This window comes from Canis lupus, chromosome 27 (genome assembly GCF_003254725.2).
Source record: "Canis lupus dingo isolate Sandy chromosome 27, ASM325472v2, whole genome shotgun sequence".
In the NCBI taxonomy this organism is placed as follows: domain Eukaryota; kingdom Metazoa; phylum Chordata; class Mammalia; order Carnivora; family Canidae; genus Canis; species Canis lupus.
Window position 1 is genome coordinate 36,551,065 of NC_064269.1, and position 72,089 is coordinate 36,623,153.

Here is a 72,089-nt window from a genome sequence, read left to right on the forward strand (position 1 = left end):
TTAAAAATAAAAAGGGGGCTAAAGACTTGAATAGACATTTCTTCAAAGAAGATATACAAATAGTTAGAATTGTCTACTTCTGGACCACAGTTTACCGAGGGTACCTAAAACCACAAAAAGTGAAACCATGGTTAAGAGGTGACTATTGTATTATTTCCAATTGACATGAACACCATGGAGTTTCTATACAAACTCTGGCTTGGGAATTGCACCTTCTGGAAACTTCCACAAGCTTGGTGCTACGAACTAGTAGGAAATTTACTTAATATGTAATTTATTTTATTTATGTATTTGGGGTATCAAGTTTGGGGGACACAGACATTTTAACGATGGAAAGAACAGTGACATAACTATATTATGTAGCCTTAATTATCATTAGGAGTTTCAGTTGTATACTGAGAGTAGAGGAGGAATTATTGAAAGATTCTCAAGGAAATAGCCTGATCATATTTGTATTATAATGATCACTCTGGTTGCAATGGCATTTGAGTGAATGAATCAGAATGGTTTTAAAATGGAAGAATGGGCAAGTCCCAAATTATGTAGGAGTTGTCTGTTAAAAACCATGTACTTTTACAAGCTTATTCCTATGAAGAAATATTTCCCATATATGCTTTGAATGAGTAATTCAACTAATAATGATTTTCACAGAGGCATTTCCACACAGGCAGAAACTGATTTAAACAACTCATTGACCTCCTACTGGGGGTAGTAGGAAAATGATGACAAACTTAATGTCACTTAGATATTCCCACACTGGTGGCAGAACTATTGCTGCTTTATTTTTATTTCCATAGAGTTAAAACCAAAGAACAGCAATTTATTAAACATTTACTATGAGTCAGATATACTGGCAAAGACCTTTATCTGTTAGTTCATTCGAATCTTATAACTAGTCACTGAAACTGGTATTCTAATACTTATTTTTCATATGAAAAAACTCTGTGCAAGGAGCTTGGTACTTGATCAAGGTCACAGCTAGTAAGAAATGAAATCCATGCTTCAGATAGATACCTAGGAACCTAGTTTGTAAAAAAATACTAGGTCAGTTAGAGCCACAGTTTGACTCAAATTTAATTCATGAATCAGTCACACACAGTTCATCAGAATAAAATCTTGAGGTTTCTTGGTCTGTTTTTTACTTTCTAGACATCTGGAGAAATTTAGCTCTTTTTTTTTTTAATCAAAAAGCAGAAACTAAGTAAGACAGAATCTTACAATCATGAAGGCATATCCATGAACATATGCTATATGTGAGACACTGCTAGTTTGAAAACCTGAAATATAACAGATTGTATGGCAAAAAAAATTATTAGGGTAAACTACTGGAAAAAATTACTCACTGGAAAAAAGATTTGGTTTCTGGATGAAATATATTTGTATGCATCTGATAACATAGCCTTAATATATATATATATATATATATATATATATATATATATATATATAATTATATATCTGATATATAATATATATATAATTTCACAGAATTGCAAGAAGAAATTGACAGATACATCAACAAAGTAGAAGAAATGGAAGTACACAAGACAAAGGATGTACTATAAATTGCTATTTCGTCCTTTTGGAAACTCATCAGTATAGTGAAGATAATGTTATAAAAATTTTTAACATTTTATTTTTTAAAACTCAACAGTAACAGCTTTAACATTGGGTATTGAATGCTTAAAGAGTTCATGTAATTAACTATTTGTGATTTAATCTGGGATAGAAGCAGAATTTTAAATCCAATAAAGGGTAAAATAAAGAATGATATTTGTTTAAGGGTATAATATTTTTAACACCTTGTAATTTAAAACATAAACACTGAAAATTAAAGTCTAAAAAACATTTTGTCAGTGTTTCTAATGTTTTAAAATACAAAGTACAAAATAAATATTAGTTTTGGTACTTTTAAAATTTTCCTGTATATTTTCTGACAGTAAGAGAATTTTGAATCTGTTAACAAAATTGTTTAAAAGGTTACAGGCCAGTTTGTAATTGTTCACATTGGTTATTAAAGTCATTTAGTAAATGGAAGAGCATAAAAAGGATTTATATTTCTTACTCAATTTTGCTATTCCATGATATTAACATTTTCTCATATATACAATGCACTTCTCTGACCACACATAATCACAGTAGAAAAAAAAAAGAAATCTCAAAATATACAAGATGCTATATTCAGTGCTGTCTGTACAATTCCAAATGTGATGCAATAATTCTCTACTAAGGCCTATTCAATGGTCAAAGGAGCCTTTATATCTTTTCTGGAAATTCTACTATAAAACACAGATAATGAATATGTGTGTATCTTTGTCTCATATTACTCTTGAGCCTTTCTTCTTTACTGCCCTCTTTTGTGGATGGTAGTGTGGTAATTTTGAGAAGCATAGACTTTAATGTTTGACTTGTCCCAATTATAAATTTAACTCATTCAATGTCTCTGATCCTAAATTACTTTAGTGAAAGTGACCAAACATCCCAGTTTAGGAAAGTCCTAGTTTATGCCTGTTGTTCTAGAATACTTATTGTTGCTTTCATGTCTCAAAATGTTCCAGTTTGGATGATAAAAGTTACGACTGCCACACTTCTTTGTATAATGGGAGCAATACATCTAGTCTTTTAGGTTAATTATGCAGATTACATGAACGAATGTATCTAAAATATTTTACAGAGTTTCAGGCAAAGAATACAATAAATGTTAAGTACTAACATGCATCCCAGGCTCCAAAGTCTACCTTAGAATGGAATCCTTCCTTATATTTCAGCTTTAACCCTATCAGCCTACCCTTCTCAGAGTATTTTACAAACAACATGATCCAAAAACATTTACCAGTTCTTCCAGGGTTTCAAATTGAGCAATATCAGCTTGAGGCACAGAAGGCCTAAGCAGCTCCCTGCAGGCTCCTACTAACCTAGAGCCTCCTCCCTGCCAGTTCCTGCCAGTTCCAGTAATCCCCCTAACATCACGTAACCAGGTAACCCCCCAACACCAGGGTCCTGGGAAGCTCATTTCATCCAGGTACCTGCTGGATCTGTATCCCCAGACTATTCTGTAACTCCGTTGCAAGCTCCTATGAATCAAGAAATCAGCTCACCCCAGTGTCTGCCTGATCCAGAAGTCCCAGACACCATTCATGGATCTGGCAGCTTTCAAGGCAGGGCTCCCTGCACGCTACCAAGAATCTAGGACCTCATTGCACCCAGGCATCTGACAACTCCAGTGGCCCCAGGTGGAATCCTTGGTTCATGCTGGCTGGCAGCCAAGGCCCAAGGCAGCTCTCATGGCACCAGGCTCTACAAGGCTCCCATGAAACCAGACACTGGTTCACCCTGAAACCTTCCAGTTCCAGTGGCTCCAGGTAGGCTGCATACTCTAGGCAGATTCATTGGCCTCAGGCTCACAGAGGGCCTCTGTGAAATTAGGCTCCTGGCCCATCTGTCTGCCAGCTAGCTCCAGGAGCCCCTGGTGGTTCAGTGGCCACAGAAAACCCCTGTAACTTCAAATATCTTTGACTGCTTTGGGTTCCTAAAATGCTCCCATGAATTCAAGGCCCTGATCCACTCCATTAACTATGAGGCTCCTATGGCCACAGGCAGTTGAGTGAGCTCCCATGAACTCTCATTCCCAGCTTACTCCAGTGTTTCTCAGCTCCTATGTCACTTGACAGCTCATGGTGGGCTCCAACAAATTCAGAGTCTTGGCACATGCCAGCACCAGCTCACTCCCATGGCCCTGGATGACTCTGTGAACAGAGGCTCCCAACCAATACAAAAACCCAGCTTCATGGGAGCACTGCCTGTGAATCCAGGGTCCTACTATGACTCAACATCAGGCAGAGTGCAGCTGTTCCAGACTTTCAACCATTTTCAGCATCAGGCGACCCAAGGGCTCCAATAGCAAGCCCGCTTATGGACACTACTGGACTGCCTACCCAAATCTCTGGACAAGCTGACTAGTGGAGAGCTGGCTTTCCAAAGCTAGTCTATGAAGACTGGAGAGGTGCCTACATCCTCAAATGCAGACTCCATCACAAGGCCACAAGAATCATGAATAAGCAAAAATACATGACACCATCTCCAAAGGAAACTAATAAAATCCCAATGATGTACTCTAAAGAAATAGAGATCTATGAACTGTCTGACAAGGAATTCAGACAACCCTTCTAATGAAATTCAGCAAACAATAATAAAATGCATATAGACAACTAAATAAAATTAGGAAAACAATGCATGACAAAATGAGACATTCAAAAAAGAAATAGGAAGCATTACAATAAATCAAGTAGAAACCCTACTGGAAGACAACAATGACTGCACTGAAGGATTCAGTGAGAGCTTCAATAGTTGACTCAACCAAGCAGAAGAAATAGTGAACTAGAAAACAAGTCTGTTAAAAAACTACAGCCAGAGAAGCAAAAAGAAAAGGAAAGAAAAAGAGTGAAGAAAGCCTATATAAATTATAGGATATCATTCAAAGAAATAATCTATGCATTGCTGGACTCTCAGAAGAAGAGAGGGAGAAATGAACAGAAAGATTATTTAAAGGAATAATAGCTGAGAACTTCCCAACTCTGGGGAGAGACTTAGATATCTAAGTTTATGAAGTTAATAGGTCATCTCAAACTTTCAACCTAAAACAATCTTCTCCAAGACACAACATTTAAAAACTCTCTAAAATCAAAGCCAAAGAGAGAATCTTCAGGTAGCCTGGGTGGCTCAGCGGTTTAGTGCTGCCTATGGCCCAGGGTGTGATCCTGGAGACCTGGGATTGAGTCCCACGTCCAGCTCCCAGCATGGAACTTGCTTCTCCCTCTGCCTGTATCTCTGCCTCCCTCCCTGTGTCTTTCATAAATAAATAAATAAATAAATAAATAAATAAATAAATAAATAAATAAATAAAATATTAAAAAATGCAGAGAGAATCTTCAAAGCAGCAAGAGAAAACAAATTTCTCACAAATAAAGCAACCCCCATAACCGGCTATTAGCAGACTTCTCAGCAAACACCTTGCAGGCTAAGGGAGACTGAGATGCAAAACAAAATAAGATCATGTTAGCAGGCCCCTACTTATCAGTAATTATTTCAAAAGGCACAGAATGGCTAAAAGGGTTTAAAAAGAAGACAAAACTAATCATTTCTTATCCAATCACCAAATATTTGCAGAATTGCAGAATGTTTACTCTTGTGGCCAGTCTGAGAAAAAGAAGTTTTGCATACTCGGAAGTAGCCAGGGCAGAGTGGGTAGGCATGTGGAACATTTGTGCCATGAAGAGTATGATGCAGCTCAAGGCAATGGGTTATGAGAACAGAGCCACAAGTAACCTGCCTGACACCTGAAAGGAAGAATTTTTTTTTCTTTTAACACACCCCTACTCAACCAGAGTGCTTGAGGGTAACCAGATCCAATTTTAAGACAAGTCTCTGCCCCAAAATTGAGGCACTTGTGTTCTTGGAAAAGAAGGAGATCTGGGCCAGTTCCAAAGGGACCTCTACCTTCTGCTTAAAAAGCAATGCTTCTTGGGAGCAGCTTTCACAAATTTTTAACCCAAAAAGGCCAAGGAGTTGAGGGAGAGAGGGAGAATATTGAGAAATAAGAGGAGGAGGGGGTCTGAACCAAAACACTAAACACACTTTCCCCCTTTAAGAACTTTCCAAAAGTTCTTAAGCCTCAAGTGATGAGACCTGTCCCAGGGACTCCACTACTCACCACCATAAAGTTCTGCACACTCTGATGAAGAGGGCAAATGAGGGGTTCCTGACATCTGGGGTGGTGGGGCAGGGGTGAAGTCAGGTCAGATTTTTCAAATGGTCTGGCCAGGGGCAGAAGTTCACCAGGCTAGTAAGGCCCTGAGAGGTCAAACCCTGAGAAATCCAGAAGGCATGTTCTCCTTCCCCCTTTCTTTTCCCCCTATCCTAATTATGGTTCCTGTTTCACTCTATGGTTCCTGTTTCACTCTGAGCTCTCAAAAAAGAAGAAGAGTGCAGGTAGGAGGTCTTAGGGCTACCGACCTCTGCAGGTGGCCTGTCCTTTTCCAGTCTGTGCCCTGGACCCCTCTGCAGCTGCGGGTCCTTGTGCCCAGGGCCCTCTGCTCCCAGGCCACAACTACCTGTACCAGCACCTGCCAGGGCTGCCCTGAGGTCTTGATCACCAACCCACCAAGCTCTTACTTTTGTCTTGTATTTTTTGTCTGTCTGCATAGCTTGTGAAATAGAAAGAGAATGCAAAAACTGGTAAATAGGAAAGCTGACAGATCAATGGCTACTTTTCATACTGAGCCTGGCAACCTGCTTGTGGATCGTGGCTGTTTGGTGTTCTGGCAGACAGCTATGGGCCAGAGGGGATGTCCATATCCCATGTTCCCAATTCCTGGTAAAGACTCTTCCCCAGCCTGGCAGTCAAACTGGGTCCCTGCCAGTCCCTGCCAGGCACAGAAGGTAAGAGTCTGCTCAGGGTCCCACATCCTGGGCATTGCCTGGCCTACAAAGATGGCACAGGGCTCTGCCCCTTTGGGTTGAGTCTGTCTCTCTTGGACTTCCTTGGGGTGATTAGAGTTCAAAGCTGAGGATTGCCCACAATGAGATTTGTCCAGCTGGAGCAGCATTTACACATGCTCATATTGTTAAAACAAGACAGTAACCATAGAAATCAGTCTTAGGTCAATGGCATTATCTTTCCCCAGTGGACTATTTTATCTGAGATTTTTTTAGAAGTTTCAGCAGGTGGTAATAACAAAAAGCACATGACTTTGAAAGATAGCTGGCAGTTTCTAAAGAAACTAAATATACTGGGGGCACCTGGGTGGTTCAGTCAGTTAAGTGTCTGCCTTCGGTTCAGGTCATGATCCCTGGGTCCTGGGATAAGCACCACATGGGACTGACTCCCTGCTCAGTGTTGAGCCTGCTTCTTCCCCCCCCCCCACTGGCTCGTGCTCTCTCTTGCTTGCTGTCTCTCAAATAGATAGATAAAATCATTTAAAAAGAGAAGAAGAAAAAGAAGAAGAAAGTAAATATGCTTCTCCTATGACCTAGCAACCTTGCTCCTTGGTATTTACACAAATGAGCTGAAAATTGATTTAAAAACTGACGCCCACAAGAAAACTGCAAAAGCCTTTTTGTATTGGCTATATTCATAAGTGTCAAAGTTTGAAAGCAACCAAAATGCCTGTCAATAGACAAATGGATAAACACAATACGAAACAAATTTAGACCAAAAAAAGAATTCCTGTAACAGATAAAATTCAAAGGGTAAGGCATAATAAAGAAATGAAAAATGAACTGGCAGCACTCAGCACAGAAAAGGAAGCTAAAAGGGACCTGATATTCTTATCAGAAAGAAAAGAATGCCCTCTGATATCTGATAAAGGAAAACTATGTTAGAGATACCATGACATAAAACTGACACTGCAAACCAAGTCAAGGCAATTAAAAAGTGATCTTTAAGAAAGAAAATGACATGCATAAAATTAGTATTCCTGAAGACTAGCCCACAGTAGAAAGCAGCTAAGCATTAAAAGAAGAAGCCTTTCCTGAAATAAGACAACTAAATCAGAGCAAAGAATAAATAAAGCAGATCTTGGTAAAGTTTCTTATTTTTCAGTTTAAAGATAAAGCATGTTGCTTACAATGGGGAATTCCAACCATAGACTTTGTGGCATGTTGTGCCACTGTAGACTTTGCCACAACCACATCAACGGCTGGAAATAATAGAATGTCTGCACTGAGAAAAATATTGAGTGAGGCAAGTTCTTATACTCATGTAGTTCTCATGCAAGTTAAAACCAAAATATAACATTAGGATTTTATAGAATACAACATACACAACATATATGTTTCTAAAAACAAACTACTTGATGAATAAATAGATCCAGCTAACTAATAGATAGTTACAAATAAGGATCTCAGGAAAGATAAAGACTTTGTATGAAATAAAGAGAACTATAGATTCTTCACTAGGGTTAATGATTGTACTTAATAGAAAGTTTAAACTAAGTGCTGCATAACTATGATTAAACTGTGTATGATGAAGTAACAATGAAAGATACAAGAAAAGCAAGTGAATCACTGAACTCTACCTCAGAAACTAATAATATGTTAATTCTTTTATAACTTTTCTATTTAGAATTTGTCTTAAGCTATTTCTCTCAAGTGGAAAAAAGAAAAGAAAGAAAGGTAGGAACAAGGGGCAACAACCTAAGAAATCACCCTTAAAAGGATCTTACACTAGCCAGGAAGGAACCCTCCACCCTCAGGCACGTGAACAGCTATCTGATAGGTAGACGAACACGTGGACATTTGATTGGGTGACAGGCGCATGGACAATCAGATTAAAACATCCCCTAAAAGCCCCTAAACTTAGAAACTCAATGTTGTAGGACACCTAGGTGGCTCAGCGGCTGGGCGCCTGTCTTTTGGTTCAGGTCGTGATCCTGGGATCTCAGGATCCGGGATCGAGTCCCACATCAGGCTCCCTGCATGGCGCCTACTTCTCCCTCTGCCTATGTCTCTGCCTCTGTCTCTCACTCTGTGTCTTTCATGAATAAATAAATAAATCTTTAAAAAACGAAAACAAAAAACAACTCATGTTGTAACCTCTGGTACTGCCTTCCTCTTCCGGAGCTCTGAACTACGGCTGGATAAGTTTTGTTTTACTGTCCACCACTTTTCACCTGGTCTACTTCTTCATTTCTTGAAGCAGCAAACCGTGGCAGTAAAAGAAAAATCTTACAACATTAGAACTATGGCTAAACCACAACTGAAAGTATCATTAACTAAAAATATATGTGTAAATACAGGAAGTCTAAATGTGGCCAAATTCTTCCTCTGGCAAAGGTAGAAATTCACTTGCTGGACTTTTGATTAGAAAACAAATACAAAATTAAGAAAATTAAATTGTGAAAGTTACAGAGTGACATCAATATCATAACAACATAAGAAATTCCTCATCGTGTCTTCTGTTAACACTTAAAACTTGGCATTTATCCATGAACAAAAGTGCCTCTGTGGGAGCTTGTGTTATCCAGCACCATATCTCAAGAGACTCAGGAGAAGTCTCACTCACCTGTGAATTGGGTAATAGGCAGACAGATCCCCACACGGCTGTGGAACCAGTAGGATCATCCAGTCCCTTTTAGGGTGCCTGGAAAATGCTGACTTGGGCAGATATTCACAGACACAAGCACCTTTATACAAGTTCAGGCTACTGGAGGAAAAGTTCCAGCACTCCACCGGAGCACAAAAACAAACAAAAAACAAAAACCAGAAGAGTTTGGAAGCTTTGGGATGGGTAAGAGGAAATTTGCAAGAATCATTCCTCCCTGACAGTGGCACAGTTTAGAGAATGAGACCTGGGTTTCCTCCCACAAGGGAAAAATTAGAAGAGCAAGTGAGTGCCTGGCTTACCCAGTGTATAGGACACTGCTAGAGAAACTCTTCTCTCCCACACAACCTGGAGTATTAAGGCAAGAGTTCTGTGACTCAGGGAGGGGAGGAGATTGAGAGAGAGAGAGAGAGAGAATATTAGAGGGTGTTCCAGGAACACCAATCCTAATTTTCTTCTAGACTCCAGTAAAAGGTCTGGCGAAGACCTGCTAGGAAAAACTTCACCTGAGGATCTGCCCAGCTGGCCCATGGGCCCCCCCAGTGCCCTAATCGCCAAACTGACACCTCTCCCTACCCCACCCACTTTGTGGCTGGCTCTTTGTGGGCCCGCCCCTGGGTGACAGCAAAAAGAAGCTAGATAGGAGAGTAAGTGCAGAACACAAAACCGGATTTGAGGCAAGACAGAACACAATCTTCAGCTGTAGCACCACCCTCAGGAATACATAGAGAGATTACCAAAGCCAACGTGCTCTGTTGCAAGGTGGAGAGAACTATACAAACTTAAGAATTATGCCAAAATAGGAAACAAGTATATCCATGTGAGGTCAGAGAAAGCCTCAAAATATGAGCAGGAGCAACAAAAAGTACCTCTCACTTGAAGGCAGCTAGTAATGATTGAAAGAAGTGACTGTGGCTTCAAATATGAAGTAATGCAAAATTCCAATTAATCAGATTCAGAAAACTTTAATTCTGTAACATAATGATGTGTTAATCACTGAACTATAGGGGCACTTGGGTTGCTCAGTGGTTGAGCATCTGCCTTCATTCAGCTCAGGGCGTGATCCCAGAATCCTGGGATCGAGTCCCATATTGGGCTCCTCCTTAGAGTGAGCTTGCTTCTCCCTCTGCCTATGTCTCTGACAATAGTCAGAAAACAATAAGATGGAATTATGAGGTCCTTATATATCAATAATTACTGTAAAAGTAAATGGATTTAATTCTGGAATGATAAGGCACAGAGTTGTTAGATGTGGGGAAAGAAAAGAAGATCCAACTATAGGCTGTCTGTAAGAGACTCACTTGAGCTTTTGATAGCACAGAAATAAAAGAATCGTAAGAAACTAAACAATTATATGCTAGCAAACAGGATAATCTAGAAGAAATGGGTAAATTCTATTCTATTAGGAATGAATTACAAAAAATTAGAATATTCAAACAGACCAATAGCAAATGAAGAGATTATGTCAGTATTCAAAAGTCTCCAAAAAAACAAACAAACAAACAAACAAACCCACAAAAGTCTCCCAACACAAGAAAGCCCAAGACCAGATGATTTCACTGGTGAATTCTACCACTTAAAGAAAAATCAGTACCAATCCTTCTCAAACTTCTCTTAAATATTGAACAGGAAAGACTACTCGCAAGGTCACTTTCTGAGGCTAGCATTATCCTGATGAAAATTGACCGATATTCCTGATAAATATAGATACAAATGTTCTCAACAAAATAATTAGCAAAACAAGATCAATAGCACATGGAAAGGATCATACAGCAAGATCAAGATCAAGTGGGATTTATTCCTGAGATGTAAGAAAGGTGTAACATATGCACATCAATACATGTGATACACCACATTAATAGAATGAAATTTAAAAATTATGTGATCATCTCATTAGATGCAGATTTGACAGTTGCTAAGGGAGTATTTCTTAAAAGATCTACTCACAGGAAAAGAAATTATAACTATATGAGGTGATGTATGTTAACCAAATTCATTGTAATCATTTCAAAATATGTACATTTATGAAATCATTATGTACACCTTAAAGAAATACAATGTTATATATCAATTATATCTCAATAAAACTGGAGGGGAAAAGACAAGATATCTGCACTCCCATGTTTATTGCAGCATTATGCACAACAGTCAAGATATAGAAGTAATCTGTGTCCATCAACAGATGATGGATTAAAAAGGTGGTAAGTATTCAAGATGGAATTTATTAGTTAACCATGAGAAGAAAGGAAATTCTGCAATGGACCGTATAGTAAGATAAATCAGACAAAAAGACGAATACTGTATGATAGCACCCCTATGTGGAATCCAAAGAGGTCAAACTTGTAGAAACAGAGAATAGAACAGTGGTTATCAAGGGCTGGGTCAGGAAACTGGGAGATGCTGGTCAAAGGGTACAAACCTGCAGTTAGAGAATGCATAAGTTATGGAGATCTAATGCACAGTACAGTGATTACAGTTAATAATGCTGTTTTATATACTTTCAAGTTATTAAGAAACTAGATCTTTAAAATTATCCCCACGTAAAAGCAATGAAAATCATATATGATGGAAATGTTAATCATATTGCAATATATAAAAGCATCAAATCAATGTGTTTTACAGTTTAAATTTACACAACGTGTATGTTAATCTTATTTCAATTAAAAAAAAACTGAAACAAAAAATCCTTACTTCTAGAGATGCCTTACATGGCTCAGTCAGTTAAGTGTCCAGCTCTTGACTTTGGCTCAGGTCATGATCTCAGAGTGGTGAAATTAGGCCCCACCTAGTCTCCTTGCTCAGAGGAGAGTCTGCTTGAGATTCTCTCCCTCTCCCTATGCTCCTCCCCCCTTTGGCATGCACTTCTCTCTTGCTCTCTCTCTCTCTCTCAAATAAATGAATGAATGAATGAATGAATGAATGAATAAATAAACAAACAAGTCTTTAAAAATAACTTCTGGATATTTAAAATTTGAATGGAATATAAAAAACATCTATCATGAACTATTTCTTTAAAAAAAATTTTCCAGCAATGAAAAATGTAAAACTTAAAAATGTTTCTAGTTTGTTGGCTATAAAAAAGCAGGTGACAGGAAGATTTGACCTGTTCATTGATACCTGATATAAACGTTAAAGTAGAAAAGTTTGAGTCAAGTGATAACATCCTTTAACTATTTGAGTTTAAACCAAAGAACTGTTACATATAAATCTGGGTTAAAGGAGTTCATTTCTTTAATATATTAAGAGTTTTAAATATTCATTAAGAAAATCTCTAATGATTCAATATAAAAATAGTCAAATGACAAGAACAGAAAATTTATCACAAGGTTCTACAAATGGCAAACCATTAAGCAGATACTCAACTCAGAGTAAAAGCAATGTAAATTTTTAACCAAATAGATAGATTGATAGATAAAATATTACTACTAAAGATCTTAATAAGATTATAAAACTTACAAATTTCCAAAAGAAAGATGTGTACTTATGTACTACACAAAAAAAACATAGATCATATAGCAAAAGATAACTAACTATAACACATGTACAAAATAAGGAGATAAAATTATGAGTAATCTGTTATAGCAACAAAAATACATTACTGCTTGTATAAAATAAAAATTGCTGATTGTGAAATACATATAAATGAAATAATTAAAGACTGAAAATAAAAATATGGCCCAGCACATATTTGGGACTTACAGTTAAAAGATTAAATAAATAAAGTGATTTAATAAAATAACACCTAACATATATGACATATATTAAGACTATTGCCCATATTTCCTTTACATCATGGTAAAAAATTAACAAAATTTCTAGACATCTATAAAGCTGTTTTTTTTTCCTTTCCTCTTTCCCAAAATTAACATATAAGGTGAGATTGGTACAGATAATTTGCATGCATGCTTGTAACACATTTACCATAAATAACATAGACAATTGTTTTATGTAATTTTCTACATTGCATGGTATTCAAACCCCAAGCATCTTTTGTTTCAAGGATTTCTTTTTCTTCAGATAAATTCTCTTACCATCTCCCACACCAAAACCACCAACACATCAGCTGAGAATTTACCTAACACTTTTTTTTCTGAAAATCTAAATTGTACTTTACATTGCTTGTCACTAACTTTGTATTATTTATTTGTATTTGTATTTCAATTTTACTTACATAACCCTCCCAACAAATAACATGAAGTATAACATAGTAAATGCTTCATGAATATGAACCAAATGCTGACATAATCACATGGCAAAGGGATCATAACACTTTATAAAATAGAGACTAAGAATTTGATTTTTAGCAGCTACCTTATATCCCCTCTATATTTGAGAATACAAACATGATAAAAAAAAAAGTATGCTACTCTAAAAGTAAGCACAATTCTTACATTATGAGCAGATGGCTTTTTTTTTTTTTTTTCCTTTAAGTAGGCTCCACATCTAGCATAGAGCCCAACACAGGGCTTGAACTCATGACCATGTGATCAAGACCTGAGCTGAGATCAAAAGTCAAATGCTTAATCAGTTGAGCCACCCAGGCACCCCTATAAAAGTGGGTTCTAACAATATTGATCTTCATTTCATTTCATTTCTTCATTAAGAAACCAGTACAGGCAAATGCTAATAGGGCTAGTGCTTCTGGCATACGGCCTGACCATAGCTATAAAAATGTGAATGTTTCTAGGAAGATACTTGTGGTATTTCCTGTGCATAAAAGCAACTGACCTGTTTTGCCTGCAGTGGAAACTTCTGAACTTTGAGCACAAAAAGTTTCTGTGCAGTATCTTTTTCTCATCACAATGTTGAAAATGTTCTCGATATTGGCATAACACATATGAAACAAGCTATAGAAAGTGCATTAACTATTTGAAAGTTTGTATTTTGTTTTGGATTAATCAGCAGATTCTGTTGGTGTTTTGATATCTTTAGTTTTTACAGTATGATCACCTCATATTAATAACTTCAAGTTATTTTGCAGCGAAATATAATCATTAGCCTGACTTAAAAGTGGAAAATTAATTAAGATATATTATGGATTGAATTGTATTCCCCCGACCTCCCCACCAAAATATTCATATATTCAAATCCTAGCCTTAGCACCTCAGTATGTGACTGTAATAGATGAAAGTGTCTTTAAAGAGGTAATTAAGTTAAAATGAGGCTGTTAGTGTGAGCCTTTATCCAATATGACTGGTGTCCTTATTATTTATAATCACTTCTACTGGAAGAGCTTAGAACACAGTTGCAGAGAGATCATGTGAAGATAGGGAGAAAATATAGCCACTTACAATTTTTTTTTGTTGGAAGGCCATGCGTTGCCTTCATTTATTGTATTTCAAATCACTGTACATTTACTATTGTGAAAACACTGCCTCCATTTTCTAGTACAAAAAAAAAACCTAAAAATTGTTTCAGGAATGTAGAGAAATATCCAACATAAATAGTGAAAAAGTGCACCATAATTACTGCTGCACTGCAGTCATTTCTGCATTTCCCATGTTTCTTAAATAACTATCTTGTCTGATAACACACAATATAAAGAGCAATTATGAAAAACAGACATTTACATATACTTCTAAAGTCTTATTGAGAATATCCTGTTGGCATTGGATAACCAATCATAAGCGCAGCTGCAGTAGCAGGATATGCATATGCCTGTTGGTTCATACCATTGTGCATATTGGGAACATTATTTCCATATTGCTGAGTGCTATCATAACCATTCTGGTAAGTCCCTGTTGGATTACCAGCCTTAGAAGAAATGAACCTTGCTGACATCTTGATCTTGGACTTCTACTGCCAGAACGATGAGAAAATAAGTTACCTGTTGTTTATGCCGCCAAGTCTGTGGTACCTTTTTATGGCAGCCCTAGGAAACCAGTACAGGCACTGTTCCACATCTATTCCCCAAGACAATCACAATAATTGCATCATACATTCATTCATCCCTTCAGTATATACTTATGTAGCTATTCTCTGGCTTTGAAAACAGTCATGGCAAGGGAGATTTTCCATTTAATAGCCAAAACATAGCTATTCACATTGCAAAAAATTATAACCATGCTTTGCATGCAGAGTCTTCAGGAACACAAAGGAAGAAGGGATAAAATGAATCTGTTTTTACAGGGCACTGAAGTATAGACCTAAACAACAACAACAAAAAATTGTAACTACTGCAGCCAGACACCAATGAGTGAGAAAGCAAAGCAAAAAGATGACTACTCATAGCCAAATGATGAGTTCTTTAGTAGTTGGCATTTATTTCTCTTACTTCTCTGAAGCCATAAGTCTTACCCTTTAATATTTTAAAATTTTCTTAAAAGGCAATAAGTTTGTTTAAATCCATCAGGAATCATTGTGTTTATAATTCTATATCTGAATAAGCTAGTGAATGGTGCACACAGGCTCATGTGTCAATATTAAATGAGGAAGAACACAAGTAAGGTGATGAAATTGCACTCTTTCATCTTTAGAGGCATTTATTCCACTTCCATCTTCCAATATCCCCTTGCATTTCTCTAACAATTGACCATGTTCCAATTCTCTGGGTGGGAAGGGGGAAGATATCCCATTGAAAATACTGTCTTTACATCTTGAGTATTTTCAGATAATATAAGCTGTACTTTTCATCTTCATGACTTTTTATTTTATAATTCGAAGTTTGTATCTTTTAATCCCCTTTATCTACTTTACCCATCTCACCCCCCACCTTCCCTCTGGCAACTGCAGCTTGTTCTCTGTATTTGAGTGTTTTTATTTATTCACTTATTTGTTTCTTTACTTGTTTTGTTTCTTAAATTCCACACATGAGTGAAATCATGTGGTAACGGTCTTTCTCTGTCTGACTTATTTCACTTAGCATAGCACCCCCTGGTCCATCCATGTAGTTGAAAATGGCAAGATCTCATTCTTTCCTACGGCTGAGTAGTAGTCCACTATCTCTCTCTTTCTCTATATATACATGTATATATGTATATAAATAAATATATATAATATATTGCTATATGTATGTATATATATACATATATATATTTCACATCTTCTTTATCCATTCATCTATCCATGGTTACTTGGGTTGCTTCCATATCTTGGCTATTGTAAATAATGCTATTATATGTGTAGGGATGCATATATCTTTTTGAATTATTGCTTTTGTTTTCTTTAGGTAAATATAATAGGATTACTGGATTATGAAGTATTTTTATTTTTAATTTTTGAAAGGATGTCCATAATGTTTTCCACAGTGGCTGCACCAATTTTCTTTTCCACCAGTAGCACATGAGGATATTTTTGTCCACACCCTCATCAACACATTATTTCTTTGGATACTATCCATTCTGACAGGTGTCAGTGTACCACATTTCTTTATCCATTCATCTGCCAATAGCTATATAGGTTGTTTCCAAATCTAGGCTATTGTGAATAGTGCTATTATGAGCATGATTATGCAAATATCTCTTTAAGATCTTGCTTTCCATTCTTTTGAATATATATCCAAAAATAGGATGAATATATAATGTGGTAGTTTTATTTTTAAAAATCCATGAAATTTTAAGGAAACTCTATATTATTTTCCATAGCAGCATTTTATATTCCCACCAATGATATACAAGGGTTCCAATTTCTCCACATCTTTGTCAATGTATTTTATGTGTGGTAATAACTATACTAACTGGTGTGAAGTTTCATACCAAGTATTATGGTTTTCATTTGTTCAGCTGACTAGTGATGTTGATCATCTTTTTATATGCTTGTTGGCCATTTGTATATCATGTTAGAGAAATGTCTATTCAAGTCCTTTGCTCATTTTTTAATCAGGCTCTTTGATTTTGTTGTTGTTGTTGTTGTAGATGAGTCATTGAAATTCCTTATATATTCTGGATATTAATCCCTTATCAGATAAATGATTTATAAACACTTTCTCCTATTCTATAGTTGATTTTTCACTTTGTTATTTAAAGTTTGATGCAGTCCCCTTTGTCTATCTGTGCTTTTGTTGGCTTTTGGAGAATATCATATAAAATAAATCATTGCCAAGTTCAATGTCATCATTTTCCTGTGTTTTCTTCTAGAACTTTTGTAATTTTGAGTCTCACATTTACATTGTTAATACATTTTGAGTTAATTTTTATATATAATGTAAGATAAGATTCCAACTTTATTCTTGTTCATGTAAATATCTACTTTCCCACATTATTTGTTGAAGAGATTCTCTTTTCCCCTTGAGTAATGTTGGCACACTTATTGAGGTCATATAGCCAAAAGCATGGGAGTTATTTCTGGGTTCTCTATTTTATTGATTCATTTGTCTGTCTTCTCACCAGTACCACACGATTTTCATTACTGTAGCTTTATGATATGTTTTAAATCAGATAGTATGAGTTTTCCAACATTGTTCTTCTTTTTCAAAATTATTTTGTCTATTTGAAGTTCCTAGAGATTCCATGTGAACTTTAGGATGACTTCTTTCTATTTCTTTCTCTTTTGGGGGTGGGGGGCAGATGAAGAGAAAGAATCCCAAACGGCTCTAAGGCCAGCATGAAGTCGGACATGGGGCTCAATCCCATGACACTGAGATCTGAGCTGAAATCAAGAGTTGGATGCTTAACTGATTTAGCCACGTAGGTTCCCCATTTTTATATTTCTGAAAAAAAAGTGTCATTGATATGATTTTGATACAAGTTGCATTTAATCTGAAGATTACGTAGTATGTACAGTTTAGCAATATTAAGTCTTCCAATCCATGAACATGGGATGTCATTCTATTTATTCATGTGTTATGTAATTTCTTTCAGTAAAGTTTTGTAGATTTCAATGTACAAGTCTTTCATTGCCTTAATTAGGTTTATTCCTAAGTATTTTATTCTTTCTGATGCTATCGTAAATGGAATAATTTTCATTTCCTTTCCTCCCATGCCTGCCTGTATTAATGTACCTCTGCTTGCTGTTCACCTCAGTTTTCAGTAGCTTCTAATTTTGAGCTGGTCCCCTAAGCACTCTGAGTCAGGCAAGACAGAAACCAGTTCCTTGAGTAGTCCTCAGACAATCCAGAATGTTGAGTGCTTGGTCTACTCTTCCCCCCACCTGTCCCCTATCTAAAGGAGATTACATGGCATTTCCTCTCGATGTCTCCACAGTATACTCTCTAGGGGTGAGGACACCAATGATTGTACCAAATGCTGGGAATTATCCTACCACCTTTGGTGGAATGTGTTCTGGGTTCTGGTTGCTGCAGTTGCTCAGCTGGTCTCAAGGGCTCTTACAGAGGTATTTTGATCCATATTCATTGGAAGAGGTGGGCCTGTAGCCTCTTTTATATTATAAGCCTAAAGTGGACTCTCTTGTCTCCTGATTACTTATTGTCTCTTGTGTTTTCACCTTTTTGCACCAAATTATTCTCTTATCATTAATTTCTCCATTTCCTAGCCATCTTTTGACCTCTATTATATTTTTGCACATTCAAAGATAAATTTGCTTTTATTTTACTCTCTCTTCCTATCCACTCTAACTCCCACCATTAACCTAGAAAAGTTCAATGTCAAAATAGGTGATAGAATTTTAAAAATCTATCTTTATTGTTTTCTGAGCTACTCAATATTATTGCTACTCTTACACATTCTAAATCTCAGAGCTTGTAATCATTCATTCTCTGAAATATTTAGCTTTAACATTCTATATATTATGTGTGTGCCTATCTCTGTATGTGTATATATGTGTGTGTGTATTTATAAATACACACACATACACATAGTCAGGGATGTACTGTCAAATATATATGCATATAACATACATACATATAACATGTATACATATATACATACATATCTAACAGTATATTCCTAAATTCTGAAATACTTTTTACAAAAGTGCCATCTAGATGATTAGATGAAAATAACTAAAAAAATTCTCCAGGTTTGAATTCTACTAAAGGGTTTATTTTATATGTATACAATAATGATTGCACAATAACGGTCTTTTGAGATGGATGATTGTGAAGATGGCTGAACAAACAAAATGAGCCATCAATATATTGCATATTGCATATGGACGAGTAAAGAACTCACTTTTTGTTTCTACTTCAATCCAGTTTATACTTTTGCAGCTGGCTTTTACAAACTTCTGTTTGAAGGAAACACTCTGAAAGAAACACTCAAACTATATTTTCATATGGTCATTGTAGATTCTTAATCTTCACAGTTGTGCTGCATAACCTTATTTTTAAAAAATATTTATTTAGCTGAGAGAGAGAGTGGGCATGAGTGGATGTGGGGGGCAGAGGGAGAAGGAGAAGGAGACTCTCCACTGAGCAGGGAGCCCCACATTGGGTATTCCAGGACTCTGAGATCCTGACCTGAGCCAAAGGCAGATGCTTGACTGAGCCACTCAGGCACCCCAGTGCTGAGTAACTTTATATTAAACTTTAGTGCACTAAAAGCATTATTTAAATACCCTATCTGACTTCTGTTCACTTTATTGATCTTTCTCAAATATCTCCACACTTTTTACTTGCTACATGAGTATTTATGTATGGTTCATGAACCACCTCAGTTACCTGGGCTGATTTTTTTTCCATATCCCCTACCTCAGACTAACTGTATTTTACAAAGGGAAGAGTATATGAGACAAGATTCTACATTATTAACAAGTTTTCAGGTGGTTATTATATATAGAAACTAAAATTCAAGAATGACTATTCTATATAGGTGACCCAGTATACCCTTCCATAATTCTGGCAGGTTATATTTACTCTAAAAATTTAGGTAAAATATGTGACAAAACCAGATATCACAGCACAAATAAAGTGACTCTTCCTGCTTCCTGGAGAATCAAAACCAGAAGACTGCTTTCACTGTTCAGTAATTTTGAGCATTTGGTACAATTCTGTCCTGGTTACTGCAAGCAACTTTGAGGAAATCCCTTTCTTATTTGTAACATGGGAATGTCAGACTTGGTGGCATCCATGGTCCTCTGCCTCAAAATCCTTGAAAGAGCAGAAATTCCACAAACTCACATCTTCCACTTTCTATAATTCTGGCAGACTAATTTTTTTTTTTTTTTTTTACTTATGTGGAGACTGCTATACTCACAAGCACCTTTAGAACTAAGCTAAGATCGTTTTATGGATGGTTTTCAATTGTCTTATTAAGGGGCCATTTCCATATTTAAATACCATTTTCTAGGTTTTGCAACTTTATTTGGAGCACAAATATTTCAGGAAGAATTTAGAGCTTTTGAAATGCATCCTGCCAATTTTTGCATAAATCTTTATTTTTTACAACATTGCATTGAGTATTATTTCTCTTGACTGTGGAGTCTTTTTGGAGTCTCCCTTAAATTTGCACCATAGATGAATGTCTCATTTGCTTCACCCTAGTCCTGGCCCTGAGAAAGATACTCAAAACAGATGGTTAGAAGGACAACAAAAAATCTCCCCCAAATTTTGTCAAACAACAGACCAGTTAATTAAGCAAAGTAGATATTACATATCTAAGTATATTGGATCCCCAATAAATGGATTATCTCTCTAATTTATGGAGAAAACCCACAGCTAAAAGTGTGGGTGGTTGGGCATACAAAAGAAACAACAAAGCATTTCAGCCTGGGCACTTCCTTTTGCTGATCTTGACTCATAGAACTTGAAATCTGTCCTTGCACACAAGTTCAGTGCCATATTCTCCTGCTTGCAATGGATAGACAAGTGATATATGCTGATTTAAATTTATCCAGGGGTTCTTGCTTTGCGAGTTCATCACCTCCATCTCTTCCTCAGGGTAAGTACCTTTAATTTTTCCTTTTGGCATTTGTTTATCTTCCAGAGTTAGAATTTCCTCTTGTATTTATACTGACTAGCAGTCTTATATGAATGTTATGGTGGAGCAGCATAGTTTGTCTGAGGTAACAATAACTGTGAACAAAAGCACACACCTTGTAGATTTCTTTGTTCATCAAGATGCTTGTACGAAAAGTGAATATCACTTCTATTACTGAGCCTTGGTTAAAAACCAGGGAGAAATATTTTACATGTACGAACAAAGTAATATTTTTAGAGACACATTGGTACCTTGCTATTAATGGCAACCTACCTAATTCCAAATCCCTTCTCAAAATACTAAGATTAAGTTCCAGCTAATTCACTTCCGTAGTATTTTTCACAATACAAAATATAAACTTAAATGACTAGCTTCCTTCATTCTCCAAAGAGACAGGGGGAAAAAATTCTGAAAGAAAATCATATTCAAGATCAAAGACTTCAATATAATTACTATGCAATAATTTCTAACTTTGAAACTTGATATTTGAAAAGTATCACAATTTAGAAGGAGATAAGCCATGAGACCTTGGAGAATATCATTGATGAACCTACTCAGCACTTGGTGAAATTAGCACTTGTCTGAGTTAGTGAAAAAAAATATATATGAAAATTTAATGTGAAGTAATAAATGAGGGATGCTATGGCCTAGACCTGGGTGAAAAAAAGCCAGAAACTAGGCAGAAAATATGTATGAAATTATCATGACTTTCTGAAATCTAAACAAATGTAATATTGGAATTTTTATCTAACCTGATATTCGTTTCATATTGTGCTCGGCCTGTGGGCTATATCCTTTTAGGATGATTTAGTATAGGTTTGAAACTATTAAATTATCAATGTTCCAAATGGGGGGAACAAGTTTAAGTTTACCAAACAAGTTTCACCATACTCTTCATAGGGGAATTAAGGTGAGTTGGAGGATTTTGATAACTACACTTGGGGTTTGGTTTAGACACAGTTGATTTTGTTATAGGAAAGAGCAAGACTTCTTGTACCCTATTCAGATCTAGCAAAAGTAGAGAGAAAGTAAGGTGATGTTGAAAGGGGATGCCAGAAAAAGGGAGATTTTCCTCAAAAGCTACTCTCTATGACCCCAAATCAATGGGTCCAGAATATTTATCTAGTCTGATTATTTTTTTATTCTACAAAATATCATCCTGAACATGGACCTGAAAAAAAAAATAGAATAAAATCAACAAAATATGTCATTAAAAAGCACTGACCTGGGATCCCTGGGTGGCGCAGCGGTTTGGCGCCTGCCTTTGGCCCAGAGCACGATCCTGGAGATCTGGGATCGAGTCCCACGTCAGGCTCCCGGTGCATGGAGCCTGCTTCTCTCTCTGCCTCCCTCTCTCTCTCTCTCTCTCTCTGTGACTATCATAAATAAATAAAAATTTTAAAAAGATTGTTTAAAAAAAAAAAAAAAGCACTGACCTGATATTACGGTTATTGTGAAACCACTTCTGAGCTTCCTAGCTAAACTTTTCAGGCTGTGGTAACTATAAAATAGTGAGTGCCCAAAAGAAGTCATTAAAACCAGACAGAGATGTGAGCCGTGACCTATTTTGTTACAGCCAAGGGTTTGGTCCCCTAGAAGAGTAATTATGGTGTTGTGTTGGCAAAATGCTTCAAGGTCATTCATTCATTCAAAAATAAACACCTTCTATGTGCCAGGCATATGACTGGTGCTGAGACTACAGAAGTGAGCAAAGTAGAGAAAAAAATCTTTTCCTTTATTGCATTTATATTATACTACTATAGACACATACAGATAAACAAAGAACTAAGTATATTTAAAAAGATCACGTAATATTAAGTGCAATTGAGAAAAATAAAAAGTAGATGTAGAATAACTTTGGGGGAGGACATCAAATGGAATATTCACAGAAGGTGATGGCAAAATGACATGTAAATCAAGACCTGAAAGAATTGTGGGAGAAAGTCATGGTATCTGGGCAAAGAGTCTTTTAGGGGATGAGAATTTGCCCATCCCACTGTAGGAGCAGCATGCTAGTAGCTCCTAGTGTGAACTGTCAGCATGTGTGCAAGGAGAGCTGCAGCAGGTGAAGTTAAAGAGGTCATTGGAAGCCAAACTGAATGGGGAACTGCAGACCATTTATAGACTTTATAGGTTCAGATCTACTGGATAGAAAGCCATTGAAAGATTTAGAGCAACAGAGTAAGATGATTTAGCATACTGTTTATACCCAAAGAAGAGCCCTGAGCGGGTATTTCCCAATGACTAAAGTGTACTGGCCCCTTCAGTTTGCTATTGTAACATCATTAATTTAATCTCATGTAGTGCAGTAGAGAAAGTTAATATGGAAGAGTATACCAAGCAAAGGACCTTCCACTCAGTTCCTGAAATTTTACAAGGGGCAACTGAGTGGCTAGGTTGGTTAAGTATAGGATTCTTGGATTCTGCTCAGGTCATATTCTCCCAGTGGTAGGATTGAGCCCCATGTCAGGTTCTGCACTCAATGTTGAGTTGGCTTCAGATTCTTTTTCCCTCTCCTTCTGCCTTTCCCCACTTGCATTCTCTCCCTCAAATAAATAAATAAAATCTTTAAAAAAAAAAGTCTTAGCAAGAACAAATTAAGTTTTGGGTGTTTTTTTTTTTTAAGATTTTATCTATTTATTCATGAGAGAGGCAGAGACATAGGCAGAGAAAGAAGCAGGCTCCCTGTGGGGAGCCTGATGCAGGAGTCCATCCCGGGACTCTGGGACCACAACCTGAGCCAAAGGCTCAACCACTGAACCACCCAGGCATTCCTAAATAAGTATTTTTTAAGTCACTCCAAATTGCCTTTGACCTATACAAATGGCGCCCTACTTACAATGGTTCAACTTAAAATTTTTGGACTTTATAATGGTGCAATAGCAATACAATAGCAATTGCAAATACAATGGCAATAGCAATAGCCAGCAATCCCTGAGTAGCAAACGTGCAATATAGTCCTATCTCATAATGCTGGGCATCAGCCACACAATCAAAAGGGTCAACAACCCACACAACCATTCTGCTTTCCTGTACCTATGCAACCATTCTGCTTTCACTTTCTTTTTTTTTTTATTTAAATTCAATTAGCCAACATACAATATAACATCCAGTTCTCATCCTTGCTTTTGACTTTCAACACAGTATTCCATAAATTATGATATATTCCACACTTTATTATAAAATAGGCTTTGCATTAAATGATTTTGCCCAACTGTAGGCTAATGTAATTGGAACCCTTTTAAGATAGACTATGCTAAACTATGATGCTCAATAGGTTGGAAATAGTTAATGTATGTTTCGAAAGAGCCAACTCATATGAATCTCAGTGTACTAATGGAAGAGACAATCTGAAGTTCTCTGCAAGTTGGGTTGCACAAGGCAATTGCCAGGGAGAGTATAAAAAAACAAACAGGAGAGGACTTGTAGGTCACTGTTGAACATCTAAGGAGCATAGAAGATAGAGTTTGAACAAATATGATATTAATGTTTTTAACAACCAAATCAAAACAAGTAATAATTTCTATAGAGAAATATAAGAGAAAATATTGAAAAGACTAGATAATATAAACAAATCCATAACTGTAGATAATTTGGAAAACCTTTACTGGTAAAGGCCCTCTACTTTAATAATAGAATATAGAAAACAACTTATAATTGTAAGGTAGGTATGAATTACCAGAATAATTCCCATCAGATCTGATTTAATTTTGGAAGCTATAGCCCAGTGTTACTCCACAAATTTTTCTTTTTCTTTATTTTTTATTTTTTTATTTTGTAACATTTGAAATTTATTTAATGTCATGTTTCATTTATGAAAAAATTTTTTTTATAATAATAATTACTTTTTCATTGGTGTTCAATTTGTCAACATACAAAATAACACCCAGTGCTCATCCCGTCAAGTGTCCCCCTCAGTGCCCGTCACCCAGTCACCCCCACCCCCCGCCCTCCTCCCCTTCCACCACCCCTAGTTAGTTTCCCAGAGTTAGGAGTCGTTACATTCTGTCTCCCTTTCTGATATTTCCCACACATTTCTTCTCCCTTCCCTTCTATTCCCTTTCACTATTATTTATATTCCCCAAATGAATGAGAACATACAATGTTTGTCCTTCTCCGATTGACTTACTTCACTCAGCATAATACCCTCCAGTTCCATCCACGTTGAAGCAAATGGTGGGTATTTGTCGTTTCTAATGGCTGAGGAATATTCCATTGTATACATAGACCACATCTTCTTTATCCATTCATCTTTCGATGCACACCGAGGCTCCTTCCACAGTCTGGCTATCGTGGCCATTGCTGCTAGAATCATCAGGGTGCAGGTGTCCCAGTGTTTCATTGCATCTGTATCTTTGGGGTAAATCCCCAACAGTGCAATTGCTGGGTCGTAGGGCAGGTCTATGTTTAACTCTTTGAGGAACCTCCACACAGTTTTCCAGAGTGGCTGCACCAGTTCACATTCCCACCAACAGTGTAAGAGGGTTCCCTTTTCTCCACATCCTCTCCAACATTTGTGGTTTCCTGCCTTGTTAATTTTCCCCATTCTCACTGGTGTGAGATGGGATCTCATTGTGGTTTTGATTTGTATTTCCTGATAGCAAGTGATGAAGAGCATTTTCTCATGTGCTTGTTGGCCGGGTCTATGACTTCCTCTGTGAGGTTTCTCTTCATGTCTTTTGCCCATTTCATGATGGGATTGTTTGTTTCTTTGGTGTTGAGTTTAATAAGTTCTTTATAGATCTTGGAAACTAGCCCTTTATCTGATATGTCATTTGCAAATATCTTCTCCCTTTCTGTAGGTTGTCTTTTAGTTTTGTTGACTGTATCCTTTGCTGTGCAAAAGCTTCTTATCTTGATGAAGTCCCAATAGTTCATTTTTACTTTTTTTTCTTTTGCCTTCGTGGATGTATCTTGCAAGAAGTTACTGTGGCCGAGTTCAAAAAGGGTGTTGCCTGTGTTCTCCTCTAGGATTTTGATGGACTCTTGTCTCACATTTAGATCTTTCATCCATTTTGAGTTTATCTTTGTGTATGGTGCAAGAGAGTGGTCTAGTTTCATTCTTCTACATGTCGATGTCCAATTTTCCCAGCACCATTTATTGAAGAGACTGTCTTTCTTCCAATGGATAGTTTTACCTCCTTTATAGAATATTAGTTGACCATAAAGTTCAGGGTCCACTTCTGGGTTCTCTATTCTGTTCCATTGATCTATGTGTCTGTTTTTGTGCCAGTACCACACTGTCTTGATGACCACAGCTTTGTAGTACAACCTGAAATCTGGCATTGTGATGCTCCCAGATATGGTTTTCTTTTTTAAAATTCCCCTGGCTATTCGGGGTCTTTTCTGATTCTACACAAATCTTAAAATAATTTGTTCTATACTATCTGAAGGTATTTTGATAGGGATTGCATTAAACATATAAATTGCCCTGGGTAACATTGACATTTTCACAACATTAATTCTGCCAATCTATGAGCATGGAATATTTTTCCATCTCTTTGTGTCCTCCTCCATTTCTTTCAGAAGTGTTCTGTAGTTTTTAGGGTATAGAACCTTTACCTCTTTGGTTAGGTTTATTCCTAGGTATCTTAGAGTTTTGGGTGCAATTATAAATGGGATTGACTCCTTAGTTTCTCTTTCTTCAGGCTCATTGTTAGTGTATAGAAATGCCACTGATTTCTGGGCATTGATTTTGTATCCTGCCACGCTACCAAATTGCTGTATGAGTTCTAGCAATCTTGGGGTGGATGCTTTTGGGTTTTCTATGTAGAGTATCATATCATCAGCGAAGAGGGAGAGTTTGACTTCTTCTTTGCCAATTTGAATGCCTTTAATGACTTTTTGTTGTCTGATTGCTGAGGCTAGGACTTCCAGTACTATGTTGAATAGCAGTGGTGAGAGTGGACATCCCTGTCTTGTTCCTGATCTTAGGGGAAAGGCTCCCAGTGCTTCCCCACTGAGAATGATATTTGCTGTGGGCTTTTCATAGATGGCTTTTAAGATGTCGAGGAATGTTCCCTCTATCCCTACACTCTGAAGAGTTTTGATCAGGAATGGATGCTGTATTTTGTCAAATGCTTTCTCTGCATCTAATGAGAGGACCATATGGTTCTTGGTTTTTCTCTTGCTGATATGATGAATCGCATTGATTGTTTTACGAGTGTTGAACCAGCCTTGTGTCCCGGGGATAAATCCTACTTGGTCATGGTGAATAATTTTCTTACTGTACTGTTGGATCCTATTGGCTAGTATCTTGTTGAGAATTTTTGCATCCATGTTCATCAGGGATATTGGTCTATAATTCTACTTATTGGTGGGGTCTTTGTCTGGTTTTGGAATTTGGAAGTACTCAATACTCATAGAACGAATTTGGAAGTACTCCATCTCTTTGTATCTTTCCAAACAGCTTTAGGAGAATAGGTATGGTTTCTTCTTTAAACGTCTGATAGAATTCCCCTGGGAAGCCATCTGGCCCTGGACTTTTGTGTCTTGGGAGGTTTTTGATGACTGCTTCAATTTCCTCCCTGGTTATCGGCCTGTTCAGGTTTTCTATTTCTTCCTGTTCCAGTTTTGGTAGTTTGTGGCTTTCCAGGAATGCGTCCGTTTCTTCTAGATTGCCTAATTTATTGCGTATAGCTGTTCATAATATGTTTTTAAAATCGTTTGTATTTCCTTGGTGTTGGTAGTGATCTCTCCTTTCTCATTCATGATTTTATTAATTTGAGTCTCCTCTCTCTTCTTTTTAATAAGGCTGGCAAATGGTTAATCTATCTTATTAATTCTTTCAAAGAACCAACTCCTGGTTTTCTTGATCTGTTCCACAGTTCTTCTGGTCTCGATTTCGTTGAGTTCTGCTCAAATCTTTATTAACTCTCTTCTTCTGCTGGGTGTAGGATCTATTTGCTGTTTTTTTCTCTAGCTCCTTTAGGTGTAAGGTTAGCTTTTGTATTTGAGTTCTTTCCAGTTTTTGAATGGATGCTTGTATTGCGATGTATTTCCCCCTCAGGACTGCTTTTGCTGCATCCCAAAATTTTGAATGGTTGTATCTTCATTCTCATTAGTTTCCATGAATCTTTTTAATTCTTCCTTAATTTCCTGGTTGACCCTTTCATCTTTTAGCAGGATGGTCCTTAACCTCCACGTGTTTGAGGTCCTTCCAAACTTCTTGTTGTGATTTAGTTCTAATTGCAAGGCATTGTGGTCTGAGAATATACAGGGGACGATCCCAATCTTTTGGAATCTGTTCAGACCCAATATGTCGTCTATTCTGGAGAAAGTTCCATGTGCACTTGAGAAGAATGTGTATTCAGTTGAGTTTGGATGTAAAGTTCTGTAGATATCTGTGAAATCCATCTGATCCAGTGTATCATTTAAAGTTCTCGTTTCTTTGGAGATGTTGTGCTTAGAAGACCTATCGAGTATAGAAAGAGCTAGATTGAAGTCACCAAGTATAAGTGTATTATTATCTAAGTATGTCTTAACTTGGGTTATTAATTGATTGATATATTTGGCAGCTCCCACATTCGGGGCATATATATTGAGGATTGTTAATTCCTCTTGTTGGATAGATCCTTTAAGTATGATATAGTGTCCCTCTTCATCTCTCACTACAGTCTTCGGGGTAAATTTTAGTTTATCTGATATGAGGATGGCTCCCCCTGCTTTCTTTTGAGGACCATTGGAATGGTAAATGGTTCTCCAACCTTTTATTTTTAGGCTGTAGGTGTCCTTCTGTCTAAAATGAGTCTCTGTAGACAGCAAATAGATGGGTCCTGCTTTTTTATCCAGTCTGAAACCCTGCGCCTTTTGATGGGGTCATTAAGCCCGTTCACATTCAGAGTTACTATTGACAGATATGAGTTTAGTGTCATCATGATATCTATTCAGTCCTTATTTTTGTGGATTGTTCCACTGAACTTCTTCTTAAAGGGGAATTTTAAGAGTCCCCCTTAAAATGTCTTGCAGAGCTGGTTTGGAGGTCACATATTCTTTCAGTTCCTGCCTGTCTTGGAAGCTCTTTATCTCTCCTTCCATTTTGAATGAGAGCCTTGCTGGATAAAGGATTCTTGGTTGCATGTTCTTCTCATTTAGGACCCTGAATATATCCTGCCAGCCCTTTCTGGCCTGCCAGGTCTCCGTGGAGAGGTCTGCTGTTACCCTAATACTCCTCCCCATAACAGTCAGGGATTTCTTGTCTCTTGCTGCTTTAAGGATCTTCTCTTTATCTTCGGAATTCACAAGCTTCACTATTAAATGTCGAGGTGTTGAACGGTTTTTATTGATTTTAGGGGGGGATCTCTCTATTTTCTGGATCTGAATGCCTGTTTCCCTTCCAGATTAGGAAAGTTTTCAGCTATGATTTGTTCAAATATATATTCTGGCCCTCTGGCCCTTTCGGCGCCCTCGGGAACTCCAATTAAACGTAGGTTTTTTTTTCCCTCGGGCTGTCACTTATTTCCCTTAATCTATCCTCATGATCTTTTAATTGTCTCTTTTTTCCTCAGTTTCCCTCTTTGCCATCAACTTGTCTTCTATGTCACTCACTCGTTCTTCCACCTCGTTAACCCTCGTCGTTAGGACTTGTAGTTTGGATTGCATCTCATTCAATTGGTTTTTAATTTCTGCCTGATTTGATCTAAATTCTGCAGTCATGAAGTCTCTTGAGTCCTTACGATTTTTTCTAGAGCCACCAGCAGCTGTAAAATAGTGTTTCTGGATTGGCTTTCTGACACTGAATTGTAATCCAGATTTTGTAACTCTGTGGGAGAGAGGACTGTTTCTGATTCTTTCTTATGAGGTGAGGTTTTCCTTCTAGTCATTTTGCTCAGTACAGAGTGGCCAAAAACAAGTTGTATTGGGAAAAGGAGAAAAAGAGAGGAGAGAATGAAGGAAAGAGAAGAGAAAAAGGAAAAAGGAAGAAAAAAAAGAAAAAAAAGAGAAGAAAAAAAAGAAAGAAAATAAAGGTGCGGGAAGCAAACAGAAATCAAAAAGCAAAAACAAAACAAAACAAAAAACACGGCGAGTATCTTCTGATTCTGTGTACTTTAAGTCCCTTGACTTCCTCTGGAACTTGTCCGTCTAGCTGGTCTTCTGGGGGAGGGGCCTGTTGTGCTGATTTTCAGGTGTGAGCACTTGGAGGAATTGCTCTGCCCCCTGCCTGGTGTAGGTCAGTGAGTCCTGTTTATCCTGTTTACCCGACGTGGCCACTGTGAGGCTCAGTGGGAGTTGTTTACCCCAGTGGCGGGGCCAGCTCTGCAGCCCCGGATTCAGCCCCCGCAGTAACCCCGCAGCTCTCTGTCTGCAGGGCCTGTAGGCTCCAGGTGGGGCCGCTGATCTGCTCAACTCCGGGCAGGAGCGTCCTTGGGGTCCTGGGCCCTCCCGGCCTCTGCCTGTCCTGGGGGAGCTCGGATCCTGGGCTGTGTCCCGGCGCCCTGTGCTCCGGGGCCTGCGCTGTTGGAGTCGCAATCCCGCCCCGCAGCCCCCTCCGCGGAGCCGCCCCCGAGCCCCCCGAGCTGCTCCGGGTCCCGCCGTGCGCGCTGCAGCCCTTAGGGAGCTCGGCGCACTCTCCCGGGGGCGCAGGTGTCTGTTAGTGTCCCCGGGAGCCCGAGCGCATCCCCACTCTCCCGGGTCCTGCTCCACCTCCCCGCGAGCCCCTTTCCGCCCGGGAAGGTCGGTGCAGCTCCTGCTCCTCCGGGACGGGGCTCTCCTGTCCTGGGGACACTCGCGCCGGCCTCAGCCCGGCTCCTCGCGGGCCCCTCCCCCTTGGAGGCCTTTGTTTCTTTACTTCTTTTTCCCCGTCTTCCTACCTTGATAGAAGCGCGAACTCTTCTCACTGTGGAGTTCCAGCTGGTCTCTCTTTAAATGTCAGGCCGAATTCATAGATTTTCAGGATGGTTTGAAGGTTGTCTAGGTAATTTGGTGGGGACAGGTGACTTGGGGACCCTACTCTTCCGTCATCTTGCCCCTCCTCTCGCACAAATTTTTCTTATTAGAAAATTACTCTCAACAGGAAAGCTCCGGAGAGCTTTCCTGAGAGCAACCGAGAGCTCTGGAGCTACTGCGGGAGCTGACTCCAGGGCTCCAGAGCTGGCCCCGCCACTGGGGTTGTGCCTCCTGGGGCCTCACGGGGTAAACAACCCCCACGGAGCCCTGCACCAGGCAGGGGACAGAGAAGCTCCCCCCAACTGCTAACACCTGAAAATCAGCACTGCAGGCCCCTCCCCCAGAAGACCAGCTAGACGGACAAGTTCCAGAGGAAGTAGTCAAGGGACTTAAAGTACACAGAATCAGAAGATACTCTCTCGTGCCCCCGTGTTTTTTTATTGTTGTTGTTTTTTTTATTCCTTTTTAATTTCTGTTTGCTTCCCCCACGCTTTTTCTTTTTCTTTTTCTCTCTCTTTTTCTTCTTTTTTTCTTTTTTTTTTCCTCTTTCTCTTTTCTTTCCTTCTTTCTCTTCTCTCTTTTTCTCCTTTTCCCAATACAACTTGTTTTTGGCCACTCTGTACTGAGCAAAATGACTAGAAGGAAAACCTCACCTCAAAAGAAAGAATCAGAAACAGTCCTCTCTCCCACAGAGTTACAAAATCTGGATTACAATTCAATGTCAGAAAGCCAATTCAGAAGCACTATTATACAGCTACGGGTGGCTCTAGAAAAAAGTATAAAGGACTCAAGAGACTTCATGACTGCAGAATTTAGAGCTAATCAGGCAGAAATTAAAAACCAATTGAATGAGATGCAATCCAAACTACAAGTCCTAACGACGAGGGTTAACGAGGTGGAAGAACGAGTGAGTGACATAGAAGACAAGTTGATGGCAAAGAGGGAAACTGAGGAAAAAAGAGACAATTAAAAGATCATGAGGATAGATTAAGGGAAATAAGTGACAGCCCGAGGGAAAAAAAAACCTACGTTTAATTGGAGTTCCCGAGGGCGCCGAAAGGGCCAGAGGGCCAGAATATATATTTGAACAAATCATAGCTGAAAACTTTCCTAATCTGGAAGGGAAACAGGCATTCAGATCCAGAAAATAGAGAGATCCCCCCCTAAAATCAATAAAAACCGTTCAACACCTCGACATTTAATAGTGAAGCTTGTGAATTCCGAAGATAAAGAGAAGATCCTTAAAGCAGCAAGAGACAAGAAATCCCTGACTGTTATGGGGAGGAGTATTAGGGTAACAGCAGACCTCTCCACGGAGACCTGGCAGGCCAGAAAGGGCTGGCAGGATATATTCAGGGTCCTAAATGAGAAGAACATGCAACCAAGAATCCTTTATCCAGCAAGGCTCTCATTCAAAATGGAAGGAGAGATAAAGAGCTTCCAAGACAGGCAGGAACTGAAAGAATATGTGACCTCCAAACCAGCTCTGCAAGACATTTTAAGGGGGACTCTTAAAATTCCCCTTTAAGAAGAAGTTCAGTGGAACAATCCACAAAAATAAGGACTGAATAGATATCATGATGACACTAAACTCATATCTGTCAATAGTAACTCTGAATGTGAACGGGCTTAATGACCCCATCAAAAGGCGCAGGGTTTCAGACTGGATAAAAAAGCAGGACCCATCTATTTGCTGTCTACAGAGACTCATTTTAGACAGAAGGACACCTACAGCCTAAAAATAAAAGGTTGGAGAACCATTTACCATTCCAATGGTCCTCAAAAGAAAGCAGGGGGAGCCATCCTCATATCAGATAAACTAAAATTTACCCCGAAGACTGTAGTGAGAGATGAAGAGGGACACTATATCATACTTAAAGGATCTATCCAACAAGAGGAATTAACAATCCTCAATATATATGCCCCGAATGTGGGAGCTGCCAAATATATCAATCAATTAATAACCCAAGTTAAGACATACTTAGATAATAATACACTTATACTTGGTGACTTCAATCTAGCTCTTTCTATACTCGATAGGTCTTCTAAGCACAACATCTCCAAAGAAACGAGAACTTTAAATGATACACTGGATCAGATGGATTTCACAGATATCTACAGAACTTTACATCCAAACTCAACTGAATACACATTCTTCTCAAGTGCACATGGAACTTTCTCCAGAATAGACGACATATTGGGTCTGAACAGATTCCAAAAGATTGGGATCGTCCCCTGTATATTCTCAGACCACAATGCCTTGCAATTAGAACTAAATCACAACAAGAAGTTTGGAAGGACCTCAAACACGTGGAGGTTAAGGACCATCCTGCTAAAAGATGAAAGGGTCAACCAGGAAATTAAGGAAGAATTAAAAAGATTCATGGAAACTAATGAGAATGAAGATACAACCATTCAAAATTTTGGGATGCAGCAAAAGCAGTCCTGAGGGGGAAATACATCGCAATACAAGCATCCATTCAAAAACTGGAAAGAACTCAAATACAAAAGCTAACCTTACACCTAAAGGAGCTAGAGAAAAAAACAGCAAATAGATCCTACACCCAGCAGAAGAAGAGAGTTAATAAAGATTTGAGCAGAACTCAACGAAATCGAGACCAGAAGAACTGTGGAACAGATCAAGAAAACCAGGAGTTGGTTCTTTGAAAGAATTAATAAGATAGATTAACCATTTGCCAGCCTTATTAAAAAGAAGAGAGAGGAGACTCAAATTAATAAAATCATGAATGAGAAAGGAGAGATCACTACCAACACCAAGGAAATACAAACGATTTTAAAAACATATTATGAACAGCTATACGCCAATAAATTAGGCAATCTAGAAGAAACGGACGCATTCCTGGAAAGCCACAAACTACCAAAACTGGAACAGGAAGAAATAGAAAACCTGAACAGGCCGATAACCAGGGAGGAAATTGAAGCAGTCATCAAAAACCTCCCAAGACACAAAAGTCCAGGGCCAGATGGCTTCCCAGGGGAATTCTATCAGACGTTTAAAGAAGAAACCATACCTATTCTCCTAAAGCTGTTTGGAAAGATACAAAGAGATGGAGTACTTCCAAATTCGTTCTATGAGTATTGAGTACTTCCAAATTCCAAAACCAGACAAAGACCCCACCAATAAGTAGAATTATAGACCAATATCCCTGATGAACATGGATGCAAAAATTCTCAACAAGATACTAGCCAATAGGATCCAACAGTACAGTAAGAAAATTATTCACCATGACCAAGTAGGATTTATCCCCGGGACACAAGGCTGGTTCAACACTCGTAAAACAATCAATGCGATTCATCATATCAGCAAGAGAAAAACCAAGAACCATATGGTCCTCTCATTAGATGCAGAGAAAGCATTTGACAAAATACAGCATCCATTCCTGATCAAAACTCTTCAGAGTGTAGGGATAGAGGGAACATTCCTCGACATCTTAAAAGCCATCTATGAAAAGCCCACAGCAAATATCATTCTCAGTGGGGAAGCACTGGGAGCCTTTCCCCTAAGATCAGGAACAAGACAGGGATGTCCACTCTCACCACTGCTATTCAACATAGTACTGGAAGTCCTAGCCTCAGCAATCAGACAACAAAAAGTCATTAAAGGCATTCAAATTGGCAAAGAAGAAGTCAAACTCTCCCTCTTCGCTGATGATATGATACTCTACATAGAAAACCCAAAAGCATCCACCCCAAGATTGCTAGAACTCATACAGCAATTTGGTAGCGTGGCAGGATACAAAATCAATGCCCAGAAATCAGTGGCATTTCTATACACTAACAATGAGCCTGAAGAAAGAGAAACTAAGGAGTCAATCCCATTTATAATTGCACCCAAAACTCTAAGATACCTAGGAATAAACCTAACCAAAGAGGTAAAGGTTCTATACCCTAAAAACTACAGAACACTTCTGAAAGAAATGGAGGAGGACACAAAGAGATGGAAAAATATTCCATGCTCATAGATTGGCAGAATTAATGTTGTGAAAATGTCAATGTTACCCAGGGCAATTTATATGTTTAATGCAATCCCTATCAAAATACCTTCAGATAGTATAGAACAAATTATTTTAAGATTTGTGTAGAATCAGAAAAGACCCCGAATAGCCAGGGGAATTTTAAAAAAGAGAACCATATCTGGGAGCATCACAATGCCAGATTTCAGGTTGTACTACAAAGCTGTGGTCATCAAGACAGTGTGGTACTGGCACAAAAACAGACACATAGATCAATGGAACAGAATAGAGAACCCAGAAGTGGACCCTGAACTTTATGGTCAACTAATATTCTATAAAGGAGGTAAAACTATCCATTGGAAGAAAGACAGTCTCTTCAATAAATGGTGCTGGGAAAATTGGACATCGACATGTAGAAGAATGAAACTAGACCACTCTCTTGCACCATACACAAAGATAAACTCAAAATGGATGAAAGATCTAAATGTGAGACAAGAGTCCATCAAAATCCTAGAGGAGAACACAGGCAACACCCTTTTTGAACTCGGCCACAGTAACTTCTTGCAAGATACATCCACGAAGGCAAAAGAAAAAAAAGTAAAAATGAACTATTGGGACTTCATCAAGATAAGAAGCTTTTGCACAGCAAAGGATACAGTCAACAAAACTAAAAGACAACCTACAGAAAGGGAGAAGATATTTGCAAATGACATATCAGATAAAGGGCTAGTTTCCAAGATCTATAAAGAACTTATTAAACTCAACACCAAAGAAACAAACAATCCCATCATGAAATGGGCAAAAGACATGAAGAGAAACCTCACAGAGGAAGTCATAGACCCGGCCAACAAGCACATGAGAAAATGCTCTTCATCACTTGCTATCAGGAAATACAAATCAAAACCACAATGAGATCCCACCTCACACCAGTGAGAATGGGGAAAATTAACAAGGCAGGAAACCACAAATGTTGGAGAGGATGTGGAGAAAAGGGAACCCTCTTACACTGTTGGTGGGAATGTGAACTGGTGCAGCCACTCTGGAAAACTGTGTGGAGGTTCCTCAAAGAGTTAAACATAGACCTGCCCTACGACCCAGCAATTGCACTGTTGGGGATTTACCCCAAAGATACAGATGCAATGAAACACTGGGACACCTGCACCCTGATGATTCTAGCAGCAATGGCCACGATAGCCAGACTGTGGAAGGAGCCTCGGTGTGCATCGAAAGATGAATGGATAAAGAAGATGTGGTCTATGTATACAATGGAATATTCCTCAGCCATTAGAAACGACAAATACCCACCATTTGCTTCAACGTGGATGGAACTGGAGGGTATTATGCTGAGTGAAGTAAGTCAATCGGAGAAGGACAAACATTGTATGTTCTCATTCATTTGGGGAATATAAATAATAGTGAAAGGGAATAGAAGGGAAGGGAGAAGAAATGTGTGGGAAATATCAGAAAGGGAGACAGAATGTAACGACTCCTAACTCTGGGAAACTAACTAGGGGTGGTGGAAGGGGAGGAGGGCGGGGGGTGGGGGTGACTGGGTGACGGGCACTGAGGGGGGCACTTGACGGAATCAGCACTAGGTGTTATTCTGTATGTAGGTAAATTGAACACCAATAAAAAATAAATTTATTATAAAAAAAGAAAATTACTCTCATTATTTTTCCTATGAAATCTAAGATTTTAAAGATGTCTAGAACCAAAATACATTGTTGATAAAGTTATTAATTTAGGCTCCCTTCTTGTAAACTAATACAATCACAATTTCTGATGAACATGAGATATACAGCATGTTGCAAATGATATGATTTCAAAGAAAACCAAATGCATTTGATATTTTGTTAGACTATGCAATGCTGTAAACATAAGTTCAGGTTATGTTTCATTCGTTGAAAGACTGAAAATAATATGCATTCCTCTAAAACATTCTTCCTCAAATGCCATACAACTGACTCAAGATGGAGATAATTGTTTTACACAATAAAGCAGAGGAATCCGTGTCCAAGAATAGAATTGTTGTATATAACCAGAACCTAAAATGGTGCTTAGCACAATATAGAGTTCTTTCTAAAATATCTTGACTGGACGAAGGTCATCTTTTTTAGACAAAATTCTTTGACTTACTTCCGACAATAGGGCAGTGCTTCATTTTTACACAGCACTTGGCAATTGTCAAAACTTTTTCTGTCTATCCCATTTGATTATTACACTGATCATTTGTACATAAGACAAACATAAATATATTTCTGTTTTATCAATGAGCAAGCTCTTAGCTGGATCAGACTGAGAATCTACTTTGAGGGTCTCTAATATGGCTGATAAATGTTCTTTCCTGCCCCCAGCTCCCAAAATGACTCTGTGTATATTGATCCAAACCACCCTTGCTTTTTGTATGAAATGAACTCAACTATATTAACTGAGTGTATTTTCTTACCTTCTCAGATGTCTGTCAAGGTTCAGCTTGGCATCAGTTTGCTCTGAAACTTGGTTGTACCGCAGTTATTCTTCTTACTTTGACTGTGATTGGGTTGAGTGTTTCAGGTAAGTGATTCAAGATCATTTGCTTCAGAATACTAATACTACTTCTATAAAAAAATGTTAGAGTACCAACATCATTTGGCCACCTTAAACTTAGTGAAAGAGCAATAACATAAAAACAATTACAAAAAAGTGCTTTTCACAATTCTCTGCCCAAATCTACTCCACAAACTTCAGCCTTTCACATTTCTCTTCCTAATTATTCTGATCACCTTTGTTTGATATTTCAGATGTGTTCCCAGAACCTAAAAATAATCACAATTATAGTAAAAAAAATGGTAATGACAAAAGAATTAAATTTTTCCATTATTTATAGTTTTTTGAGTGTCTACTAAGTCTACTAAATTTCAGATTGCACTAGGCATTCTCTCCTATGGGATACATGTAATTATACTCATCCCGAAGATGAGAAAGCTTGGTCAGGAGTATAAACAACTTAAAAGTAGATAGCTGATACGTCAAGGTCTGTGTGAGTTCACTGTTCTACGTAGTTTCTTGTTTGTTTGTGTATGTATGCTGTATTCTAACGAGACCCTTTGCTATTGCCTCGTCTTCTGTCCACATTCAGCCTTGTTGAGATAACATAGTGATCCTGAAATGATCAATATAACATATCCATTTCACCACATTCAGCATTTAATCTTCTTGTGGTCTCTCCTTATTTACTAGTGATATTCTTAAGACAAAACTCATCAATAGAAGAATGTCGAGTAGATGTTCAAGTGAACGGGAATGAAACAACAGGTAAGTGGGTAGCTTGATTTTCCTAAAAATAACAGCCATACATTACAGAAGTAAAGGCTCCTAACAACTTATATGTTAAGATGGCGTTATCTTTCTGACTTTGTTGAACAAAACTGAGGAATGAAAAGGGTAAGCAACTCACTTAGGGTCATATTCCTAGTAAGAGGCACAATGGAAATTACACCTGTGACCTGATATCAGAGACTATGATCTTAACCACCAGTTCATGTCATTTCCTGAGAAGTTGCTCCTAGAATATTCAATAATTAATACCAAATATTATGTTAAAAAATAAAATATACACTCCCATGAAATATTTAATGATTTTAATGAGGCTGTCAAAGAAATAACTTTTGTCTGAAGCTAATTAGTAGAACTAAAACAAAATGAATTTTTAAATATTTATTGTGTTTGTTAATCTCAATGATCATTAATCTTAAAACATTACTCTTGCTGCACTAGGTAGTATGAGTTAATAAAGACACTATTGTGGAATGACTGTAGTAGGATGTGATCATGATTATGCACATTCTTACAGAACAGAAATGTTAAGAAATTGGAAAAATCCTTCTGAAAAATGTTATCCAATAGATTTCATTAAGTCAGCAAATAGATAATTTGGCAATTAGAAATTTTCCATAGAATTTGTCATCAATTTAGTGAAATCAATTGCCTTGCAGCTCACATGTTGTTTAACATAAACATTTTTTAGATAACTACATGTTGGACATATAGTGGAGTCAGCACTAGTGATGAGTTTAAGGAAACTCAGAAATAGTTTTGACTCTACCACCATCTGATTGTGTGGACTTATTCTGTCAGTACCTTAAAAAGCAAGATGTGGTTCCTTAAATGATTTTGATGCTCTTCCTCTGTTCTAATATTCTATGATTCCATCTATGCTCAACATATCTGGTCATGAATTTCCAATTCTTGATACCAGAATGAATAAAAATAAGTCTCAAAAATCGCAAAATTATAATAAATTCACTTGTTGTTCTCCTAGTGATAATCAGAGACTTTGGTGCATTTACAATGACCCGTGTATTTGTGATTGGTTGTGGTGGGTGGAGACAGGACAAAATATAACACCTACTTATTTCTTCTTTCTGTATACCTCAGAGAAACCAAATCTGTTACAGTGCCCAGTACATTGGCATCTACTCCAAGAAAAATGCTTGTTTTTTTCTCATGCTTCCAACACTTGGAAAGACAGTCTAACTGACTGTTCTGCGAAAGAATCCAGTTTGCTGCTTATTCAGGATCAGGAAGAGTTGGTAAATAATTATATAAGACACCTTAATAGAATTTAGCACTTTTTTGTAGCCATACCAAGATTTGGGCTTTAGAGCAGAGGTTCTATGTGGATAGAAGTAGCAACTCGGGCTTCAAGAAGCTCACAATCTGAGAGACTAAACACACATGTGAGCAAATAATTGAATATAACTTAACATATGCAATAATATGAATATAAATAGACAATAATATCACAAAGAAGGAGTAATTAACTCTCATGGGGAGTTAAGAAAGGCATCATAGACAAGGTGAGATTTGAACTCAGTTTTAGAGAATAAGTAGAAAAATGCAAACCATGAATAGTAGTACAGATTGAATATCTAATCATTCCTTTCGTTTCATTGATAGAGACTCATAAGAGGACTGATATATAAAAAAGAAATTCTGTTTTGGATTGGACTGAATTTAACATTATCAGAGAAGAAATGGAAGTGGATAAATGGTTCGTTTTTAAATTCAAATATGTGAGTATTAGATCAGCTCATTTGAATATTCACTCTATCAGGTTTACATTTCTAGATAGTGAACATTGTTATGGAAAATTGAGTTTTGTGGTTTTAATTTAGTTTAGAAATTTTCAAGAGGTTCAGAATAGACAAAGAAGATGAATGATGTTGAAGTTATTGGTTGAAAAGTTCCATATATGAAAAGACATCAGGCCATTACAGCAAGGTATATTTTTATCTGCAAGGTGGTTTTAGAGGAGACAAGAAATAGGCTTTTTTTTTGGGAGGAGCACATGAAATTAAACAATCTCTAGCTGGAAGCTTATAGTATGCCAAAATTTTTAAGTGAATATAAAAGGAAAAGGGAACAGTGAATATAAAAAGAAAAAGAAAAAAGCAAATATCAGAGTGCAGAATCTAGACACACCAAAAGCCTTATTGACAACATGAACAGTTGATTAATATATATTTTATATGTTTTATGTATTCTCTACTGTATTCTTACAATAAGCTAGAGAAAAGAAAATATTAAGAAATCATAAGAACAGAAAATACATTTACAGCACTGCACTGTATTTATTTTTAAAAATGCATAGAAGCGAACTTGTGTAATTCAAACCCATGTTGTTCAAAGGTCAGCTGTATATTTTAACCAGTGGTATAAAGGAAACAGTCATTTGAGGGAATGTGTTAATATAGCTTAGGCCACAAAGGATCTATTTGCTGTTTTCTATTGGGGTCTCATTATAGTTTCTTGTGTAAGATGGTCAAGGTAATAGTATAATAGGAGAGTGGATACTGGACAGGTAAATTACATATTTTAACAGAATTTATGGTTCATTTCACAACAAGGGAAGAGTATTTTTTTCCTCAGAAGCAAAAGTATGAAGGTATTCAATAATGTTTCTGAAAAGAACTTTCAATAAGTTTTTCAGAAGAGATGATATACATTGCATTTTTGAGTCTGTAAATGATTCAATCAAATTTGTATAAATTATAGTTAAAACGCTTTTTGTCATTCAAAAAACATGAGGAACATGAGGAAAAAACATGAAATTTAAAACACAAGAACATGTTCAAGTTTATCTACAGTGATAATTTATATGAGTAAGTATTAAACATTGAAAAGATGTTGGCTTAGTTAACAAATTTTTACATTGTTTGACCCATGTTCTAAACTGTTTTTAAAAATGTGATTCTTTAAAAGATGGTTTTAAAATAAGTGCTGTGGATGGCACAGTTGGTGATTGGTTTTGGCTCAAGTCATGATTTCCTGGGTCCTGGGATTGAGCTTTGTGTTGGGCTTCATGCTCAGCACACAGTCTACTTGGGTTTCTTTCTCCCTCTCCCTCTGCTCCTCCCCCTGTGCACTCTCTCTTCATATAAATAAATCACCAATCAATCAATCAATCAATTAATAAAGTAAGTGTTCCAGAATAGAATAAACTTATGAAAAGGCAAGCATACTCATTCTGTTAAGTAAAATCTATCCTTACACCACAGGTACACCACAAACACACCACACATACACAACACACACAGAAAAACTCACCAAAAACGACACAGACATACACCAAACATGCATCACACATATACTACACATAAAACACACTCACTACACATACACAACACATATACACCACATGTACTCCACATATATACCATACACACACAGCACAGACACACAAAAAATCCATTCTCATTTTTTACATGCTTTCTAGGTATTATTTTCTATACTTTATTTAAATATAAATGAAAACTTGATATTAAATAATTTTTATTTTTTATACATAGTAAAGATTAATTTTGGCTGATTAAATTTAGCATGTGTGGGTGTGGATGTGTATTTATTTTACTGAGATTCAAAATAAAATTGGAAAATGCTGAAGTGTCTGTGAGCAGAGATATAGGTAAAGGGGATTATATTCAGCTGAACATTCCATTTTACTCTGGGATAAAAAACAATATTTTAAGGTATCAGTGAACAGATACACCTGAAAGGTATTGAGTTATAGTAGAAATGGTATCAGGTTCTGTTTTCATTTTAACTGTCAGCCTGGCTTTCAGGTAAGGAAAAAAATAGAGGGTTGATAATTTTCTTCACAGGACTACTGAAGGACTAAATGAGATAAATTTAGAGAACCAGGCTGACATCAGGCCAAGGAAAGCCTGGGAGGCCACTGAGGGCCTTTCAGAAAAAAAAAACAAAAAAAGTCATTGACCTGGCCATCTGAGCATTACAAAAGTTATCTTGAAATTGTTAAGAAGGGATCAAAAGGGTAGAAGAGATAAAACATGGCAGACTTCGGCAATAGCCCAGTTGAAAGAAGTTCATAATTTGACTAGAGTGTCAGACACTTGAGAGGAATCAGATTGGCTGCTCAGGCCCAAGGGGCTGCATGAAGGAATGCATTGAAGGAACAAAGAAAACCTGTGACACACCCTGTCCACTGCCACCACTCCACTTTGTTTGAAAGCAGATAAACTTATCTTGAACTCACCCCATCCTGGCACCTCACCCTAATGCTGCCTATTTTGTTTTTGATTCTACTCCCACCCTTACCTGCAGACACCCACCAACCTCTGTTTGGAATTGGAAAAAAAAAAGGAAACCTCTGACCACATACCACACAAATGAAGCCTCTCTCCCTAGCTGTGTCCAAAGTCTGTAGACTCTGGATGCCCATTACACACTGTGTACTTAATATGTTTCCTCAGCACATACTTTGTTTAAGCATTGTCATACTTTCACAAGTGCCATTTCAGTGTGTCCCCCAAATATTAGTGGTTATGTCCTATATATTTAAGAAAATTTAAGTTTAGTAGAATTAAAAAAATTTTTCACGTGATATATTAGTAATAGAGTGGGGATAAGAAGAGAATTCCAGCCTCTAAAGCTTGTTTTCTTCGTATATATTATGAAGTTTCTTGTTAGAGGACGTTTTTCCAGGGAAGATCAACTCGCAAGTTTCAGAGATTTATGAGTTCCACATGTTGCTCCATGCTCAGCGAGGAGTCTGCTCTCTCTCCCTCTCTTCTGCTCCTCCCCCCAACTTGTGCTCTAAATAAATCAATTAATTAATTAACTAATTAATTAATTAAATCTTTTTAAAAAGTTTATACCATTATATTTGTGACTGCATACTTACTCTATACCTAATAATTTGGCATCCTATTGTTTCCTGAAAGTTGTAGGAGACACTGGCTAGATGAGGAGAATTAATTACGCGAGAAAATCCCAAATACTAACAGAGACATTTCTTTTGCTTCGCAGATTACAAATTGCTGGTTATAATAAAGAAAGCAGCTGCGTTTACATCTCTCTGACAGGAATTGTTTCAGAGAACTGTGATGCAGAAAATCAATGGATCTGCCAAAAAGAACTGAAACCTGACAGAAATAAAATATGTTCTAAATTCTGACTACGCATCCCCTCTCAATTTCTTTACTTTTCACTCAGGTCTCTGCTATTTTAATTATGCATATGGTTAAACTGGCCTACTGTATATTTAATAGCACAAAATGCATCAATACTGAGAATTCTAAAACTATTGTGAATCTTACAGAAGTTCATGTCTAATCTCCTCACTAAATGAATGAGGAAACAAATACATAGGGAAAACATGTATCATTTTTAAGATAGAGTGATGTTCTATGGAAACAGTCAGACCAGCTGAGAGGAATGGTTTCCAGACTGGGGTATATGTGTGGCCTTCATTGGTCCCCTCTATGCCTTAGTTCACCTCTAGAAGTTTTAGTAAAAGATTTCTAAAGTCCTGTGAATATGTAATAGTCTATGATTTTTCATATTATCACACAACTGGATTGCGGCAGGACCCTGACTTAAATCCATTCATTTGACTCTGATATCAGAATCTCAATCAAAGGATCCTGGGAAGGGATCTAAACTCCACCATTCCAATGTTCTTCCCATTTTAATGTTCTCATTACGTCTTTATTTTCCTTCTATGTCTCCTTTTATCTATGGCTCACATACAACTGTAGGAAATATGTAATTAAATTTTTCATTACTTAATGGGAAATAAGTGATATTTTTTCAACGAAAGATAAATTATTCAAATAAATATCATGAAAGTTCACTTTTTAAAACATGCCATATTTTCTGTGGAGAGCAAATAAATAATAATTAATAATACTGAATTTACTCTGTAAGGAGGCTTATAAAAATTTTTCTGAAAAATACATATCTACTTGCTCTGATCATTCGATGCCAATTTGAATTATATAAACTCAAGTACATACTGTAATGACCAAAATCACATTTCAATTTCTGTTTTCCATGATGATTTATAATACTTGTTAATATAAAATTTTGAAGATATCAAAGAGCCAAAGTATAATTTGTGTCACTTAGGGAAACATTCTAGACAAGAGAATCATTATGAACAATATATGATAACAGTGAGATTTGGAAGTGTTGGGCACTTTTGGGGAAGCGACCTATAAAGAGCAGAAATCTGAAAAAAAGTGTTTCCATAACTGACAATGTACATTTCCATCCCTTGGAATGATGTTCAGTGCAACCTTCTAAAGCAAATCAGGATAAGGCTCTCTAAATCCAACCAGTTAATCTAGAATTCATTCCAAACATGGATCTGTAAACTGAGTATATGTTGTGTGTCAACTATACTCAAATTAAAAAAAAAATTAGAATTTTGTCACAGAGAAATGATAAACAATAAATAGTTCTATAGCAGAAGTTTATCCATTTGTCCCATTCCAACACGTTATTTCCTTCACAACATGTAAAATTGGGTAATTATTTTGTTTACTTATTTATTATTTTGTTATTGTTATTATTTTGTTAGGTTGACTCTTGATTTCAGCTTAAGTCATGATCTCAGGGTTTTGAGATGTAGCCCCATGTGGAGCTCTGTGCTCAGCAGGAAGTCTGCTTAAGGATTCCCTCTCTCTGACCTCACTTGCATGCACAATCTTTCTCTAACTCTCTAAAATAAATAAGCAAATCTTAAAAAAAAAAAATGAGCGCCATGAGTGGAAGGACCTTCATAGTATTATTAACCAATGCATGGTTCTGGCACAGAGTAGATTCTCAATAAATATTTCCTGCCAAATAAATAATTGTACAATCAAATATGTTGATTAAATGGGCATACTGAGATGGTTCTTGCTTGGGGTCTCTAATGTAGTTAGAGTGAGATGGTGATTAGGGCTAGTGGTATCTCAATGCTTTCCTCATCAATATTTGTGGCTATTGATTTGTGGCTGTTGCCTCGAAACTCAGCAGGGCAGGCAGAATTACAGGAATAGTTTTTCTAAAAAGACCATTTCCCAAATAATAATACAAGCAGCATAGAATGACTTGTCAACATTTAGGAAGTGACCCATTGATAGAGCTAGAACCCAAATATGATCTCCCAGGTATATGAAGTCAATTGCATATCCATCTATCCTGACACACTCTATTAGAGCCCTTTCAAAATAAACATTTGAACACTGCATACTCAGAGTGTGCTTTGGATTTATCATTTGTGATTCATGAGAAATTTTCAATATTCTATCTCAGGAAATAGGTAATTGCAACATGGCTACAAATTCTCAGGCAAAGACTTTCAATAAACATAATCTGTAAATGTAATTCAAATTCTGACTTAAACTGCCCTCCAGATAGCTTGTTTTCTTCTTCAAGTTTTTATTCAGAAAGTTTTATTCAGTTGTAATGATTTTGAGGCTAAAAGCATGAGAGGCAGTATCCAATTATTAGTACCTTATTTCAATTTATTGTTTGGTGCTAATGTAAATACAGGGCAATTTAAATTAGTGATAATTTGTATGTGAAGTGATTTTGCCCAACCAGCAGTGGGAGGGGTGGATCCAGAATGCAAGCTCCTCAATCACAATGATCTCTGCCTGTCTCTTCACTGATGTGTCCCAAGAACCTAGAAAGATATTGGGCACATGGCAGGTACTCGGTGAATACTGAACAAATGATGATTTAAAGAGAAGAATAAATATTCTGTCAGAGTTTATTTTGTAGGAAATTGTAAGTGATTAATAAAACAATGTTTCAGGGGACACGTAGATGGCTCAGTGGGGTGTCTGCTTTTGGCTCGCATCATGATCTCCAGCTCCTGGGATGGTGCTCTGGGTCTGGGATGGAGCTTTGGGTCCTGGGATGGAACCCCACATTGGGCTTCCTGCTCAGTGGAGTCTGCTTCTTCCTCACCCTCTGCCCCTCCCCTACTCTCAATAAATAAAAATAAAAACGATGTTTCTAGAACTGTTATATGGGATGAAGATGCCTTTGTTCATGGTGTTTTTCTGAGTGAATGTCATTCTTTCCTCTGTATTTGTTGGGAACTTTGAATATTTTTAACCCTCAAATTAAGTCTACCTTTCATAAAGCCCCTGGCAAGGGACAGTGCAACTCTACCCAGGCACAGACACCTGAGAATCAGTGCAGCAGACTCCTCCCTCAGAAGACTAGCTAGAAGAACAGAGGAACAGCATGTTTATTGACCAAACAGGACTGGAAAACTGTAGGACTGGGAGAAAATAGTATATAGAACTGGAGGGTTTTTTTTTTTCCTTATGATTTATCTTTCAGGTTAAAATTTTCCACTGTTTTTTCTTTTTATCCTATCTCTACAAGTTTCTTATTTAATCAAATCTTCATTTTGAAGTCTTTTCTTTTTAATTTTCATATTTTGCAATTACAGGTTATATATATATTATTCATTTTTGGCTTCCTTTCACTGTATTTTATTTTATTTTTGTATACATAAATAAATATATATTTATATATATAAATTTGCTTTTTTATAATTTGGAATTTAATATCTTCTAACCCACAGACCAAAATACACTCAGGACCAAGTGAATCACCCTGTTTTGTCCACTCTGTGAGATTATATCTCCCCAAATTCCCACCCCCTCTTTTCCCTCTTTTTTAAATGGTTTTCTTTTTCTTTGTCTTTTTTCCTTTGTTTTCTGGTTCCTGACCTTTTCAGAATTGTCTAGTGCGTATTTTGCTTGGGTTGTGGTTGATATTTTTGACTGCTCACTCTACGACCATTCTGCACTTGACAAAATGACTATAAGGAAGAATTCACCACAAAAGAACCAGAGGTAATATTCTCTGCCACAGATCTAATGGATATGGATTTAGTAAAATGTCAAAGATGGAATTCAGGATTACAATTATAAGGTTACTAGTTAGGCTTTAAAAACGTTTAAAAGACTAGAGAATCTTTTAGTGCAGGAATGAAATCTAATCAGGCCAAAATTGAAAACACTCTGAGATGCCTTCTAAACTGGATGCTCTCACCACTAGGGCAAATGAGGCAAAAGAGAGAATAAGTGACAAAGAAGACAAGTTGATGGAAAGGAAGCTGAGAAAGAAAGAAAGGCAACTAAGAGCTCACAAGGAGAGGCTCTGAGACATAACTGATAGTTTGAAAAAAAAATGTCAGGATTATTGGAATTCCTGAGGGCATGGAAGGGGTGGGGGGGGACCAGAAGGTATATTTACGTAAATCATAGCTAAGAACTTCCCTAATCTGGAGAATTAGAGAGATAGAGAAGACCCTTCCCAAAATAAACAAAAGCAGACAACACCCTGAGGTATAATAGTGAAGTTTGCAAATTTCAGAGATAAAGAGAAAATCCTGAAAGTTCAAGAGGAGAGATTCCTAATATTTAGGGGGAGAAATATTAGATTAACAGCAGACCTCTCCATAGAGACCTGGCAGTCCAGAAAGGGCTGGCATGATATTCAGGGTACCAAATGAGAAATGACTTGGGTAAGGTCACATCCCAAGTATTAATTGAGCCGGGAGTAGATACTAGATTTCTCCTTGCTTCTTTCTATTTCCATGTTTTGTCCACTTTCCAGCTTGCCTATGTGAATGTTAGCTACTAAATTTTAAGTGTGAATTTTCTCAGTAATCCTTGCCTCTTGAGATTTTCACACATTTCTCCTCCTAGAACCAGCAGTCAAAGATGTGTTAAATGTCCTTTTCTGGAGGTCCTTTCAACCGCAGGAGCATCCTTGTATAAATTCAAGAGTGAGTCTATCGCCACCTTGTGACCATCATGTGCATCTGCAACTGTAAAAGTGTAAAACGGTATCACAAAATGCTAACATTTAACAAAAAACATTTTGTTAAAATGTGTTAGTGGTGGGGATCCCTGGGTGGCTCAGCGGTTTGGCGCCTTCGGCCCAGGGCGTGATCCTGGAGACCCGGAATCGAGTCCCACGTCGGGCTCCCTGCATGGAGCCTGCTTCTCCCTCTGCCTGTGTCTCTGTCTCTGTTTATCATGAATAAATAAAAAATCTTTTTTAAAAAATGTGTTAGTGGTTTCTAAAATAATGAATGATAGTACATTTAACTTTATGGTTTGTATTTTTCGAAAAAGAAATAGTGTATTCTCTGAGGTGCATCATTTAAGTAGCCCATAAATCTGCCCTATTATTTGTATTACTGTCTGTTATAATGAGCCTTTAGTCAAGTGAATATATGGAATATGGAGTCTGGTGTGGCAAAGCTCCTCACTGTAGTTTTGATTCTACACATTCCACATATATTTTAAAACATTTCTATAGATATTCTTTTTTTTAATTTTTATTTATTAATGGTAGTCACACACACACAGAGAGAGAGAGAGAGAGAGAGAGAGAGGCAGAGACACAGGCAGAGGGAGAAGCAGGCTCCATGCACCGGGAGCCCGACGTGGGATTCGATCCCGGGTCTCCAGGATCGGCCCTGGGCCAAAGGCAGGCGCTAAACTGCTGCGCCACCCAGGGATCCCTATAGATATTCTTAATCTATACTGTGGTACGTTAAAGTTCAGAATCAATTATTCATTGAAGAAATGCTGGATGACCTACAATGCCTGCCAACTTTTGTCATTTGGGATATGTCAGTGAACATGGTAGAGAAAGATCCCAGACCTCGTAGAGCTTCAGTTACATATTGTTCAGAAAAACAAAAAACAATAAAAATAAGTAAACCTGTAAAAGGTAATAAAGAAGGAAAAAAGGAAACAATGGGTGAAGGGTTTGAAGGATGGTGGTGTAGACTGCTCTACTAAATAAAAGGGTCAAGGTCAGATATAGTGAGCATAACCTTGAAGAGAGTAGGAGATAAGACAGGTGACAGACTATCACAGTGAGTGCAGAATCAGGTAAAAGGAAGAGCCAATGAAAAACAAAAGTATGGCTGGCATGTTCCAGGAACAGCAAGGAGGCTGGAGCCAAGTAAATGAAGGCACAGTCGCAGGAACTGATGTCAGCAAGATAACAAGCAAAGATCACATAAAACCTGTAGGTCACTGTAAGGAGTTTGGTTTTCCTCTTTTGGAAATGGGAAGCTATTGTGGGGTTTAGAGCACAGTAAGGGCTTGATCTGGTTTACATCTTAGTGCTAAGTGTTCAATTTGATTTCTGTATTGATAAAAACTGTGGAGGGCAAAGACAGAAGCAAGAAGGCAGATAAGGAAGCAGCTGTGATAACCTAGGAAGGCAAAGATGGTGGCTCAGAGCAGGGTGACAGCAGTGGGGTTGGTGAGATCTGGATTTACTTCCAGGGAGGAAAGCCAGGCTGCTTAGGTTCTGGATCTATGGTAAAGGTGAAATTCATAGGGTTTTCTGACAGATTGGTGTGGGATGTAAGAGATAGAAAACAGTTGGGAATGAGTCCAGATTTTACAGCTTGAGCATGGGAAGGAGAGATTTGTTATCAACTGAATGGAAGAAGATTTGGGGCAGATTAAGAGTTCCATTTTGGACAATGGGACCCAGATCCTCATTAGACATACAGCTTAAGATTCCTAGTTTGTAACTCAAAACGTGTGTTTTGAGTTAGGGAGACGGCTCTGGGCAGCAACTGGAAAGTCGGAGATTATTAGCATATAAAGCTAAGGAACTAAATGAGACCATTGAGAAAGAGAATGTTTACAGGGAAGTGAAGGGGCCAGGACTTCGCCCCCGTGGCACCTCAACACTGAACAATGGAAGTAGAAGAATGAACAAAGACAGTGCACAAGACACTAATGAGAAGGAAAACCACACAGGCCGGTGCCCTGTGAGGCAAGTGAGCCAAAGGTATCAGGAAAGAGGAAGCATGTCAAAGTGTGTGTGGGGATATTTCTTTTGCAGGAAAGATATTCCGTGCTATACTTTCTTAAATGGATTAGGTCGAAGCTAGACCTGGGCAGTAGAAGGAAGGCCCCGAGGCAGAGTCCCAAGATCTTGAAGAAGAATGATAGAGACAAGAGGGGGAGGCATGGATGGTGATAAACTACACATTTTAAGCCCTGGAGCTCAACATCCTCACCTTGTGGCTTCTAAGAGCTTGGGCCTGACAGATCAAAAGCCACAGGTACAAAACTCCTCTTCCACCTCTGCTCCACCCCAAGGTAACCTCTCGACTCTCATTAGAAAACATTTGCATATCAGATACAGCCCCGCCTGATGAAGAAGGCTGCCAGGACCTTTCAGTACAAACCTGGTAGGGTCAAACCTGTGGGAGGAGCCTCCCAAAAGATTGGAAGCAGCCTCCATTAGAGACCACCTGGGCTACTGCACCCTGTGGAACTTGCCAGCCCTCCCCCCTTGAGAGCATACTTTCTCTTTAATCAACTGCTTTGTGCTCTGCTCGCTACTTTCTTTCTGTCTGTCTTTATTCTGAGCGTGGATCCTCACAAAAATAATGGGGAATCCAAGGACCAAGGCTACCTTTCTCACAAAGCTAAGTCCCTCTCACCCCTACCAAATCCGTGAAAAATTTGAAAATGTTCAACGTAGTATTCTTAGTTCAAAACCTTAATACAAACAGACACAAAACCTCTATAGGAGGGTCTCTTGTAGTCTCTTAGTTATCATAGTATGGAAGTGGAGACCAGCCTGGCTTTCCTCCCTGGAAGTAAATCTATGTGGGTATCTACTGGTTTCCAGTCTCCAGTCTCACCTGTATCCTTTTCTTAAAAAGGATTTTTTATTTTTTATTGTTTTTATTATTTCTTAATAAAAAGGCAATTCTATAGGCTAGGACTAGACATTAGTCTCTTAAGATAGACCTTTACTTATATGCTAATTTTCAGTTTGTGTCAGCTAAATTGAAAGACAGACTTAATTGCTCTGTTTACTGCTCTACACTTTATTCTAAAACAAAGCAGTATTAGTGGGATTATGGAAGAGTCTTATAAACATTTCTCCTGGGTTTACTACTCTTCTAAATGGAAACCATCTGATCAAGATCTTCCTTTGTGCATCAATTGTTTTAAAACTTCCTGCACTGTATCTCATATATACATGGAAGACAGTTTTTCTAGTTTTCAGGACTCATGCAACTTTTTTGTTTTTGTTTTCCATTCTTCTTCTTATTTTGAGGATTCTGGAAGAGAATCACTCTTTGGGTTCATTTATACTTTTTCCTCTAGCCTCTAGCTAGCTAGATTGCTGCACTATGTCTAGCTGTGCTAGTTTACTTTCTTTCAGGAGAAAGAAAGAAAATAAAAGAGAAAAAAATTAGTCTTTTTTAAAAAAAATACAGAGCATTACAGATCTCTTTACCCCTAACCCCAAACATTTTTCTAGCCCTTATTTTATACATGCAATGATAAATTAATATACCCTTCTAAACATAGCCATATACTATGGTTCCATCTGTTTTCTCTCCATATGTTTTGTTCAAAAAGTAAAATGTAGGTGCACTTGTGGCACAGTGGGTTAAGATCTGACTATTGGTTTTGGCGTAGGTCATGATCTCAGGGTCATGATATTAAGCCCAAAGTCGGGCTCCATGCTCAGCACGGAGTCTGCTTAAGACTTTTTCTCCCTCTCCCTCTGCTTTTCTGCCCCATGCTCATGTGCTTGTTCTCTTCCTCTCAAATAAATCTTTCTTAAAAGGTAAAATGTAATATAGATCTTTTTTTTTCCACTGATGTAAACTATGTCTGTCTACATTAGTGCCGAGACTTCTACCTTAATTTCCTGAATCAATGTCTGCCAGCTTAAGACAAGAACAAATCTGAGTTAAAGCTGGGTTTATTGTGTGCTATAGCAAGGAATACCCACACTATGGGAATCCCCGGGTGCAAGGTTTTTGACAGTTTGGATTTGAGCATCTCCAAGACTCTCCAGAGCATACTCATGTAAGCTCTTCACCTAAAAGCTACAGATACAGGCAACCAGAGAAAGATTATGTAGGAAATCATTTGGGATCCTGGGGACCTCCAGAGGCAGTCACCGCAGAGCTCTTATTCACACATAGTTTTCATCTGTTTCCAAATTCAACTACCAATATTTATGCAACAAACTGTAGTTCTGGGAAAACTCAAGACAGAAGTTCCCATCTGGGTTTTTAATTCCCCATTGGCCCCATTATTTATTGTCTGGCTGCCTCATTGGTGGTGCTAGTTGAAATCCATCAACAAACTAGCCGTAGGGGTCACCGTGGGAGTTTCAAAGTTTAAACAGCACATCATAAATCCCATTGTGCTTATCTTTGCCAAGAGTCAAACACACAACCAACAGTCCTCAGAGATAAGGCTATAACTTTTCTCATCCAGTTCAACTGTAAGTCAACTTTATCTCTGACAGTGGAATATTTTAGTAGGAAAATATTAGGAATGGCTTTTTAAAGGTTTGGACCTTATGCTAGGTGATTTAGGGGAGAGTCCAAAAGCATTGGTCTTGCTCTGGATAGGATGCTTTCAGAAACTAGCATTTTGGTCCACAGGGCAATTTGATTATTGAGTATTGTAGAGGGATAGAGCAAACTTGCAGCTGTTTTGTGGTAGCTCTAGCATTGTCTCTGCTGAAAATGAACAGATTGATGTTCTGTACTGGGTTAGCTTGGCTTCACAGGCAAGTTTTGGCTATGTAACCAATGGACGATAAAAGACCTCTCAATAGACTTGTCTTTTGGTTTCCCTGAGGCTGAGATATCATACATACATCATGGTGGCTCATGTTCCAGAGACAAAGCATGTTCTCTGTGGAATGCAAGAGGACCCTAGAAGATGTACCAGGATATCTAGGATCTTTGTGATATTTGCCTGTGCTTTCTTTCTCCTGTGGGCATAGATCTTTTGTCTTTATCAAAATTTCATTTAGGTATGCTATTTGGAGATCCCTTTCACTTATATAATCCTGTATAATTGCTGAAGGTTTCTTAGTAGTTTTAATCTAGGAGGTAGGAAGATCATAGCAAGACCTGAGCTAGAGAAAGAAGCTGGAGTCACATATGTCACTGAGAGAGGGAGATACTTGATTATTTTTATAGTTTGCACAAGGTTCTGATTTGTGTCTGTACTAAATACAAATAGGAGTGGCTTTGCATTTGTCTCATTTGAAAGAGACACTATTTTACTAATGATAGTTCTGAAATTAGTACACTTCTGATAAGCTGGATTTAGCTGCTAAAAATACAATGACCTTAATAGAAGTATTCTGTTGGGGAGAGGGGCAGCAAGGCCCAATTTTTACAAGATTAAAGGTTGCAACTAATAATGTAAGGGTAATTTAAGTACCAGACAAGACCTGCAAAAGAAAATCTCCTTTTGAAATATTTTCACAGTGTTTCTCAATCTTTCTTCAATTCTGTCCCCTTTAAGGAGCCCTTTTAGGCATTTTGTTTCCAATTGTTACACCCAAGAAATGTTAATACCATAGATTTAGATATGCTTATAACTGTTTATGCACAGTATGCATAAAAATGCTTATATATTAAAAAGTTAGACAACTTCAACCCATAAGAACTTTTTTTTTTTTTGCTCTCTTAGAAGTGATGTCACCCCTACTGAGAATGCGTATTTTAAAGGAATAGCTATTAGATGCTTAACAGCAGGAACAGATGGGGGATGATAAGCCCACCAATCAGTTTGCTCAAAATGGTAGCTATGGTCAGAAAATGCATAAGAAAATTTCCTTTTTCCTTGAGTAACAGAAGGCCACAGTGTGTCAATAGTAAAAGGATGGAGAAAGACTCCTTTTGGGGAGCTTGTTGGGAAATCATTCAGTCAACATGAGGTGTTAAAATGCAATAGTAGGCAGGATATAGAGGATAAAACAGAAAGAAATAGGATGGCAGGTAATCAAAAAAATTAATTTTATTCCATCATCTTGTATGGAAGTTTTCTACTCTCTGTGGCTACCTCTTTTTAGAGGACAATTCGAATCTACAATTTAAAGTTCTCCAGTGAAACAGAACAAGAAGATATCCGGTTGTTAAGAGAAGATACTGTCTGTCTTCTTAATTGGGAAGCATGGATCCAAGGATAAACACTTTGGGGTTTAACTGCAATGCTAGTTATTAGGGTACCAGGCTAGATCCTTTCCTTCAAAAGACAAGGATGAATTTTTTTTATAGTGTTTCTTTGAAAGAACTAAAGTTCCATGTTCACATTATGAAGGGATATGTTGAGTGATTATTTTAGAAAAACTGTACCTATTTAATAAGACTGGTTGTGTCTTGTTATATCTGTTCATAATAGGAAATACCCTAGTGCATGGGGCAGCCTGTTATTAATCTATAAGGGAGAGTCTGTACCCTATGTATCATCAAGGCTTATGGCAATTCCTTAGGCCATGGAAGTTCTTAGAGTCTCTGAGAGCTTTGCCAATTTTTGGTTTTTCCATTTCATTTGTTCTCCTACTTTTCACTGAAGATTAAGGATAGGAACAATGAAACTTTTTTAAGTAAAAGGTAAAGACTTACAAAGGTATTTAATAACATTCTCAGTGAAAGCTAGCTCTCAAAATAAGCTAATAATGACCAGGCATACTAGAACATGAACATTACTTGTTTATATGTTGATTTTTATCTTTTTTTTTTAACCTGGAAGGCCCAGATGAAGGAAATTAACTCAGTCATGTGGATTAATTGAAATGCATGAAGTGGCTCATGTTCCAAGATTGAATTTGAATCTGTAATTCGATAGTCTGCTTGATAATTTCAAGTTTTCGCTTTTAAGTGTAAATCACTATAAAAAATTAAATCAAGATTATCCAAGGAAATTACAAAAGGCCTGTGTAAAGCATAGGATATTTTTTAGAGGAGATTAAACCACTGAGGAGTTTTGTTAAGTAGAGAAAGGAGCACTCCTGAGTTCAGCATGTTATAGTGGTGGATTGCTATGTTAAGAAGAGCCAAATAATACAAGGACTTTGGTGTAACTCCAAGTGCCTTCAATTAACAAAAGAGTATTTATTTTAAAGATTTTATTTATTCATGAGAGACACAGAGAGAGAGGCAAAGACACAGACAGAGGGAGAAGCAGGCTCCTCATAAGAAGCCCAGTGTGGGACCCAATCCCTAACCGGGGGATCACACCCTGAGCCAAAGGCAGACAATCAACTGCTGAGCCACCCAGGCATCCCTAACAAGAGTACTTAAAACTAGATTCCTAGAAACAACAGCTTTTTGTAAATAATTATTATACCAGTCCTTGTGCTTAAACATGAGTGTCCTATTTTTAAGCTTTTTTTTTTTTTTTTTTTGGTAATCCTTATTTACAATCATTATAATATTCTCACAATATATTCTTTTTTTTTTTTTATGAGAGTCACATACAGAGAGAGAGAGAGAGAGAGAATGAGAGAGAGGCAGAGACATAGGCAGAGGGAGAAGCAGGCTCCATGCACCGGGAGCCCGACGTGGGATTCGATCCCGGGTCTCCAGGATCGCGCCCTGGGCCAAAGGCAGGTGCTAAACTGCTGCGCCACCGAGGGATCCCCTATATTCTTAACTTATATGTAAAAAATCTAGGAAGATGTACTTTCTTCTACATTTATCGGGTTTTTTTTTTTTTTTAAGATTTTATTTATTTATTCATGAGAGACAGAGACACAGGCAGAGGGAGAGGGAGAGAAGCAGGCTCCATGCAGGGAGCCCGACGTGGGACTCCATCCGAGGTCTCCAGGATCACACCCTGGGCAGAAGGCGGCGCCAAACTGCTGGGCCACTGGGGCCGCCCTATCAGTTCTTTTAACAAGTTCAGTAGCCAAAGTATTCTCACATAGTATGAAATAATCAGATTTTGAGGCTGACAAACAAACTTGATTATTTTTAGTATTCCTACTCTATTTCTTTAAATAAAATAAAGAAATAAATGTGTTATCTGGTCCTGTTTCCAGGACCCAAAAATTGAATATACATAAAGTTATCTCAATAGTTTTATTATTCCTAATTTGGGACCTAAATTTGAGAAAGGCAAAATTGACTACTGCCAAAAGAAACTAGAGGTAAATAGAATACTATGTTTTAAAAACACATTTCAATAAGAAGCAAAGATTAATAGAAACATTTAATATTTTAAAAAGGAATTTTTAAAAAATACATCAAGATCAAGTTTAACAGAATAGATTGGTAAATAAAAAGAGCATTTGTTATCTGAACATAGAAAAATAGTCATTTTACAAAAAAAGAGAAAAATTCTAATTTTGCCCATGTGTACCACTTATTTGAAATTTTTCAGTAAAGGATTTAACACATTTCTATGTATGCATTTATATGTATAAATATATGTGTGTATAAATATACAAATGGAGATAAATTTAACTAAAAATTAAAATAAATTTAACCTAAAATATAATTAACACAGTACATTAAATAGGACACTGTATTATATTACAATATTACAATGTTACATTGATAATACAGGACAGTATTCATATTATATTGAAATTGCCATCTTAATAAAGTGTAAAAATGTCCCTAATGAGCAGATAAATCATATTATCCATATTATACAAACTCAGTTTTTCTGTAAGCACTAAACCAAAAATGTTTAATCATTTAGATTAATTACCAAATTCAACCACGTTAATAATTCTCTATATTATGGGTAGGGGTTACTCAACTTATTTCTCTATTTCTCTCAGACATAATCGATCAGCTGTAGAGCTGTATATTTGGCACATCTGTAGAAGGAGGAGATTCAGGAATCTCCTGTGTTTCCACCTTGGTGACATCCATCTTCAGTGCACATCTTGAGCCAAGCTCTTAGAGCAGTCTTTCTCAACTGGGTTATATGAGAGACTGAAGTCCCACAAATAACCTACATTATCAACATTTTCAAGGATGGCACCTACAAAGTACCATTTTGTATGCATAGGAGAGAAGTTAATTCATTACTTCCATTAAGGAATTGGGGGTGACTTCTGTTATAGATGTCTAGATGAGAAGGGTTGATTTATTAAAGTTCTGAGCTTATAAAAAAATGAAATCTTGCCATTTGCAATGACATGGACAGAACTAGAGGTTATTATGTTAAAAGAAATAAGTCAATCAGAGAAAGACAATTGTCATATGATCTCACTTGTGGGGAATTTAAGGAACAAAACAGAGGATCATAAAGAAAGAGATCATAAGGAAAAATTAAACAAGACGAAATCAGAATGGTAGACAAACCATAAGACTCTTAATCATAGGAAACAAACTGAGGGCTGCTGGAGGCGAGGGGATTGTGGGATGGGGTAACTGGGTGATGGACATTAAGGAGGGCATGTGATGTAATGAGCACTAGGTGTTATATAAGACTAATGAATCACTGACTTCTACTTCTGAAACCAATAATATATGTTAATTAACTGAATTTAAATAAAATTAAAAATAAACCAATGAATAAAGTCCTGGCCTTGTCACTCCTTTTCTTTAATTTTCTTAGTACTCTTAGAAGTAGTCAGCCCGTATTATACCACAGTGGTATAAATGTGGTCCCCAAGAGCTTGGCACTTCATTAATTAGCTTAGTTAGCTTAATTAATTATTTAGTTAGCTTTTCCACCAGTATGTGATATGAACTGCTGAGTTTTTATCTACCAATAGTTACATGATTTTCATTAGTTTCTACCTCATTTAGGGTACATAACCCACACCTGTGATCTTCCTCCTAGCTTTCCCAAAGATAGGCAGTCCAATCTTGGTAGGCCTAACAGCACAGATCCATCCCCTAATGATTTATCAAGTTTCCAGAGGTGTTTAGAATGCCTAGCAATGATTAGAATCCCCACCTTCAGCTCTGTGAAATAAACACACCAGACTAGTTGTGAAACAGTTCTTATCTTACCCTGAATAACCTACAAGTTGCCACTCACCTCACACTTTCTCCCACCGCCTCCTCATTTCACTCATTTCTGACTCCAAGTCTTATAATAGAGCATGTGGTTGGCTACATTTACATTCCTCACCTGCTCTCTGACTCCAAGGTAATCCAGGAATGGAGTTTTCTAACTTTTTTTGGAAGTGAAACATATATGTTGAAAATTACCAAAGTCTATGAAAAATCCATCAAATGGCCTGTAATAAACATATAAACCATGTTACTAGCCTTGAAAAATGTGTTGCAAGGTGATTATAGATTTAGAACAAGACACATTGGGAGGCTGTTACAACATGTTTTAGAAATGAGCTGTATTGAAGGGCACAATCTTCTTTCTGCCAGAAATGGATTATTGGACTCTGAGAGCCAAGGTATGGATATGGCAGTGACTATTGTAAAATTCTTTTTTCATTCTTGGGAATATGAGCTTTTCTGGTTTTGAGGTTTTAGAACTCAGGAAAGAAATGCATTTTCATTAATACACTGAAGAATTCCACTGGATGGGCAGCCCCGGTGGCTCAGTGGTTTAGCACCTGCCTTTGGCCTAGGGCGTGATACTGGAGACCCGGGATCGAGTCCCATGTCAGGGTCCCTGCATGGAGCCTGCTTCTCCCTTTGCCTGTGTCTCTGCCTCTCTCTCTCCCTGTGTCTCTCATGAATAAATAAGTAAAATCTTAAAAAAAAAAAAAAAAAAAAGAATTCCACTGGATTAGGGGAGCCTGGGTGGCTCAGTCGGTTAAGCACCCAACTGTTGGTTTCAGTTCTGGTCTGATCTCAAGGTCATGAAATTGAGCCCAGAGTTACACTCCACATCAGGGGGGTGGGGTTGGGGGTGGGAGCCTGCTTAAGATTCTCTCTCTCTCCCTCTAGCCCTCCTCTCTCTCTCCAAAAACAAGAAAAAAAAAGAATTCCATTGAATTAAAGGCTGTTATCTGGTATTTGGGATTCCCATGTCCATGCCTCTGGTATCCACATACAAACTCTCAAGAAACAATAGATTTACTGAAACACAGTGGGAGCAGGAGTATGAATGGAACCAAGATGGTCTCAAGAAGCTCCAGCATATACCATAACACAGTAGTCACATTTAATGTGAGGCTAAGGCAACCCCCATTCAAGTAGAACTATCAATAAGTTAGATGCCTCAATTTATGAATTGAAAACCATACAACAGGTGAAGAATTCTTATGATCTGTTTGCTTCAATGTGAGCAAAAGCAACATCAAGGGAAAAGAATGCTTAGTAATCTTTCAATAAATTGCTTTACTGCTCAAGTTAGCTGGAAAACCCTGACTGATTATAAGCCTCTTCTATATACAAATAGCCTCTATAATTTACTGCAAGCAGAACCAGTAATTTTCTTAACTGTTTGACTCATACAGATTTGTGGATTTCCATATTTAGAGAAAAAGATATTCTATGTAAGTAAAAAGAATTTATTATAATGTAGTGTACTAGATATAGAGATTTTGCTTGACTCTTCTGGGATCATCTTCTTGAGCTCCTCAAGTTTTTACTCTCCACAAAATGATCTAATAAAATGGATCTCAAAAAATATGGGAAATCTTTATTGTATGATTTTTTAAAGATTTTATTCATTTATTTATTATTTACTTACTAAGGAGAGAGATTGAGAGAGATAAATAGAGCATGAGCCAGGGGTGGGTGCTGCAGAAGGAGAAGCAGACTCCCTGGTAAGCAGGGAACCTGACTCAGGGCTAGGTCCCAGGACCCTGGGATCATGATTTGAGCCAAAGGCAGATACCTAACCTACTGAGCCAACCAGGTGCCTCAACTTTTTTTTTTTTTTAAGATTTATTTATTTATTTTAGAGAGAGCAGGAGCAGGAGGGACAGAGGAAGAGGGAGAGAGACTCAAGCAGACTCCATGCTGAGCATGGAGCCTGACACAGGGTTCAATCCAATGACCCTGAGATAAGGACTTGAGCCAAAACCAAGAGTTGGATGCTTAACCAACTGCACTACCCTGGCACCACAAAATCTTTATTGTGTAACTTTTGTGATCAGTTGTGATTAGGTTAGAAGTCCTGGTTTCATTCTGATAAGGATGGCTTTGCAATTCACAACTTTATGCAAAAATACTGTCTGGAGTTATCTCTAAGGACAGCCAGTATTAAACATGGTTGAGACATATAGTTCACAAAATATCTTTAATTTGTTCAATTATATGCTTTTTTTACTTCACCAATGGACCAGAATTTCTTCACTATCAAAATATTGAAACTAAAAGTAGTTCACATCTTCATCTCCATATAAAAATAACTCATTATGGATCTCCCAGGATAAATGAATCCTAAAACAGTTGCTAAGTTAACTAATTATGATAACTTGAATATATTTATTTGCCTAAACTTAATATGCTATTTTGGCAAAATTTACATTGAATTATTCATCTCAAACATAATCTCACAGGATTATTTTCTTCTTGGGTTATTTCTGGAACATGCTACAGTGTACTACCCTACAGTGTAGTCTGATAATCTCGTAGGTATATCAAAAAATAAACCCAGAAGAACAAACTTTTGGCCTAATTGCTTCATGTTCTTCATTTAGATATTTAGGATAAGACTGATCAACCCTGGATGTAATTTATCTTGACTTTGCCTGGAGAACACATAGAATTTAATATGCAGGAAAATGTTAGTGAATTTTATTTAATATGTAATTCAAATTGATTAGAACATTTATTAAGCCAATATTGTGCGTAGAGATCTGTACTTCACTTATATAATGGGAACTATAACAGTAACACAAGAAGATTATATAAATGCAATAACAAAGAACACATGGCTCAAATTTTCAAGCCAACATGAGTTGCGATGATGTTGCATTCATTTTTGTGCTTTCAATCTTTTGGTCAGCTCATGGAACATACCTGGCACTCTATAATATTTTAAAATTTATTTAATTCAGTATAATCTGACACAAATAGGGGAGGTACAAATTCTTATGGTCAAAGCATGTTACATAGTCATCTGAAGTTATAGCTATTAGTGTTCTTAAGCCTTAATAAACTGCCAAAAAGTACTGTCTTTGAGTAAAATACTGCCTTAAAATGATGGACTTATGTTTTAAATCAAGATACATTATGAAAATATATTACAACTCAGAAGAAAATTATGAGTTTGGACTTTTTTTAAGTTCCACCTGATGACATACCAGAAATTTTTAAGAGAAAATTAAAAATGGAATTGTCTGGAAAAAAAAATTCTCTGGGAAAAAACTTCCAGAGAATCTGCTTACTATGGAAGTATTTAAAAACTAATTTTATATACTTTAAGATACATATAACTATGTCTCTTGGTTTAATAACCTAAAAAAATCTGACTGGCTCAGATTGACAAATATTTGATATGAATTGAATATTAACTATATGCCAGTGAGACAGAGACTTCACAAATGTATACCTTTAGCTCCCACTCCTCTCCAGACCAATTTATTCAATTGCTTACTTAACATTCACACATGATACCTGAGGGGGAAAATGTTTATATTTTATATGCAACATGCATAAAGTAGAACTCTTAATTGTCTGCTCATTTGTATTTCCACTTCAGAAATTGCTTTTAACTAGTCATTCATAGCACTAGCTAAAATAGAGAATTCATTCTTTATTCCTCACGTTCTTTTATTCTTCACAGCAAGTTCTGGTTACTTCTCTTTCATAACATATTCCAAATATCTCCCCCCTCCTCCATCTTTCCCCCATACCATGCCAGCAGAAAGCTACATTACTTCCCTTTGTATCTCTCCCATAACATCTATAGTGGTCTCCCATTTGCTTCCAAATTGGTTCCCTGAAACCTATTTTCATCAAAGAAACTAAAATAATTATTTTTTAAAAATCAGACTCACTGGGATCCCTGGGTGGCACAGCAGTTTGGCGCCTGCCTTTGGCCCAGGGCACGATCCTGGAGACGCGGGATCGAGTCCCACGTCGGGCTCCCAGTGCATGGAGCCTGCTTCTCCCTCTGCCTGTGTCTCTGCCTCTCTCTCTCTCTCCCTGTGTGACTATCATAAATAAATAAAAATTTAAAAAAAATCAGACTCACAATCATTACTTGAATGAATTATATTCCACCATAACATATTATACATATTATGATATAATTATATACTATAAATCATTAAAAAAATATTTATTGAGCAATTACCATGTCACATAGTTTAAGACACTGAAAGTACAGTACAAAAGAAGACATAGCTTTTCAGTCTCTGCCCTCATAAAGATTGCATTTAAGTAGGAAAGAACAAATATTGAATCATCTATTTCAAATACAATACATAATGAAGGAGAAATCATGAGTGATGGGGGGATTATGCTATTCTGGAGATTTAATTTAGTAATATATTATCTTACACCTGAAGTCTAATATAGAGGTTTTCCAAGCAATGAAAATATAGAGCATAGCATGGGTAAAAACCTTGTGGTGAAAAAGACCTTTTAGTTGAGGAATTGAAAGAAGTCCACTAGGTCATAAGTGGGGCAAAGTTTTTTGTTTGTTTGTTTGTTTTTTTGTTTTTTTTTTAAAGTTTTTTTTTAATATATTTGCTTTTTGTTCTAGACTTTTGTTGAGCTCAGACCTTGTTACTGTAAATTGGGGTTTGAAAATAAAAGCAAGTCCTACCTAGAAAATTTGTATTATTCTAAAGCTATGTAAATGAAATCCATATAAAGCAAAGAGTGCCACTTTCTCCACATCATTGAAGAAACAGACAACTTTTGTTTATTTAGAGTCTTGATCCCATCAGTTACACTGGCTTTATGTGGGGTCAGCTCCTGTTAACCACCTCAAGCCTCAGGGTTATTCTTTTTTTTTTTTTTTAAGATTTTATTTATTTATTCATGTGAGACACAAAGAGAGAGGCAGAGGGATAAGCATGCTGCCTGCAGGGATCCTGATATGACACTCCATCCCCAGGACTCCAGGATCCTGACCTGAGCCAAAGATAGATACTCAACCATTGAGACACCCAGGCCCCCCCTCAGGGTTATTCTTGATAATATTCATAAGTAGACTAAAGTCAATAGTCCTAGATATTTTTATACAGAGGAAAGTGAATGTGATTTGACTTAAATATTGAAACAGGAAGTATTTTTATCTATTTAGCTAAGATTTTTTGTTCAACTGTATATGGCAAAGGCATTTCAAGACTGTATTCTTATAGCTACAATGAGGCAAAAACTAGTTGATTCAAATGTTAGCTTATTTCAGCCACGGACCAATTGTTTAAGAAGTAAGATTTCAAAGACATGGACAGAATGGGATCTAAAATACAGGTGGAAGAAGAATTTACCTTTTTAAATGAAGGAGAGACATTTAATCTTCTGACATTTAAAAAAAAAAAAAAAGGAAGGGCTCCTGGGTGACTCCATCACTTAAGCACTCAACTCTTGATTTCAGTTCAGGTCATGATCTCAGCATTGTAGGACTGAGCCCCGGTTTGGGCTCCATGCTCAGTGCAGTCTGCCTGAGATTCTCTCCCTCTCCTTCTGCCCCTTCCCCATCCTCTTGTTTGCACTCTCTCCTCTTTATTTTTAAATAAATAAAATCTTTTTAAAAAAGGTCTTGAGGAAAGATGGATTCAAATGTGTTTGAAAGTTTGTGAAAGATATGGAATGAAATCATATGTGATATTCTCAATTTTATTGATGCAATAGGATGAACATTTTGAAAAAGTAGAAAAATTCACAGGTAATGCTGAGTGATTTGCTTAGCTGGACCATCACCAGTTTTGCTCTACAAAGAATTAATTTGTGTAGCAGTATTATTTCTTCAAAACTAAGCCATGATTAAAAAGAAAAGCATATTATTCTTGATCAGGGCTATCTAGAAAAATAAGGATTTTACAATACAAAAATGCTCCATTTCTTTTTGTTGGATGTAGGATAACAGATTGGTAGCTTCTCTCTTTACTTCTGTGTAATACTTTAAGGATATCACAGATCAATAGACAAAAGAAAAAAACATTCACCATTCAGATCTTTGCTTTCAACAAAGACTTAATATTTGTGACCCTAGAATGTTTTCTAATCCCAAGTAAGTGCTTTCTTATCTATACAATCTAAGTTTGCAAAGGAAAGTGCCTGACTTTCTAAAGGCTCAGTTACCCTTGGATTTATTTTTTTATTTTTTTATTTTTTTGGTCCCGGTGTTTGGTTTTGGTAAAGATGAAATCTGCCCATGTTTATATTGGACTAATCAAATATTGTTGTACTAATTTGCACAATTCAGATCAATTAGGCAGAGTCCAAGTCATAGGGAGCAATTCTCCTTCCTCCTTCCTGGAACAACGCAAATCACTGCCCTGGCACCAAGCAAATGACCACTTGCTCTCCTAAACAATCAATTCTATTTATTTCTTGGAATATCAATTGGTCTAACCTTAGAGATAAAATGTATAAACATAAAAGCAATCATAGGGACTGTGTATCGTTCAATCACCACATTCTACAAAAGCAGACGTGAGGTCAGGTCAAAGAGTTTTACTTTGCTTACACTCCATGTCTTACCTCACCTTACATGTCCTAACATTTACTGAGCTTTTCACTCTGTAACAAAGATTGTTCACTTTATCTTTTTAAAAATTTTCTTTATTCATGAGGGACACAGAGAGAGAGGCAGAGACATAGGCAGAGGGAGAAGCAGGCTACCTGCAGGGAGCCTGATGTGACACTCCATCCCCAGGATCCCTGGATCTTGACCTGAGCCAAAGATAGATGCTCAACCACTGAGCCACACAGGTGCCCTTGTTCACTTTATCTTTGTTTATACATTTAATCCTCATAAGAACTCTATAAGATTGGTACCATTATTTTCCTTATTTTGAAGATGTAGGTATCAGTTTCAAGAAGGTTTCAACATGCCCAATATCAGTTTGTAAATAAAAGAGTCTAGATTTGAACCTGGAAGGCTCCACAGCCCACACGTTAAACACAGTACATTCTACCTCTCTAATACTAGCAATATTGTGAATATATTCTCTATCATACACAAATATTTTCATTTATATATAAAGATGACTTAGTCACATTTCACATGTTATTTTTCAATATTAAGAACATACTTTGAACTATACTTAGTTAATCTACTTTAATAAATATTATATTTATCGGTTTAGATAATCGTGAATCCTTATCCAACATCTATCTACTCATCACTGATGTGTTTATGAGATGCAGCAAGCTGTTAACACTGGATCCATTAAATATATTCTACCTCAAAAATGTTTTCTTTAGAAATTTTATACTACAGCATTTTGTCCCTTTTCTAGTCAGTTAACACCAACAAATCTTAATTACGGTGAATAATGCATTTCTTTTTCCCAAGGCATAAACAAAACCCAGATGCTTCTTTCCTTCGCTTTTTCAAAGGATGATTTCCATTGCCAGGAATACAGCAGGTACTCAGTAATTATAATGAATTAATGAGTGAATAGAAAAGAACAAATTTATCTACATCACTGAGATCTGAATTTTTTCCTGTTCAATTACAATCTGGAGAATTTTCTACCCAAAGGGTAGTGAAAAATATATATCTGAAACTTTAATTATTTGCATACAATATTATTATATACTTGAAAAACTCAAAGGAATCATTTGAAATATTCTTATGAAACAAGTCAGCAAAATATAAGTGAATATTCAGAAATCAATAATCTTCATGTGAGCTAATTTTCTTTGGGTATAGAGAGCCACCAGAAAGGTAAACAAATCAAAACAGCAATCCAACAGAAAAATAAACAAAAGATTTTAACCAAAACTTATCAAATAAATAAATGAATATACATGGCATGTAAACATATAAAACCATGTTCAATTTCACTCATCATAAAGCAAATACAAACCAAAACTACTATTTTTATCTATCATGTTGGCACAAGTCTAAAAATTGGACCATGCATTCTGTCGACAAGGCAGTTTTAAAACAGGCATCACAGGACACCTGAGTGGCTCAGTGTTTGAGTGTCTACCTTTGGCTCAGGGTGTGATCTCAGTTCCAGGGATGAGTCCCACACAGGCTCCCTGTGAGGAGCCTGCTTCTCCCTCTGCCTGTGTCTCTGCCTCTCTGTGTCTCTCATGAGTAAATAAAAATCTTTAAAATAAATAAATTTTAAAAACAGGCATCACTAATGGTAGTACAGAATGGTAAAGCACATATGGAGGGCAATTTACCAATCTTTATTTAAATTGAAATGACATTAATTTTGACTTAGAAATTCCACTTCTGGAAAATTTTTCCTACAGATAACACTTGTCCAGGTATAAAAAAATTTATATCAGATTTTATTGTAGCACTGCTTCTAAGAGCAAAAGATTAGAATTAGGGACACCTGGGTGGCTCAGTGGTTGAGCATCTGCCTTTGGCTCAGGTCCTGATCATAGGTCCTGGGATTGAGTCCCACATCGGGCTCCCCACAGGGAGCCTGCTTCTCTCTCTGCTTATGTCTCTGACTCTCTGTGTCTCTCATGAATAAATAAATAAAAAAAATATTTTTTAAAAAGATTAAAATTAATCTAAGGGTCCTTATATATCAATAATGATTCACTCCATATAATGATATGGCAGGATTTCTAAAACCGTGAAAAAAGAAAGAAGAAAAATAATGCATATGATACATAAATATTATTGGTAGACAATTCTCCACAGGCCTCTGTGCACATTTTGGGAATAGAGACACTAATAATTTTTTCTTCTAGACCATCTTTTCAAGGACCTTATACAGTGAACAGCCTTAGATATAATGCAGACCGTGTCTCCCTCCCGAGTAGAAGGCAGATTTCCTGTCCAATATAAGTAATGTCTCTTTTACTTTTAAAATAATTTATTTCATCTATTTTTAGTGTTTAAAAAAAATAACCTTTGCCTGAAGCAAAGATCAGATAGGTTTGTTTGCAGCCTACTGTAAAAGATCAAGTTTTCTCAAGGTTGGGGCTACTAATCTGTGACTCCCACCCACTATTCATGTAGCATTTGTCTGGTTCATTGCATGTTGTTCCTGTGGAACTGGGAGGGACCATGGAAACCAAAGTGAACGTGTGATTTATACTGGTTACTGTGAATAATAAAGTTGCTTTGTTTCTGCTCCAGGAGTCTAGTATCCTCTGCTGACTTTCATGAAATAAATGGCTAACTTGTTAGCTTGAAAATAGGATAAAACCTCATATTGTTTACAGTTTCTTGACACTTTTGGAAAATGAAAATGGGTTACTGACAGAAGCATGCACTTCTAGAAGAGAAAGGACAAGAGTTCTGTGGGTCAAGCTAGGGAATATTAGAAAACTTCCTAGGATCTGCTGATGAATGCTCTCACTCAAGTGCTAGGTGAGTAGAGAGGAGGAAGGTACTCCAACCTCCTACCTGTTAGTACATGCTTAAAGGTTGAGTGGGTAAAAGGTAGAATTGAAACGAATTGCCTGAATGGTACCTTAATTGCTTACTCTTCTACAAGCAGGAGAAGGAAAGGATATATATTAGCCAGAGTTTTTGAAAGAAAAAGAAACAATGGGATGATAGATGATTCATAGATAGATAGATAGAGGAACTCCTGGGTGGCTCAGCGGTTGAGCTCAGGTCATGATCATGGAATCCAGGATCAAGTCCTACATCAGGGACCCCTGCAAGGAGCCTCCTTCTCCTTCTGCCTATGTCTCTGCCTCCCTCTCTCATTCTGGGTCTCTCATGAATAAATAAACAAATCTTTAAAAAAGACAGATGATAGATGATAGATAGATAGATAGATAGATAGATAGATAGATAGATAGATAGAGTAGAGATTTATTATTGGAATTGATTAATTTGCTTATGGAGGCTAAGATATGCCACAATATGTTGGCTCCAACTGGAGAACTAGGAAAGCCAATAGTATAATTCATTCTGATCCAAAGGCCTAAGAACCCAGAGATCTGATGTCTGAGAACAGAATATGGATGCTCCAGCTCAAGAAGAGAGAGAATTTGCCCTTACTCTGCCTTTTTGTTCTGTTCTGGCCTTCAGTGGATTAGATGATGCCTATCCACTTTGGTCAAGGCAGATCTTCTTTACTCAGTCTACTGATTCAAATGCTAATGGCTTCCAGACACACCTAAAAATAATGTTTACTGCCTATACCCTAGTTCAGTCAAGTTGATACATCAATGTAACTGTCAAGGATGTTACTATGAACATAAAGCCTCAAGTCCTGTGACCCTAGCCAAAATCCAATGTGGGTATAGCTGCTAAATCAGAGTCCTTAAAGGTTTTTTTTTTTTTTAATAATAGTCACAGAGAGAGAGAGAGAGAGAGAGGCAGAGACATAGGCAGAGGGAGAAGCAGGCTCCATGCACCGGGAGCCCGACGTGGGATTTGATCCCGGGTCTCCAGGATCGTGCCCTGGGCCAAAGGCAGGTGCTAAACGTTTCACTGCGCCACCCAAGGATCCCAGAGTCCTTAAAGTTTAAACAAATGATATCAGCAATAAATATGTCCAGCTTTTGGTGGGTAGAAGTTCACTACAACTTCATTTGGTTGATCCATTTGCATTCACCATCCTCTCAGAACTGAAAATAAGTGTGACTTCCTTACTGATACAGTTTATTTCCTTCCATGCTCCCTGAGCCCTCCCATTCCTTTACCCTGACCTCAGCTGCTCTAAAGCAAAAAGGGACTGGAGATGGTACAGAGATCTCTCTGACCCCAAGGAGGACCAAAGACCATATGCATCAGTCTGGGTATGCTAGAGAACTCTGGATAGGGGAAAGACTCAAACTTCTTTTGACTGCACACCTGAAACAAGGCAGATCTCCAGACCATCAGCCTATCCAATCCTATGATGGGGTACAAACATCCAAATTCAACAGACAAGGTTTGAGCCTAGGAAATTCAAACTCAACTGTGCTTCAGCCATGTGACTGTCTTGCTGGAGTGACACGGTTCCAGATTGCAAGAATAATGATCACTTGGTTGAATACACTGCTTGCTGAATTCTCCTGGAGTGGTCCATGTGGGCCACAGTAGAGCACATTACAGGTCTCTGTAAATTTTATTTTTTAAATGCTCTTATTTCTCTTGTACCTGACATTTTTGAACAAAAGATCAGGGTGCAACTAAGGGATGACTGGAAAAAAAATGAAGTTATAGCTACTGAAATGAGACACACTGACTTTTTGGATGTGGAAATAGAGTATCAATTCTAACACCTGGGGAGAGAATATCTTAGACACCAGGAGGTATGGAGAAAGGGGAATATTAGTGATATTTGTTTTTCAAAATCATACCTAGTTGCTTCCTCATGAAGGACTATGCCCTGGGTGCAGCTTTATCAAACTGTTTCAAGTGACTTAATTTTGTATCAGCATTAGGTCTACCATCTTCCACCAAAGAGTTCCAATCACTTTTTTTTATTGTTCTTCCCATTAACATTTCCAGGAAGTCTATTAGAAATAGGGAGGGATAGCTGCAGCTCTTGCATCTCCCATGCAAAACTTCTGCCACACCTCCAGTGTATTCCCCATTCCTGTTCATTGCCTTAGTGGGTTCCATATATGACACCCAGCTGTTGGCTTGGACAAAGGGAAAGTTGGACTGACTTTCCTCACGCAGTCCCTCAAAAAAGAAAGACTAGGGGCACCTCGGTGGCTTAATGGATGAGTTTCTGCCTTTGGCTCAGGTCGTGAAACTGGGGTCCTGGGATTGAGTCCTGCATCAGGCTCCCCATGGAGAGCCTGCTTCTCCCTTTGCCTATATCTCTGCCTCTCTCAGTGTGTCTCCCATAAATAAATAAGTAAAATCTAGAAAGAAGAAAGAAAGAAGAAAGAAGAAAGAAAGAAAGAAAGAAAGAAAGAAAGAAAGAAAGAAAGAAAGAAAGAAAGAAGGAAAGAAGGAAGGAAGGAAGGAAGGAAGGAAGGAAGGAAGGAAGGAAGGAAGAAGAAGAAGAAGAAGAAGAAGAAGAAGAAGAGAAGAAGACGAAGAAGAAGAAGGAAGAAAGAAAGAAAGAAAGAAAGAAAGAAAGAAAGAAAGAAAGAAAGGAAAGAAAGGAAGGAAGGAAGGAAGGAAGGAAGGAAGGAAGGAAGGAAGGAAGGAAGAAAGAAAGAAAGAAAGAAAGAAAGAAAGAAAGAAAGAAAGAAAGAAAGAAAGAAAGAAAGGAAGGAAGGAAGGAAGGAAGGAAGAAAAAGAATTAGCCTGAATTATTAGAACTCAACTGGGACTCTTAAGGGATATCAGCCAGCTGGGAGGCTATGCCAGTCTATACCTTAACACTGATGACTTATAGAAGTCCCACTTGAGATCTCCAAAAACTGTAAATAATATTGTGTTCTTAAGCATATCCTTGGAATTATACGCCTTGTGTGGAAATCGGCCATTAATTTGCCTTACTCCCCAATACACAGTGACTACTTTAAGGGTAGTTAGGAGACTGAGATGTGTGGAGTTGTAAGGCAAACTTTGCTATTTCCAAGTTAGTTAGAATTAGCCCAGATATTTTCTTCCCAGATGTTATAAGAATATTTCTGTTTCAATGACATGGTCATTAAATTTCCTCTATAGAAGAGGATTTCATAGATCAATAAAACAAGTTTAAAAAAATTAGGAAATTGACAAAGGTGGCTGTTTTTTTAAGATTTTGCTGTGTAAAGGACTACAAATTAAAAGGTACCATCATTGGGGCACCTGCGTGGTTCAGTCAGTTAAGCAACAGACTCCTGGTGGCAGCTCAGGTCCTGGCTCAGGGTGGAGGCATAGAGGGAGCCCTACAGCTCCCACGATCAGCGGGGATTCTGTCCTCCCCTGCTGCCCCCTCCCCAGCCTGCTCACATGCTCTTTCTCTAAAATAAATAAATATTTTGTTAATGTACAGTCATTTATTTTTACCATTACTCTATAAAAGAAAGGACATTTGATGCCAAGCATGTAGGAAAAATATAACTTCAGAACAAAGAACTTAATATGCTGTCAGGTTTCCTTATACCCCAGGGATTAATGCAAACTTTGTCCTCAAAACCAGTATCTTATTCTCAGGTTTTCTTGCATTATTGATTGGCAAACATTGTTCTTGTGTTTCTTTTTTTTTTTTTTTTTAAGATTTTATTTATTTATTTATTTTTATTCATGAGAGACACACAGAGAGAGAGAGGGAGAGAGAGACAGGCAGAGGGAGAAGCAGGCTCCATGCAGGGAGCCCGATGTGGGACTGGATCCTCGGTCTCCAGGATCACGCCCTGGGCCAAAGGCAGATGCTCAACCGCTGAGCCACCCAGGCATCCCTGTTCTGGGGTTCTCAACTGAGGAAAATTTGGCCCCCAGAGGATGTTTGGCGATGTCTGGAGACATTTTTGGTGGTGACAACATACTAACATCTAGTGAATAGAGATCAGGGATTCTGCTGAACATTTTACAAGGCACAGGACAATCCCTACAACAAAGAATTATCCAGCCCAAGATGTCACTAGTGCCAAGACTGGAAGACCCTCCTCTAGGGGCTCCAAAGAGTAAAGAAATTCCCGTCTCAAAGAAAATGGCTGCTCAGCACCATAGGACAACACTTTTTATTTATTTATTTTTTTAAGGATTTTATTTATTTATCCTTGAGAGACACAGAGAGAAAGGGAGAGACATAGGCAGAGGGAGAAGCAGTCTCCATGCAGGGAGCCCCATACGGATCTCAATCCCAGGACCCCAGGACCACGCCCTGGGCCGAAGGCAGGCGCTAAACCACTGAGCCACCTAGGCATCCCCGGACAACACTTTTTAGAAAGGAATATCAGTGTCTTGTTTCCTGGGATTTTATGACTCCAGTTAGGGAATTCAACTTCTATCTGAAGCCTGTGGGTCAGTAGTTGTCATTTAATCCAATGCATTTCTCATTACTCTCTTTTTCCTAAGCTAAATTTACTGGAGAAAGTGTCAAGAAACTATCTAGCACAGGGTCTAGCATATAATAAAGGTTGAATAAATGTTGCTTTCTTTATTTTTTCTAAATAATTGCTCTAATAAACCTTTTTTCCATGCGTAAATCCATTACTGAACTTATTAACATATATGAAACAGCTCACCAAACATTCCCTCAAGAAGGAAAAATGATAATCTCACATGCTGGAAAGATGACTGGTGGATTGATTGATGTAAAAGACTGAGTTTATCTGAAGTGTTCTGAATATTATAATTAGCAAATTTGAATGACACCAGTCTTAGA

The 72,089-nt window shown here is 37.5% G+C and overlaps 1 protein-coding gene across 1 annotated transcript; it reads left to right on the plus strand.

Moving 5' to 3' along the window:
• The first annotated feature begins 20,692 nt into the window (after positions 1–20,692).
• KLRB1 (killer cell lectin like receptor B1) lies at positions 20,693–43,234 on the plus strand. The gene is made up of 6 exons (XM_025455641.3): positions 20,693–20,874; positions 37,227–37,325; positions 37,992–38,066; positions 39,189–39,343; positions 39,711–39,826; positions 43,083–43,234. The coding sequence occupies exons 1-6, from the start codon at positions 20,790–20,792 to the stop codon at positions 43,228–43,230; spliced, it is 678 nt and encodes a 225-aa protein (XP_025311426.1). The 5' UTR covers positions 20,693–20,789; the 3' UTR covers positions 43,231–43,234.
• Positions 43,235–72,089: the final 28,855 nt, after the last annotated feature.

What these genes read in the sequence shown, in the direction of transcription:
- KLRB1 (XM_025455641.3), top strand. Translation starts at nt 20,790, where the DNA reads ATGGATAGACAAGTGATATATGCTGATTTAAATTTATCCAGGGGTTCT. An exon ending in GAACGGGAATGAAACAACAG is followed by an intron (nt 38,067 to 39,188) that starts GTAAGTGGGTAG and finishes TGTATACCTCAG; the next exon opens with AGAAACCAAATCTGTTACAG. An exon ending in TTCAGGATCAGGAAGAGTTG is followed by an intron (nt 39,344 to 39,710) that starts GTAAATAATTAT and finishes TTTCATTGATAG; the next exon opens with AGACTCATAAGAGGACTGAT.